This window comes from Manacus vitellinus, unplaced genomic scaffold, assembly GCF_001715985.3.
Source record: "Manacus vitellinus isolate BGI_N305 unplaced genomic scaffold, ASM171598v3 scaffold_9_pilon, whole genome shotgun sequence".
NCBI classification, from domain to species: Eukaryota; Metazoa; Chordata; class Aves; order Passeriformes; family Pipridae; genus Manacus; species Manacus vitellinus.
This window is the reverse complement of record NW_021940917.1, coordinates 18,331,499-18,403,587: the sequence shown is the minus strand read 5'-3', so window position 1 is coordinate 18,403,587 and position 72,089 is coordinate 18,331,499. Positions and strand designations below refer to the sequence as shown.

Here is a 72,089-nt window from a genome sequence, read left to right as displayed (position 1 = left end):
ACAAAACATTTTTGTGTTGCTTCAGCAAAATCATTACACTGGAAGAAGAAAATGCATTATCTCTTTTCATTGTGCTAATTCTCTGTTCAATTCTGCCTATGCAGTCTTTGATTTTTACAGAATCCTTTTTCCCTATGACTACTTTCCAGCAGAGCCACCTTGCAGATTTAAGTAAACAAACAAAGAGCTTCAGGTGTCCACGAAACTGCACCCTCACAACCACACAGCCTTTAGGGGATGTCAGTCAACTCTGCTCTATACTCAAGAGGGACAGGCACGTTAAGACGACGTTCATTCTCCAAATAACTCCTACTGAACCAGCAACACTGTGACATCCTTCCTCTTCCATCAGCTCCCCTGTATCACACTTCTTCACCACCACAGACAGGCCTGCATTTTAGCAAGACCAGAAAGCATCAATGTATATGAAGGTTAATTCATTCAGCAGAGAGGTGTATATCCTCTTTGCTTCACACCTTTGAGACATGTGCACAACAGCTCAGGCAGATACACGCAAACAGATCTAAAACCACCCCAGAAGCATGGAGCTATCTACAGGATAACCACACTGGGTCTTCAAAAGGCTCTGCAAACTGCTCAAGACTAGTGCTACGACCCTGTGAGCCAGCTAAGCCTGAGGTAGGTCGAATACATCCACTTTTACCCATCACAGTAAGAGTGCACCATCAGTGAAGTGCATTCCTATTGTGATTTCTTGTTTTCACTGATAAACGATGCAGATTTGTGTTCTTAAATGAAAGCTTTTGTCCACTGCCAATTTTAAAAGACGAAGTCATACTTTACACCTAAGGGATCCCCTTCTGACTTTTTAAAAAGCATCTTTTACCACCTGGAAAGACGTGCATGTGCACCCAGTTTTAATATCAAAAAATATCACCAGCTGGCATTATTTGGAAGAGAAAGTGGAAGTCCTTTCCCAAGCTAGCCGAGGACAAACAGATGTCAAGAGAAAAAGGTTGGTTGTGAGTCAAGCTCGTGGAGAACATCAGAAAAACTGTGTAGCAGGACGCTTGCAAACGCATATTGATACAGGACAAATGGTCAGAAAAATGCAAAATGCATTTTGCTACTTACAGTTTAGACAAAACCAAGAGGAAAGAAAATAATTCAAGTAAAATCGTGGTTTGTCCCAAGTGGTTATAGCAATGCTGTAGTAGTCAATCTGCAGTGAGAGTAACAACTAACAGCAAGATTAACAAACAATTCATCTTCTTTCAGTGCAACAAAATCCTGCCGTTCCTTTTCTTTGAAGCGTTAACTACTTTGCAGTCACTGGATTAGAAGACTTGAGTACTTGCATGCTATCCAGACAAGCTGAGCCTAATGACAACTTCCTTTACAAAGCAACAGCCTCACAATGAATAAACAAACTTAAATAGCAAACCATTCTTTGCACAGAGAACACAGTGACAGATGCTATAAATTAGATGGAATACTGTAAGAAGCATTTCTTCCTTCTGAGCAACCACACAGGCAACACAGAACATCTATAGAAAGAAATATTATTATTAAAAAAAAAGGTTGGCTTAATAATTTTTTGTTTCCTTGCAATGTTCAAAAGAAAAAATACAGAGGCTCTTAATCAAAAGTAAGATTCAAAGCTTGAGATGGTGACTGCTTCTAACTGACATCTTTATTGAATATAAAATGTGAATGTAAGACTGAAAATAAGCCATGAAGAGGACTCCACAAGTCTTCTACATAGAAGATTCTCGCATTTATCAAACAAAACTCAGTATTTATTACCATTCCTTCCTTTTACATTTTATTCTCACTGGCTGGGGGCTAAGACTGTCAGTTTCCTAATTAGTGGTCAAACATATATTTCCATGTCAATGACAGTTCTGAAAGCTATTCACACCTTAGACAAAGTGCAGTGCGTTTAGAAAAAAGATCAGCTTTTCTGCAAACAACTGGAGACTCACTAACCAGGATTAATTTGCCTCGTCTGTCATCTGGTCCTTTTCTTTCTGCATCTTGCATTTCTATGCTGTTTACAGCAGAAAAGAGATTAAGGAGAAAAGTGCAATTCCATTACAAATGCTTAATTTAATGGAGACACTCAAGGCGAAAAATCATTCAGTGTCAACTCTTGACTCAAGGATAAACTTCACCACTAAACTTCTTAACGACTTAATTAATGCTAGAAAAGGTTTGATTAAGGTTTGACCTAAAAATAGTGACTGTAGCCAGTGTCATTTGTTAAAAAGCTATGTGAAGACTTCTTGTGCTCAAAGCTACATCGACTTTCACAATTTTTACAATTTCCAGAGCTAAATTTCTTTTATTAAAGTCAGGACGGAGCTATAGCTAAATCTTATGCAACTTTCAAGATTCGTGTATATTACAACTTTTTGTAGATGGGCATTCAAAGGCATTCAGAAGTAATCCGTGCTTGTATTAATTTCTCCACAAACACTGTACTCTCAGAAACCAGAGGGCGTTTTTCTTATAAAATTAGGTAGAAGTTCACAAGTTTCTGGACTTTCAAAATCATAGGCAAGAGTTACCATTATTTCCCAGACAATCTGTTGACAGAGTTATTACTTTTTTTTTTTTTAAATGCTGCGTTCTGCATACCTCTCAAGTCACGCGAGCATTAACTTCCAGTTGATTAAACGTCCTTTTCTATTTAATGGCAAGGGGGCAAAACTCTGTATAAGCCGAGCCCATTTTGCATCACCATTTTCAACAAGCGACCGTCCTCGTTTCTGTTGCCTCTCACCTTGGCCATATTGTAAAAGAGAACACTGAAAAGGCTGAAGCAGCATTTTCAAAAAATAAACCTTAAACTGAAATGTAGATTAGCAAGTACTCTATTTGCCACTAAGCAAATCTAATTAAACAGAAGAATACCGCTTAACAATAGAAGTACACAAGTATTTATTGCCGTGATTATGAGCTCTCAACCACTGAGCTGCACATTCAGCGAAGAAAATGGAGTCTCAAACTCCGTGCCTATCGAAGTAGAGGGAATCCACACTTTCCACAGGTGGTAAAGACGATGATCACGAGCCCGTTTATGGGGCAGCGTTTTAAAAAAAAAAAAAATCCCAAATGCACTTTTAAAGGTAATTTACGATTTCATACTGGCTCAGAGAGAAGGTTGAAAGGCTCTCGCCAAATTTGATGCGCCTCTTGAGGGCACATGCGAGCGGAGAGAGCGGTACCACAGCCCAAGAGCGGTACCACAGCCCCAGACGGCAGACGGAGGTGGCTCTGCCGCGCTCCCGCAGCGCTCCCGGCCCGCTCTGCCGGCGCCAGGCGCTGGCCCCGCTCGGGCAGAAGGTTCCCCGGGATCCCGCACCCCTCCACCCAACCCCGGGAAGCCGCGGGGCGGCTCTGGAAGCGCAAGAAAGGGCCTGGCTGCGGCGGATGCACAGACGCCGGTGTACACGGGCTGCGAAGGGAGGAAGGCGGGAGAGAAGCTCACGGGACACGGCGCACACCTCCGTCCCGCCGAGCTCGGAAAACCGATGGAGCTGCTCGGGGTAACGGGAGTAAAGTGGGGACGGGGACAGAGAATGCGGCATCTCCTCTCACAGCATCTCTCAGAGCACGACCGTCATCCTCCCTGCGGCCCCGGGGGAGCCGCTGCCTTCGACCACAGACCCCCCTTCCCAGCCCCCCCTGCCCGGCCGACCGGGGGATCCCCGGAGCCCGGGACCCCGCGGGAGTGGCAGAGCGGCGGGGCAGCCTCTTCAAAGGGAGCAATAAAGCCACTAGGAAAAATAAACGCGACGGGAACTGACCCCAAATCCGCGAGCTGTAACATGCCCGCCTCCTGCTCTCGCCCCGGAAAGCTCCCAGACCTCTAGCTTTCTGCTGACCCTCTCCCTTCATGGTAAAGGCAACAAATGGCAAGACCTCGGCCCCCGGAGCTGAATAACAGGAAATATAGGCATCTGTCACCTCCCGCGGAGAGGTAAATGGATTAGCGAAAGCAACAAAGGGAAGAAAAGCCTTTTCAAACGTGCAATTGATTAACAAGTCCCCTCTAATCTGCAGCATCACTGTTTTTCCTTAAAGACATCATCGGTCTCCTCCAGCACTTCGGTGCAATTAAGTTAAAGCCAGGAAAGGCGGGGGAGGAAGGCCCTGCCAAGCGCCCAGTCCCCGGAGCACTGCCCCGTGGGGACAGCACGGGAAGGGTTACAAACCTGGCATGGAAATGGTGCAGCCTGTCACCTCCTCCCTCAGTCCCTGGGCAAGGCGCCCCGGGAAGGCGTTTGTGAGTGAGGTTTATCTGCTGCAAGAGGGAGAGAGGGCAATTTTCCAGAGAATGGCTTCATGGAAGATCAAAGAGCTGAATCCGGCAGCTCCTACCTCGCCGGGTGCATTTCACATCCCAGAGAAACGAAAAAGTTAAGCCTCCCCTTTTTTTCGCTTTGAAAGCACCACATAACTTAAGCGTGCTGGGAAGGGGAGGGGGAATAATCTAAAAAAAAAAAAAAAAAGTTTATGCGGCTTCTTTTACAGGAACTGTAAGTCTTACACCATCGCGGCTCTCCAACTCCACACGCTCCCTAAAGGTCCCTGTAAATCACGGCACTACGCTCGGAGATGCCGGACAAACTGGCATCTGTTCAGCAGCCGCACCGCCGCTGCCACGGCGCAAGGTCAGATGTTAATAAGGGCAGTTTATTCAGCCCTAAAAGCAATCGTGGAGCTCGCCGAACCGCGCGTGCAGTGCTTCCCGAGCCCAAGGGCCGACATCCTCAGCCCCCGAGGGCCGGCCAGGTACACAGAGAAAATGGGACCCTCTAAAGCCCAAAAGCACACAGAAGGAGACCCCGCCGAGCCTCCATGAGCTGCAAGCACGGCGGCTGCCCCCCTCGCCCACTCAACTTTAATCCCCTTCTGGTTCCTGCTGAGATTCTGGCAACGCTCAACGTCCCAAATAATAACACATTATTATAACCATTCCGAGGAGTGGGCTGGAGGGCGGGCAGGGGAGGAGGCTCCACTCATCGCTATCCACCCTCGGCAACAACTAAAACCAGAACTTTTCCTTTGTTTTCTCCTTCTTTCCCCCGCCCTCTCCCACCCCCCCCCCGCCGCCGTCCCCTGCCCCCTTCAGTGGCTTACCAACACAGTCCATCGGTGCGCTGAACCGGCTGAGGAGAGGCACGAAGCGACTGCCGCTCGAGCAGGACAGGGGCTCCGGGATGCGCTCGGGGCAAAAGTTTTAGCTGCCCTCGCCTCCTGCCAACTCCCGCCCCCTCGTAAAGAAACACAACGTCAAGTTTCCATTGTGCCAAGAAGAACCGAAAAAAAAATAAAATAAAATAAACCAAAAAGGGGGGCGGGGGGGAAGAGAGAGAGAGAGAGAGAAAGGAAGAAAGAGGAGAAAAGGAAAAAAAAAAGAAAGGGAAAAAAAAAGAAAATGAAAAAGACAAGAAAGAAAAAAGTAACCAACATGAACCACCACCTGGGGATGCTGGAGGCTCCGCCGGTCCCAAATGGATACGCGCAACTCTCCTACGAATAGGCGCGGCTTTTTCCCTGCCTCCCGTCCCCCCCGAAGAGCAGCGGCAGCCGCATGCATCCTCCTACCCTCCGCCGGGGGTCCCGCTCCTTACCTGACGCGCGGAAGGCGGAAGGAGGCGAGCGGTGGCCAGCAGGGTCAGGAGGCGGCCCGCCGCCCCCCCGCGCCCCTCCGCCGCCGTGGGGACCATGGTGCACGACGGCCGCCGAGCCCGGAGCCCGCGGAGAGCAGGCGCCCGTGGGCCGAGAGCGCTCCGGTGGGCCGGCGGGGGCTCGCGCGCTGCCGCAAGTTCGCCCGAGCTCCGCCAGCGCCGGCCCTCGCGCTGCCGCTAGCCGGACTGTCCCGACTGGGGGCGGGGGAAGCGGCGCTCCTTTCCCCACCTCCTCCTCCTCCTTCGCCTCCTCCTCCTCCTTCCCCAGCATCCGAACGTCACCCGGGGCAAACCCGACCCGGGGGAGGAGAGCGGCGCCGAGGGGCGGACAGGACAGGGACAGTCCCAGCGCTCCGGCACCCTCTGCTGGGGCAGCCCCCGCCTCCGGGCGAGCCCGCGCCCACCTTTCCCGGGGCACTCCACCACCACCGGGAGCCAGCCGGGCTTGAGCCCCCTCCGAAGGGCGAGTCCTGCTTGCAGAAGCCTCATGATGCTTCAGCTTCCCTCAGAAAAACCCCAGTGAAACAAAAAGACGCGGGCGAGGGGCACATCGGCCGAAAACGCTACTGCTTTTCTCCTTTGCCTCCTTCCTCCTCGGTGCGCAACTGAGGTGTTTTTGCACCCGGGCAGCATTAAAGGCACAGTTACTGCTGACTGAACACAGTTTCTCCTGTCCCCAAAGCGCCCGGTGGCGTCAGCCCCGCGGCACGTACTCCAAGAGGCGAGAACCACCATGACCAGGATCTTCCTCGCTCTCTACCAGTTCTCTCATGCTGGGGTGTCAAAAGAAACGTTTGCATTCTCTCTTTACCAGGCTGAAAATTATTCTGCTCCCAGTAAAGTTTCAAAATATTTCAAGGTTATTTGCTACCAGAAATCAGGGCATCCTTTTCTCTCTTTTTTCTTTTTTCTTTTTTTTTTTTGTTTTTTTTTGGGGGGGGGGAAAGCGTTGGATTGGTTTAAGATTTCTTTGCAGTTCAAAGAAATCAGTATTCTAAGATAATGCAGAATTGTCATCAGGCTTCTGGTAACTTTGTCATATAAACTCCAGGAACAGTTTATCACCCAATCATTTGCCGTATTTTTAAAGTTATAATTTAACAGCATTTAATCAGATGTCTTCTCTGCAAGTACAATATTTCTATTGTTTTAGGTTTCATTTCTAAATATTTGATGCTAAGCAATGCTGAATATATACAAGTTCCTTTAAGTTCTTCCCCAAATCAAGCTCTAAATTCACAATAATTTCAGTTAAATTAATTTTCCATTAAATTTACCTCGTATTGCAAACAAAGGCAAACACTACAACATATTCTTTCTCCCTCCTTTTGCGCCTTGTTTCTTTCAGGTCTTCAGTTCCATCTTGAAAATTCTCCTGGCACCTAAGAATGACAAAAGGGAGGCCCCAATCCCTCTTTGGCAAGAATGTAGGACTGACTGACTTCAGCCCCTTGCCATCATAACAACACATTTTATAATCCCTTTCATAAACATGTGAAACCTAAGGTAAAAGTAGAGGATCTTTTTTACAAGCTTCACTCCTTAGATAAAAAGCTGCTCCAAACTTTGCCTCTTTGATGGTTAGGAACCTACTTCTAATTTCCAGACTGTATGTATTTGGGCCAGTTCATATTCCTTACCTCTTCTGCCACTATTCTCCTTTCACATGAATACCTTCCCATTTCCCCTCTCTATGGTTTAAAATGACCAGTCACATCTCAACCTTTATTTTTTTACCCCTAAAAAGCCCCTAAATCTTTTAATTTCCTCTGAAGTGATCAGTTATGTGTTCCATGATCACCCTAATCCTTTTTCCTGCCACACTGACTATCCCCCCTTTTCCCCTTATATTTGGGAGTCTGATTTAATATTTCTGATGATGAGTGGCTTGAGCTAGACACAGTATTGGGGATACCTTCTCTGGCAGAACACTTCTACTTTTCTTTCTGTGCTGAAAAGACTGATAAATCCCGATGAGTACAGCACCTTGCCAGTTATTGGTATACTATGATGTGTTTGAAAATCTACATTCTCTCTTTCTTTATTGTTTCCAGTGTATAACTAACTGCAGAGACCTGCATCAAAATTCTACATGTCTGGCCTCGTACATCCACACCCCCTGTCCCCCCTTTCTGTAGCTCAAGTCATCAAGATCAGTTCTTTCTGCTCCTTCTTTTATCAGGAACACCTCTTGGCTCTGCATCAACAAAAAATGTTGGTTGCACACTGATAATGTGTTCCAAGGCATTTTGAAATCACTGAAACTACATGAAATACTAGAGATCAATAGTTAAGAGCACGCCTGAAGTTAATACTTTGCAATTCAAAATTTCTCACTTTCCACCCTTCTGCCAGACCTACATCAACCTTAGAGCCTATCAAGGAATCCCTGTAAGCTCCATCTTAACCCATACCTTCCCATATGGAGGCATATTAAATGTTCAAGTCCAGGTGAATGAGGTCTAGTATGTCCTTTGTTTTGAAAATCACTGAAAGGAAGCTATTAAGTTCAGCTGACAGGATACCCCTTCAGTAAATAAGCTATATTCTATTAACTTCCACGATGTTATTTTTTTTTCTTCATAGAATGGTTTGGGTTGGAAGGGACCTTAAAAGTCAACTAGCTCCAACCCCCTGCCATGGGCAGGGATACCTTCCACTAGACCAGGTTGCTCAAAGCCCCATCCAACTTTGCCTTGAACACTTCCAGGGATGGGGCACCCACAACTTCTCTGGGTAACCTATTTGAGTACTTCACTACTATGAGGAAATAATTTCTTCCTAAAATCTAATCTAAATCTCCTCCCTTTCAGTTTAAAACTGTTGCCCCTTGCCCTGCCACTATCTGTGTCAAAAGTCACTTTCCCTCTTTTTTTATAAGACCCCTTTAGGGAGGGCTGGAAGGCTGCAGTGAGATTCCCCTGGAGCCTACTCTTTTCCAGGCTGAAAAACCCCAATTCTTTCAGCCTCTCTTCATGAGAGAGGTTATCTGTTTCAGAGCTTTGTAAATTCCTGAGGCCAAAGTGATACAGATATAGATAGATAGTGATATAGATAGATAGATAGATAGATAGATAGATAGATAGATAGATAGATAGATAGATAGATAGATAGATAGATAGATAGATAGATCTCTAGGTACAAGGATTACTTTTTCTCACTCTTCATAAACATCATCTATAATGCTGCTGAACAAACCCTTGATCTCTGGGGGAAATGGGCAAGATCACACCACCACATAACATGGTACACAAAGCATATGCAGCACCTGAGCTGAGGATGAAAAAAGACTACATACCCTTCAGCTTATCTACAAAATAAAGCTGTCATTTGACACTGGCTATAAGTAGCCAGTGTGTTTGTTATGTCCCAATTACCAACATTTGCACCTCCTTCAGTAGGTTACACAGGAGAGGTAGGGAAAGGAAACAAAAAAAATGGCCTAAGGACTAATTAGGCCTGCAGTTGAAGTTTATTCCACAATTTTTGCAATATCTGCTGTTTGGTAATGATGATAAGCACAATTCTTATTAGATGATGGAATTAGTTTTCTAATGCAGGGCAATAGATGAACTCAGAGTCAAGAAGTGTGCCCAAGAAACTAAAGCAGAGACAGGGCTATGACTTTTAAAACAAAGTCAAACTGGTTAAAAACTGCATCAGTTACCTGTCTAAAATGCTACAAGTTCCAAGTCTATCTTCCTCTGAAACTTATGATTGTTCAGCTGTGTTTCTTGCTTTCCAAACTTAATAGGAGAAAAAGCTGTCTGCATAAATTAGTTTACATTTTGCATAATCCTCCCAAGAAAAAGCCTTTTGCTTTTTTAGCTCTGACGCTCTCAAAGACCTCACAAAATATCTAGGATACGGATCCAAATGTTTTTTGCATTTGGGAATAAATTAGCATTTCACAGAAACTTCAGTTGTGAATTATTTTTTCTGACCTAGCAGGGGAAGCTGGCTGTGTCACAAAGGCTGAACGACCAGGCCAAGTTAGCTGTTGAGAATTTAACTCACCTTCGTAGCCGCAAATCATTTTGTCACTGGCTGCAAAAACTGCCATTTCACAAATCCTTGCTCTGTGTTGCAGGAAAATACGCACAGCAGGCAAAGAAGAACGGGGCAACAGCACATTTCTTCTGAGCTGGCTCGCCCTGTTCATGTAAGCCATTAGAGAGATCACTTGTGTTCCCCAGCATATGGTCCCAGACTGTTTTGTCACTATTTGACAAGGAAAAAGCTGTGCGTGTATTTGTTTGCACCACCATATGGCATGTGCCTGATTAGGAGTAGTTAAGAGCAGTGGGCAAAGCTGGAGTTCAGCCTGAACTTACTTGGGAGTCCCTTGCAGAATTTGGGTGGACTTCCTTTGCCGTGTGTGTCTGCTCTCATAATAAATATAACAGAAGTGACTTCAAAGAAAATGTAAGGTTAAATATGGTTCCAGCTCAAAGGTCTCAGTGTTCCCACAATCATCCTAAAAGCTTAGGTAAGTTTTAACTGGTACGCTGTCTTTAATCAAAAAATTAATTCCAAACTTGATCTTTTTATTCTTATGATGAAAACAGGACAGAAAACATTATTGCAAACATTACCTACATGCTTCACATTTGCAGGATCAACTCTTGGGCTTTCTTCTATAATGTTAAAGTACATCCCACAGAATTCTGCTATTGGCCAAAACTGAAAAAAGGATTTAGGGCATAAAACATAGGACTCAGACAGGCTTCAGACACCCAAGTCCAAATTTGTAACCCAAAAATACACTTGTTTAATCTTGAAGTGCAAGTGAAAAGGCACAAGGGGAGGCCCAGCTGGGTTGCCCAAACATTGAGCACAATTCCCACAGTGTGGGAATTCTATGGGACTGGTGGCCACCTGATAAATGTCACACTTGGCAAAACACCCAGTAGAAACAGAAATAGTTTTGGAGCAGCCATTCAAATAAAGAACTGCATGTTCACAGTCTACCTGTAAATTTCTGTGGCTTGTGATTTTTTGTTTTGTTTTTCATTAAACTTCTAACTATCAAAGTAAAAAACAAGTTAAAAACAGTCATTAGAAACCTTCTCCTTTACTGGAATGAAATTATTATCAAGTTTTGATCCACACTTTCAGATCACTGTTTCTTATGCTTTTAATATGTAAGATACATATATGTATATTAAAAATAGCCACAATAAATATTTTGAAGGAACTGTTTTACCTCCAGAAGGTAAAAACCATCTCTAAATAGGCTCAGGAGTCATCTCCCTCCTTGCTTGTTTACAGCTCTACATATACAAACATGTCAAGCGAACAGGCCAACAAACCACAGAATAAACAAACCTGCAAGCATTCATATCATCAGCACCCTTTTTAAAAGAAGATTACCAAGGGTACTTCTCATGCCTAGAACCACAGGAAACAATGAAGTGTTTCATTTACTTTTTAAGTTAGGATGCAGACGACACTCCCAAAACCAGAGCTGATTGCCCTAGCTGGTAAAATCACACTCACCTGATGGTCTGACCAACCTGCAGTGTCTTCAGACTGGTGCCTTCTCAATCCACTCCAGTAATAAAGAGGGAGAATGCTGCATCTCTCTTTTCTGTCCGTTATTCCTACAGGTCAAACAGAGCATGACTTACTGAACATAAAAGTCTGGCTAGAGAATGGGATTTAGGTTTCCACTATATAAATTAAATAAGAACGTGAATGTCTGAACTAATTTAATTTAGAGCTCAATTAATCCCTGAAATTGTTGTGATTACACTTAAGAGTGATCTTGGCATTTAGTCTCATACTTCAAGAAATAAAACCAAGGTTCTTTTTTCATGCATTTTTCATTATAGTCTGCTGTTGTACTGAAGTGCTTATGTGTATTTATTTTAGCTGTTCACATCAGCCATCCCCATGGCACTAGGATGCTGCAGTTTTGTAAATAACACGTGAACAATTAAAACTGTAACTATATAACTTACATAAACTCCAAAACAAGTTCTAGTTGTCAAGCTGGAACACCAACATTCAGCCTTTTGGCAGATTACAAGGTTAAAAAGAAAAAAAAAGTGTCTATACATCCTTAACACCATAAGTTACTTGCTGAGTTCATCCAGAACTATAAAGGCATTACCCAAGCTCACATTACTGGTATACCATATTAAGTACTGCAGTTCACAAGGCAAGACCAAAAATACAACATTCTGTCAACGAGAATAAAAATATAGTTCAATTTCAAAAACCATCAGATTTTTGCAAATCACTCCAGAAATTATATATTGTTTCGTTTTGAAAGATCATCTGGGTTTGTCAGACAAACACTGAACTGAGCCCAGAATTTAAAAGTCAGCACCCTTGACTATGAAGAATGTTCTTTTGAGAGCCTTGATGTGCCTGTCAGTTGTGGGGAAAGTCAGGAAGAGGGGAAAGAATAGAGGATGAGGACTTTTTTTTTGCTTGATTTGGTGTGATTTGTGTTTTTTGGTTTGGTTTGTGTTTTTTTGGACTCAGTTTTGGTGTTTGTTTTCTTTTTTTTGTTATTGCTCTTTTGCCATTTAAAGCTAGCCTTAGCTAGAGAACAGGCAGTCTTCAGCATTGGTGTGTGGAGGTTCAGGCCCACAAACAGATGAATAAACCTGAGAAAGAGGTAAAGCTTACCTTGAGAAAATCAGAATCAGTCAGCACAAGTAATTTTTTCTTATGTTATAGACACGAAGTTTCTCAGCACACCTCTGCCTTTGTAGTCACAAAGAAGCCCCCAGACAGACAACAAACAGTCTAGCAGAGGCAGGGTAAAACCCCTGCAACCCTGCACTAGGCAACAGTCACGTGGCACAATAAAATTCCTCTCCTTCCCTTTTCTCCCCCCAGACTTGGGGGTACATATGGCACACACACACACACACACACACATAAGAGAGCAGGAGCAACCATGGGAAGAACTTCAAAGACAACACACAAAAAGCAGTGGGAACGTGAACACGGCCACAATCCACTCAGTGCTGCTGTGTTCTGTGGCGTGGAGCAGATGAGTGCATTCCCCAGCGTTTTCCCTTTGGTCTACAGTCCTGAGGAAGGCAGTCTGCCACATTTTTTGCCTTCTCTTACTTACAGTCTGAACTTTAAAACTTACGAAAGAAAATTCAGCATATTGATGAGTATTAAAATATTTGGGATACCATAAGCTAATAACATATTCTACGGCACTTACAGAGCATTGTGCCTAAAAAATGGGAACCTGAGGTGGGCTCAAATAGGTATACAAGCCTGAATAAAACTGCTTCACATGCATACAATTAGTCAACAGTATAGATAACAAAGACTTCACAGAGAAGTACACTAAAGAATATGTGATTACATTGGATTCCACTTTCGAAACATTTTAAAGACAACTTTTCTCCTCAGAGAGATTTGCAAAGCCAATTAGCTGGAACAAAAACAAAAACTGTGGTTCCCAATTCCCATATGAATCACTGAGGTTCTCTTCTATGAAAAGGAGCTTAGTGCTAACAAGTAAAATTATTTTAAAGTACACTTTTTCATTATATACAATTACAAGGTTGCATTATGTCTGAATTGGCTGTCAGGTGGGTTTGATCTTGCAGTGTTACTGCCTGTTGTATAGTATTTTTCCTTCTTTTTGTCTGTGTACCAGTTCTATAAATGCAAAAAAAAAACCCCACCAAAACAAACCAAACCAAACCAAAACAGAAAAGTGAGATACTTCTGTTCACTTATTGATGCTCTCTACCTCTTCTCATTCCTTTTACTGGAATTGGAGCAATCTGAATAGTTAGCTATTACTACAAAAAAGAGTGTGCCTTTTTTGGCCCTCTTCTAGAACTTCTTTGTTTTTCTTGAAGTGAATTTTTAGATATCTAATTATCCAGTCTCTTCTCTGTAGTTATGTTGTCCAAGTTCTAAAAGCAGAAAAACTTTACCTAAATATATTTTGCCGTCATGATCTTATTATCATCCCTTTTACATTCTATATCTTTCATTCACAAAAGAGACACAACAAAATTGGATATTAGCATAGTTAGAGAAATGATTCATGTTTTGTCTCAGATTTAATTGAAAGCTCAGTCTGATCTACCCAGGGAGATAGGTAATTACCTCAACCTAAGGGCAGATTAGATAACTCTCCTGAATGCAAGGTCTTATCTCCATACTCAACACAGGGAGAGGAAAAGGGACTTCAGGTGAGTCAGTTGTTTCACCTTTTATTAGAGAGTCAGTGTTGTTGTAGCTGGTCAGCTGCTCTGGTGGCACTGTGTTCTGTTTCACGTCAGGACTTGTGAGAATATGCTTTGAGGTCTGAGTCCCAGCTATGCCTGATCTGAGGCTCTGCTTACAGGGACCGGTTATGCCTCATCCTGCATCAGTCAGCATTCCCCACTTTGAGCAAACACGGAAGGATGGATTATCAGATCAGTCACTACTGCTGTCCCCAACAGCCCTAATCTGACCAAGTTCAAACAGGAGAGAAAACCTACTTCGGTTTCTGTGTTGTTCAGAAATTCCTGAGCGATAGATTTTGACGGATCTTACTTGCCCAACAGCAGCTACTGCGCTACACCTGCAGTGTCTATCTGCCCTATTGGGAAGCCTCACCAAGGAACACTTTTTGATATCTTTCTTTCCCCGTCAACCATAGGAGCAGCAGCAGCAGCCAACTTCTTAAACCAAATCTGCAATTACATTAAATCGCGCAGCTAAATTAGACTCAGATGCTCTGAGCTATTGCACAGACTTGATGATATCTCCGAGACACCAGTGTCATTTTTATTTTTTTTTTGTGGAGAAGACTTCATCTGATTCTATGATCTAAAAGGCCCCAGCATGTGCCATCGCTGCTGACATTATGCAATGCTGGCCCAGCAAAAATCAGACCCCGCGTGCCGCTGTCCTCTTCCAGGTTCTCAGCAACGACCAAGCAGCATGGGAATCAACCCAGCTAAGAAAAATAGGAAGTGGAGAAACAGGACAGCTCATTTCCAACTCCAAACCGAAGTCCTCTGGGAATGTCAGGGATAAATGGGGAGAGTCTGAAAACAGCACTTTTTCTCTTGCCTGCAAGTTGCGGATAATAGGGAAAGCAAAGACAATGGAGGATAATTTATTTCTCTGTGTGGTTTGTTCTGAAGTACTCAGTGCTTAATAGCAGTTAAGTCAGACAAGAAGGCATAGACTGATTTGGTAGAAAGGCTGCTGTTTTCTCTGTAACACAAAACAGATGACAGTGATATATTTAAACTTTGCATTTCTACCCTTACACAGCTTTTAATTTAACAGGAAGTGGGGAAAGACAGCATATATAATTGTACTTTTGAAAGGGTAGGAAAGGAAGTGGAAGACTCCTGTTATGTTGTGACTTACAATGTATAGGGCTGCTCATACTGAAACAAACCTCAGCAGAGCACAGGGCTTCTGAGCCACCATGGCAATAGAAATAAAAACAACTAAATAAATACATCTGGGTGGAAGGAATAATGAGAAATCATTTTTTCCACTGTAAAATGTGTGTGTGTGTGTGTGTGTGTGAGTTGCTGGAGTATTTTTTAGCAGAACTGTTGCTAGTGGGGATGAGTATGAAATCTACAGCTGTCCCTGGATGTTTAACCTCATTGAGGAAGTTTCTTTGTGGACAGGAGCTTGAGTTCCTAGAACATGCAGATGGTATACTGGGTATATGTGTATTTTATTAATGATGTACCATGGACATGGTTTTATACTGTTGTGTATGTTATTGAAATAAAGAACCATACAAGATCTTTTAATGCAAGCAACCACCTGTGCCTCAAACCCACAATTTTTTTTTTTTGTTTAAATTCTTTGGAAACAATGCCATTAAACTAAAAGGAAGAAAGAATTAACAGTGCAGTAAGGAGAAGTTAACTTAAAACAGAGTTCTGCCTATATTCATTTTACCACCAGTTTCTGTTTACATTTGGAATTTCATAAAATTCTGTTGTTGTATTACCAAGCAACAAAAATCCAACAAAAATTTAGTCAAAACACAAATATTTTCCTCATATACAATATGACCTAGTTAATGTTAGTCTTGGAAATTTAAATTTTTCTGTTTATACCTTCAACATTTTAAATAGAAGAAAAGAAACAATTGTTGTCAAGAACTCTGGGCCAAAGCCTAACCCAAAGAAATCCTGTCCTTAGCATTGATAATTATACCGAAGAACTGTGATGTGCAAGACTTTAAAGTTACCCTTCCTATTACCTACAATAAACTCCATGGAGTTAATTTTGGCTTTTTTAGTGGTCTATAAGGCCAGAGGGACTTCTAGGACTACTTGAAGCTATAGGATTTTCAGTTTTCATTAGCATTAGTGGGAATCACATACACGCATCAGTGGCAGGATAAACTTTAAAAGAATTCATCTTTTAACAAGAGGGCACATTTAAAGACAGATTTCTATCAGTGCATTTTACATGACCATGAAAGATTTTGATTTGATCCACGCTCAGCAGGGGTGCCCATTATTCAAACCATGTGCTTGGTATGCAGGGCATAAATACTGCTGCTGTCAGCATTTGCTTTAAAATCTGATGCAATGTATTACAGAGAAGATTCGAACAATCATAACTAAAATTCGTTGGGGAGACTTGAGACAAAGGTTTGAACGAAGCTGAAAACTTAGGGAAACAATAAAATCTGAAATGTTATAAAAAGAAACTTATTGTCCACATGGGAACTATTCTACGACCTTCTTGGCAAATTTTAATCAGACGTGCCTAAGGAAAGTAATACAACCAACTTCTGCATAAACAAAAACATGCATACCTCCCAACAAAGGGGTTAAACATTACAGCTAACATTTTTTAGAACTATCATATATGTAAATACCTGGTGCAATCTGACGGCACTGAACTTAGAGAAAAATGCACAGTCAATTAGCAAAAAATTTCCAGTACGTACCTGGTTATCAGGTCATATTTCACTGCTTTCCACTGTGAAGTCTATATTTACATTAACATTTACACTGTGTAATTCTAACAGTTTTATTCCATCTATCTTTATCGTGTTTTATAATACCTTAGGAGAGACTTTTCTGTCCAAAACACATACGCAGATAACCATAACTATTACAACCTGTCATATTTAAACTTATTTAAAGTTTTAAATTTTGCTATAATTTGATATTTAGACAAGTCTGTCAGAAGTTATAAAGGTGTTCAGATGAAATAGTTCTTTCCAAAAGAGATATAAAGATGTACTATAAGTTACACAGCACAAAGGTGGAAGACACAAGACTTGAAAACAGAAATTTGCCTCAAAAATATTTTGTACTACATAGCTCATTTGTTCAGAGGTTTTCAAAGTCTTTTGGAAATATTAATACATGCAAGCCAAAATTAAAGAAGCTGTGTTAACAAGTTTTTAGAGGTGAAACTAAAAACATGGGGACACCGATCAAAATTTTAAAGAAATTGTGACAGTAATAGAAATAAAACCTGCATCAGGACATCAAAACTCATAGCACTTTGACTTTCAGTTTGTGCTTCAGAAGACTGGCCTTCATCTACACACAAAGAAATCTACACACAAAGAAATCCTTCCTTTTCTACTCAAGCAGTGAAGTCTCTGCCAAGCTTTAGTTCCATTAATTCCAACATCTTGGGAGTTAAAAAGTAATGTGGAAGCACAAGAGCACAGCTCAGTATATAACATACAGTGTTTCCAAACATGGAGAGAACTACAAGAGGGATATTTCAGATAGTAAAATATATTTTGCATTACTTATAGTGACTTTAAGTAAAGGAAATGAGACCAGCACTGCAGGATTTGACTATCAAATCTGCCCAGTGTTGAGTACTTTTGCACACTGAAGATTTTCAAGATCTTAAGAAGCAGAAAGGATAATCTTAACTGGGATAAAGTCATCTTTCTTATAGGTCTTTCCTAGTCTGCTGTAAATATCAATCTGATAATGAATTCCTGGGCAGACAGACCTGGATCCAGTACCATCAGTCTTTTATTAACTGTGTTCAGCAGAGGTGTTCTAGTATCAGTAAGACTAGACTTTACCACCAACTATTGATATGCACTTGATTCTGCCTAAAAATACATTTGAGATCCTTTCCAAGATAATATTTTTTTTTTCTAAACCAGCAAGAGGGGTATTACTGTTAATACATAAATAATAAAAACCAACTCTGCGATCACACTGAAATGCCAAACCCTATCATCACAAACAAGTGTTTTTCACTGACATGAACAAATACTGAAGAAACAAAATCTGTTTACGAAGATGAACACAGCAAAGCTGAGTCTGAACTGAGGACAGTCATCATTATTTATGTATCGTTACATAGTCGTCATCAAGGACAGATGCTATCACACACCACAAAAATAACTTGTTTTTAAGGGACATGAAGGATAAAGATGCTGGTGACATTATGCCCATTTGTTCTGATGGCAGAAGCAAAATGTATCCAAACTGTGCTCTTGTCACTTTATCTGTCCTACCAGTTGGCATGCACTTACTTACTACTTCTTTTTGGCTTCAACAGAGCCACTTGTGTTTGCCAAGTCTGTGGTACAACCCTACGGAGATGTACGGAAAAGGAATACCTTGAAACAGAAAACTCAAATATTTCCCTCGCTTTAACCAATGGCAAAGATTCTATAGAAACTTTTCAGTTCCCGTTCTCAACTCTTCCTCTGCCATTTATACGGATTGTTTATTATTTTTTAAATAAAAAGATGGTTTATTAAAAAGTAACGATGGCACAACAATGAGAAAACAACGTATTAGCAGTAAACTCAACTGTGCTTTATTCACTGCTTTGTTCTCAGCTTAGGAAGGCAGCTTCCAAAGCATAAACAGACCAGCAAGGTGTGGGGATTTTGGACTTCTTTTAAGGAATATTTCCCCCTGCCTACTGTATATCTAGACCACTTATGTAATAGAGCAAACATTTATTTTTGTATTAGACAGATAGATGACAGTATCAGAGCACAAAGCTTCTTAAAAAGCAGTGCTGTAGGGACTTCATTGACCACAGAGCACGGAATCATCCATCAGATGTGGTACCAGAATGCATAGGCACAGGTCATATGTGTTTCTGGTAGTAGCTTTCTAGCCTTTTTGACTACCTATCAACACTCTACCATATGCTAAGAAAGATGTCCAAACTCTTCTTGCTGTAAGACAATGTGCAAAAGCAGTCTCGGAATTTGATGATGTGGTTTCCATAACCAGCCATTACTATCTAGAAGTAAAATCCAGTCAAACACTGGACAGACAACTGAAATTTTTATTATATGAACACAATATTCCTAAAAGGTGTAAATCTTACCTCAACTCAGCTACCCATTTTGCACCAATAACTAACACACTTCCTTTGCACCAATAACTAACACACTTCCTCTTATTTCCTTGCTTTGCTGGACCTTGCTATCAGTTTTATCCCTAATACATGACAGTTTGTATTTCAGTACCTCATTCCTTACGTTCCAGCCCTCAGTATTTGCTTGCCATTTCTGATGACCACAATAAATCACCTAGGGTTAACTATTCTACTGATGAGAGGAAAAAAAAAAATGGAGATCCAGTTTCAAAAGTCTATTAAGTATTTCAGAACAACAGTTTGATGGGTCTGAGCACCAAGTTCAGACAGAAAAGACCTGTGTCCAGAGGGATTCTGAGGGTACATGGAGTGGACTGGTTGAATCTCCAGCTTAACAGTACTCCACACTCAGATTCTGTGCATTCCTAAACCCCACCACCAAACACAAACCCTTAAGTGTAAAAGTTAGTATAGTATAAGGCACATATATTGGCTACTAATGTGATCTGTAAATACCTCAGTGTTGCCACGATTTCATATTTACCACTACAGATCTTGTTTCAAATCAGGACCCTCAGAAGCTGGGGTGGTGGTAGTGGAAGTTCTTCTTTAGATTTTTTAAATCACAAGAGCTGTGAAAAAACTACAATTGAAGCCATAGTTTGGGTATAAATAATGACTCAGACAACTGTTTTTTATTTTCATTTTTGTTTTCACTGACTGAGAATGTAAATTGAACTTTAGTGCTATTGTGCTTTGTTCTCGTTCTCTGTGAAAAAAATGTGTTCTGCATTAAATTGCATGGATAAACTAGAACTGCTCCAAATATCACCCTTCAGTTTTTGTATAACACAAGAGCCAAGAAAAGATAGAGAATGTGGTTTTATGACCAACAGATGGTGTAATTGGTATCATAGATGTTTTTATGTCAGGGGGTCGTAGGTTCAGCCTCCATCTGGAGCCTTCTCAGATCTGCTGTGTAGCTAAATGATTAAAGAAGCTATATTGGGTCAAAAACACAACCACCTGCCTGAGGGTAAAAGTACTGCTTTCTTGATCTAGCTGTTATACTACAGTTGCCTCCCATATTACAGTTTTCAAGCCAACCAGTGCAGCAGTTAATAACAACAGGATTGCACAGAATATTCAACACCAATTTGCTCATATCCTTCAAGATTCTCAGGAACATTTGATGAATCTCACAAAAGTAAGTCTTTTCTTGCTTACGTGAGTGAAAACCTGTTCTAACTTGGACTGATGAATAACTGCAACAGGCCAAAACCCAAGGAAAAAGAAACAAGTAGGGTGGGTAGACCTTGAGAGATTCAGCCCTGTTCAGCTGGACAAGATGGCTCACACCTCCCAGTCAGAATTAGACACGTTGTACTCTGATGGTAAAAAACAAAACCAGTGTGCAGCACAACTGGCCTTAGCTACAGTTTCTGGGTTAGGATCAGAATATTAAAGAAATCCTACAGTATTGGGTTTGTGTATGACTTACCTGGCTAAAAGGGCACGCAGTCAGATCAAACCCAGTAATTTATGCACACAACGAGGTCATCAGTTTACTGCCCTTGTAGAGCAAGTATTAGCAGTAACAAATGCACAAAACCAGTGAAACTGTGATTTCAGTGGAAACCAATACTGTCATTTCCATGAAGCAGGGATTTGACATACTGAGTACTATAATTACATAGTGCACCAAATTTGCCTGGGATACCTCATGATTCAGGTGATGCTATTATTTTAGATTTCTGTATAACAAAAAACACCTCACAAATTACTATAGTGTCATGCAGTTCTGCCACAAAGCATCCTATTACTCCTCACAAACTTTGGATAGCAGTACTCTTATCCCAGACAGAAACTGGTCCAGGATCAGAATCTCAAAGACAACACCTGTATGAGTCAAATGATTTCCATTATCACATTTCATGTGCTCATACATAAAAGAACAGTAAAGTCTAACTCTCAGAACATCATAATGCTCCCTTGTATTGTTCTAGGGATTCTCTCATGCTAATGATAAGACTTGGTATTTATTAGTAGCTTTAACACAAATTAAATGCTAATGTTAAATAGACTGGTTTATTTTCAAAATTTAAACAAAATACCTACACTTTTAAGGGATCGCAAATACGAAGAAAACAACCTGTGATCTCATTACTATTGTTAAAAGTTTCTCTTTCCCTGTATGACTGAACTGACAGCCTGCAAGATCACTGTAATCACTTGCTGAAGATTTCTCTGGCAAACCTACACCCCTGAAGCCAAGCTCCAAAATCACAAATTTCAGCTGTTGATATTATGGAAGATTATGTGCTTTTTTTTTTGCAGATCCCTAAACAAAACACACCTATGCATATGTCTTCAAAAAGCAGTTGCTTTTTAACTTGCAGGTGAAGTTTAACTACATGTGCTTCAGTGCTAAGGATGTTCTTGCATAGGGTGTCATTCATATTATACGTCTTTATTGGTATAAGAAAAACCTGATATACAAGTGAGAGGGGGGAAAAAAAGGTGCATTTTCTCTCCCATATCACAGAAATATCCACTTCTATTTATTTTTACCTACCAGAAGTGCTGAAATATTTTCCTTTCACACAAAAACATATGCTCTGTGCTGCAGAGTACTTTTCCTATTTGCCTATACTATGGGAAGGATAACAAATATCAGTTCAATGTAATAACATATATTTCCATTCCACTCATCTCTGTATAGCTGAGAGATTTCAGGTAGAGGCAGGATTTATAAAAATAAGTCATTTTAGCTGACCACAACAAAATTTCTATACTAGCTGCTGAGCACATTGCTTAGACATTTGAGTGCGCCCAAGAGGGAGACATCAACATTATTATTATTATTCAGCAGCCAAGAAAACAAGTTTGTTAATTTAAGTATTTCTGTGTGAATTCATGTAGCCTTCATGGGTACATTATGTCCTTTGCCTCCACTGGTCTCCTCAAAACAGAAACAGAAACCCCTTCACCCCTGAGTTAGCTTACCAAACCTTTCTTCTGCCCTGCTGGCTGCACAAGGAATCTCTTTAGCCAAAGCAGTACACATATGCTGAAGTTCTAGGTTGTTGTTTTTTTCATTTTAAGGCTTGCAGTGGCCAAAACTTTTCCAAACCTTACCATTGGATGCCACCCCTTAGCCCTGCTCAAAACTGTTAGGAGGTTGTGGGGGGGGGATGTTTTTTGCCTAGCTGTTTTCAAAAGGAATATTTTACCAATAAAATATTCCATCTGAACATAGATAGGAATTTCATTACCATCGAGTATATTATCAGCTACTTTAAAGGCCCCCTAAATACTCCCATATTTTACACTTAAAGGCTGCATACAAAGGTAAAGGGTATCACAGTGTTTAGATTCTCTAATTAAAGTTCACATTCACTACTGACACCAAGGCAAAACTTTACTCAGTACAAACACAATAAACACAACTGAAGGTAGCTTATTAAAAAATATCATCCTGGACAAAGTTAAAACAAAAAAAATCCATATTTGATCTTTCATCAATTAACTGTAGAGAACAGCCATTTCATTATCTTGTTATGTTAAAGAACAGAAAGAGTCCAAACCACTAAAAATGACGACAGGAGTTCAAAGCCACCACTCAGGTTATCATGAAGTGCTGGTGTTTCATCACCTTTCTTATCTTCCCAATCATCAGCCTAACTTGTTCTTATAGTAATGCATGGAGTTTTAAATTCTTCCTCTTCCACTCTCTCAACACCTACTGCGACACTGGTAACCAACAAAGGGCTTGCACCAAATGAAACCCAACTTTGATTAGTCCAAGTGCGGAAAATTATTCCCACGTTCTGAGTTATAATCACAGAACTACAAAATCAGGTTGGAAGGGACCTCAAAAAATCATCTGGTCCAAGATTTTTGGGAAAGGCAGCCTAAATGAAATGGTCCAGCACCCTGTCCAGCCACATTTTGAAAATCTCAGGCAGAATACACCTGAATCCTTCAGTCTTCCTGCACAGGGCAGGTTCTCCAGAACCTTGGTCATCTCTGTGACCCTCCTCTGGACGTTCTTCAATCTGTTCTTGTCTTCCTTGAATTGTGGGAACCAGAACAGGAGCGCAGTATGACAACTGCTGAATAGTGAGACAACCACTTATTTCTGGCCTGCATAAAATGTAAGCTAACCAATGGATTATGCATTTCCAATTCTATTTAAGCTTTTCCTTCTACTCCAGTACTTACAGGATTTTGCCAACTCTGAATACCCTGTCGGAAAACACAGCTCAGTTATCCAAACAGCATGCAGTCAGGTGGTAACACCTTTAATAGCAGTGGTAAACAGAGAAAACTTATCCATAAAATATGGTAGAGAAAACTGCAGTACTTTCTTCTGTAAAGTTGTCTCAAAGCTGGGGCGTATTTCCTTTGGACCCCAGCTCATTGATACATCAGAAATTCTACACTGAGTCACAACAAAACTGAATCTGGCCCAGTGTCTAGCTTCCAACAGCAGTTTTCAATAAGTGTGTGCAACCTAAGTATTAGAAACTGGTCATGTAGAGAACTGTCCTTCCCTTGTAGGTACACTTCAGCAGATTTATTAGTTTATGTGGCTTCTACTACGTATATTTTGCAATGACCTAGTACACACTGGACAAGAAACTAAAATCTGGAAAATCCATCAACAGCAAGACAGAGTAAGTCCATTATCTTATTACCACAAAAACTGCCAAAGAACATAAAAACACAAGAAGAAATGTTATCCAGACACTTCCTTTTATTAGGACACTGAAACAGTTTAATGTACAAATGCTTTGTGTTAGTTGTAAATATTTCCCCCTGTTTAAGCAGCATTTCCAGCTCATGTACATTTCTCCAGCCATCTTAAGATGCAAGACACTTTCGCGGTAGCAGCTTCATAGGCCAGTGAATGCCAACACTCCACAACCCTGTTTAAAATTATTAATAAAGTCCAGATGGAATGACAGAAGGGAGACAGTACACCATTCTGTGCATTGACTGGGATCGTATTTCAAAAGTGAAAAAAAAATAAAATCAAAGTTATTCAGCCATACGCCTCTTTCTTTCTTAATACTCTCCTTATGCATTTCACCCCCTGTCCAAAAACAATGATTATTATAACAAACAGAAAAGGCATCTGTATTTTTCCCTATAAAAATCATGAACCTACATATATAGCAATCAATTACTTTAAATATTTAAGGAAAACAGATATCTTTAAAATAAGAATATATATATATTATATATATAAAGTAGGAAAATATACACACATCACATAGACATTTTTCTTCTGGTTAAAATACCTTCAAAGTATAAATTCTTTCCAGTCCACCCCAGTCTCCAAAAATTGCATAAAACTTCTTTCATCAGGAAAATTTCAGTAAATGGCCAACTTTCTACAGTTAAAATGCATTCTTTCTCAGCTACCAGATATGAATCGTCAATAAAAAAAATTAACAACACTTATTTTTGATCACTATTTATAATACCGGATTTATTACCCACTTAGCCAAAACTCTGTTCCAAATACTTGGCAAAGCAAAAGACATAAATTAATTGAAATAAAATTTGGTATCCCAATATTTATTTTCAATAGGTACTTTGAAGTTTGGGATACAGTCCTTGTGTTTGATTCATCTTTCAGCATCTTGTGGAATAGCTTTCCACTTGACCCCACTCTCATGCCTACATCTGAAGAAACGGATGGAAAAATCCCACTTCATCCAAACATAACTACAAAGCAACTAACAAAGGCTTGTTCATATATTTATCAGCCTAGAGCACTGAGAAGTTAAGCACCTTAACAGCCTTCTGATTTTTAAATGTCAGAAGTTTAACCAGAATCACCTGCTGTCTCCCTAACCCCCATCAACTCTTTTCCCCAGAGCCATCCTTTCCTTCATCTGCTTGCCATGTCAGAGACATTTATCAGAAAAGTCAAAACCAAGAGGGCCAGACATGCTTCAACTGTGCAGGGATATCCCTCTCCACCAGTAACATCTAGTAAGTGTCTTAATTTCTCAAACAGACCATGCATATAACCTGTCAGTTAAACACACGTCATAACAGTACTTTAAGTATTATCAACCATGAGGTGTTCACTTCAGTGTGATCTAAACGTTTCTTTTCTACACACTGGTAAACAACAAAAATGGACAAAGGCAGTTTTATCAGTGTTTTTTAATGGTGGGCATGTGTTTGTCAAATGAATCAGATCATGGCATCTCTCAGCAACACTTTTTATTTCGTCAGAACCACTTAGTTACAGCTTTGAAACTGATAGAAATTTCACTCTGCTTCCTGCTACTACAGTTGTCATTGCTTCATTTTAAAGCAAAAAAAAGATCAAGAACAAAAATAATAACACAAATCCATGTATCTAAAAGTTATTTCTAGTTCTCTAAGTGCAACAAAATAGTCCACCCCATTTGCAGACAATCCAAAACAAAATGTGAAAAGTGAATATAGATTCTACAGCCTAGGATTTCAATGCTAAATGGTGATTTGCTTAACCTCCCCAGGTTTACCTTAACTCCAAAACCATTTATTATGCTGCACTGGAATCAAAGTACCTCACTTGTTCCAAGCCTTACATCAAAGGCTTGAGTTTACTCGAATATGAAGGTTTCATCTATCAAATCAAAAATGGCTCATGAGCTTAAAGTATAGTGATAACTTTGAATTTCCATTTCTCTCAGTCTCTGAGGGTCTTGAGGTTGGACTGTTCTGCACTTCAGTTCCAGTCTGTAAAATGGGAATCAGCTTCATTCCAACCTTTTTTTTTTCTTTTAAATTGTTGGCTTCTCACAGACTTTTATTCACAGTAACAGAGAAAAACATAAATGTCAGCGAAATAGTGGTACCCTTTCACATTGGGATGAAGGCTTTTCTACATGCACAGATAATGATTTGACTATTTCAAAATAGTCAAGCAACAACCACAAAAGTGCCCCAACACAACTTTAGCTGTTGTATCTGAATGTACACAGCTGAAAGTTTTGAAAGCCAGCACAGAAACAGTCACTGTGAACTGAAGGAGGCAATGTAGTCTACGCTTATCTGATATAGAATATTCAATAATATATGGTCGATCATGCTACAAAATCTAATTAAGTAAAAATCTGAATCAAACATGATTAACTTTTTATTTAACAATGGTGTTTCTCAAAAACAGTCCTGCAGTCCTTGTAGCAGCAACCAAAAAGGCACATAAGTACAAAACAACACAGATTAGGCAGAATACAAAATTTTTAGACAAGCATTCTTAGAGCAAAGTCCTGAAATACAAAGCTGTTTTTTGTTTTATAAAAAGGTACATCCTTCCTTACCAGTTTCCTTATTGATGTAATGTGTTCGTATACGTAATGTCCATCTGTACTTACTGAAAATCCTGACAGCACAGCCTCCAAATATTACTGTCAAATTACTTGGGAATTTTATGTGCATGGATTGAGTTGTGTTTCAGTAGCATTTGCACCATCTAACCTCTTAGTAGCTGTGAGTCTTCCCTTCTAAGATATACCTGTTTTGACATAAAACTTAGCACATATCAAAGTAGTTTGACAAGCTAGTATTTAGTTGCTGTTTCAAAATCTTGGTTCATTTTTTATGTTGCCTATGACCCCTCTTCAAGATTGGTGCAAAGATCCCCTAACTGGAACATGCTACATTCGAATTACACCAGTTTCACAATTCAGAGGCTTGATTTTAGACATTTTAAAGTTAATAATATGAAAAACTTAACCCACAGTATCAAACACGCATATAATTACATATGGAATGCAGGAAGCAAATAGTATTTAATATGAATTTACTATTTAGATAATGGAATTCTCTGGCCAGGCATTCTTAAAACCTGGTTTCCAAAAAATGGTTAAAGAAAGATATATAAACAAAAAAGAATTAAAGTTCCTCCCTCTTTAACTCAATATTGAGTTATTATTGTAACTCAATAATAAGTGATATAATATAGCACAAAATTATATCCTCATGTGTTATTTTCTTCCTTTTGGCAGTGTTAGGAACAGTCTATTTTCATTTGGGAGGCAAGAAGGGATAATTCCTTGCAACTTATCTGAAGTTCCTATGTTCTGAGAAAATGCACAAAAAACAATACATTTGGTTTGGGGGGAAACAAAATGTTCATACACATTTTTGAAAATGTTTAAGAGTCTGAAGAAATAAATTTAAAACTTTTTAGATTACACTTACAAAAGAGTCATAAATGCAACAGTGATATCCCCTTTTAAGAAATGACAGTAAACAGTAGAGTTTGAATTGGAAGAACACAGTGTCATTCACCAATTCCAAAATTCAGCGTTTTTCCCCTCACTGCATTTGTACTACTCTGGAACAATTTTGTTAGTCGTGTTTCAACGCCATCAGTGGAAGAATCTGGAAGTTGCTATGCAGTGTGAAACACTTATCCCAATAATTTGGGGAAAGAGGAATCCAAAGCAGCAGTCTAATTCAACACAGACTGTGCCGCTTCCTTAAGAAGTGATGCAGCTTTGTCCAGTTCTTGTTCTGTTTGTTCCACTGTTATCACAACTCGAATACTAGAAAAGGAAAACCAGAACACACACAGTAAACTTCACTCCCAGCCTTCAGCTTTAGAATTATCTTGTGCTAATTTCAACACATTAAGAGATGGTGATCCATCTCTAGGGAAATTATTATGAATTCAAATTCAACCAGAAACAAGACATATGACTAAACAGAAGTGGTCAGACCCCCTTTTTTGTCCACCCCTCCCAGGCCCCACCATACACACCACAGAAATCTGTTATCCTTTTTGCCTGCAGATGTGCAGCTCACGGAAATGTGCCTGCTAACAAGGCTACATGCTGACCACTGAGATTCAGGTGGTTTTGATACAGTTACTTCATGGTATGAGCAGCCTGGAACATCACTGAAAATACACCTCAAGACAGAGCCCTTCCCATTTTTCAGAGGACCAACTATTCAAAGCAGTCTGCCAAACAAAACCCCATCATTGTATGAAAAGAGGTAGAGTCATATCCAATAAAATGAAGTAGCACATTGACTTTCACTAACCTGGGTGGAGGAAGGCATTTTTCTTCCTTCTCCAGATAGCAAGCCTGCGTTAATGCAACACCACTGTTCATGCACTACAGAAAAAGAAAATACAGCAGTTCTCAGCCTGGGAAGTTCTGATGGCATATCCTTGTGGTCACCAAATACCTATCACTAACTTTCACTAATCTGGTGCCAGGATAACTGGAAGTTCTTTCCCAGACAGAGGTCTGGAAGGTTGTACAAAATCATCTCTAATTTCAATACTGCATTAGCACATAAAACAGGTAAAGGTGTAGTGTCTTTAGTTTTCATCTTCAAGTAACCAGGCAAACATGCCGCATTAAGCAGGCAATTAAATCATATTTAAGCACATTTTCAAGGAAATCATCTTCAGGATTTGTTTACCCGCCACCTGATATACAAAACTTCTCTATCAACCTTTATCTCCTTCACGTGGGAGAAAGAGAACCCATGTGTACTGAAAAAGGAAAAAATACTGCATATAGAACATGAGATTCTTCACAGAAAAAAAGAAAGTAAGTTCATGGACTCAAAGAAGCAAAGTTTGACCTCAAATGGTTAAAATACACCACCTGAACTCTTATAAACATTATAAAAGTTGTCTAAGAAGCAGTTTTATATGCAAATTCAGGTTTTCCAGTACATAATGGGAAATAACTATTTCCTGAAGTAAAAGGTCTAATAATATATATATATATATATGTATATATATAAATTTATATTATTAATATATATATATATATATATATATATATTTTAAACCAGTATCTACAGCAAGAAATGGTTAGAAGATGATCTATAATACAGCCCTATAATCAGCAAAGAAACCTAATTTCTTGCAGTATTTCTGCAAGATATTTCAACAAGTTACCCAACAAGCCTCTCTACCCTTCACTCATTATTAACATTCAAAGGCAATGACGTATTTTAATCGTCACAGGGACACTTACATAATCCACAACTCTTTTGAGTAACTTCACATCATTTTCTCGAGATCCACAGCTCTCCTCCAGCTGTAAGTGCAATGCTGGAGAAAAAGATTCTCCCACTACTTTTAAGCCAGAAATCCTGAAACAAATAAAAAGCCTTTGATGCACATCCTACTCTAAAGACACGTGTTGAAGTTCTAGATAGTGTTTCCCTTATTAGGTGGTGAGTGAAAAAAGATGGATATTTCACTTTACTAATACTAATGTAGACAAAGCATATGTGCATTTTAGCTTGCAATACATAAAGACAACAAAACTTATCAAGCAAATGTCTTTCCTAAGGAGTTTCAGTAAATTTGTGTAACAACAGTGACTCCTCCTTTTGCAAAAAGGATTAATAATTCAGAAATTCTTAAAGTATCCTTATGAAGATGTAGGAGAAGTGCTCATGTTAGGCCTGCATGTTGCTGACAAAAAACCCAGCTAGCTAGGTCAAGTCTCTGGAGTTTACATAAAGAAACTAAATAATAATAAATAATAAATCTTTTTTATTCACTTAAGGGATAGGAAGGAACAAGGTTTACTTTTTTGGTAAGATTTCTGATTTAAAATTATTTCCTGTAGAAAATCTTTACAACACCATCTGGCACTTAGCCAGAAGCTCCTCTGAAACTAGTTATATGACTAGAATTGTTCCCTCATCTGTACGTAGGGACAGTTGTTAATTGGGTTCCTAGAATCTGACTGAATGACTGACATTTGACTGTCATTGCCTGGACACATTACACACATTCAGGACTGAGTTATTCCCCTCCAATATCCAAGCAAGACCTCTGGTCTCCTAAATAAACAGGTCATATAAATGCATATGAACCATCGGCTCTGATTTTGATTTCCAGTCTTTGGTGAGCTTGCCTAACACACATTTTAAGAAGATCGGGCTTACTTGATGGTAGGATCATTCCAAAGAAACTAATATAATCAATCATACATTAGAGATTTTTGTATGATTGTTTTTAAATGTTATTGATTTTTGTAATATATAACAGAAAATTGTTGAAAAAAAGATTTGTAAAATACAAATGCACAATTACTGCACATTAAACAGGCCTTGAATAGTCACAGTAATTGCTGTATTGTTTTTAGTACCAACACCTGTCAGGAAAAAAAGGGCAATTATTCAGTGTAACCATCTTTTAAAACAGCATAGTGTTAGGAAATTTTAAACCTTATTTTTCAGATAAATTCTGGCCATTTCCAATGTGCTTCCAGAACAGTGGGTACTTCTACTACTATTTAACATTCAAATCTCATGTGTAAGAACAATATGATATTAAAGGTGACTGAAAGGTGCATTGAGATGTCTGAAAGAGTATCTGCTAAGATTCATCCCAAATGCTTTTCCTTAGACAATTTTCAAAACGTTTATCAACACTTTGTATCATTGAGTGTTTTTACACTCTCCTAAGGATTTAAATGTGTAAGAGCTTGCAAACTTCCTCACTAGCATTAAAGTATAATCTCATTTCAAAACCTGTAAGGGATTTTAAAAACTTGGATTCTTTTTAGTAGGATAAGAGAAACGGTTGGGAAAGGATGATTTTCTTCCCCTAATACATGCATAATTTTGTGTACATGTCTCACTCTAAGCATCTCTAAGAAACAGATTTGTGTAAAAAGAGTTCTTTAAAGTTGGTATTATAAAGGTATAGCCAAATAAAAGCCAAAAAAAGCCCCAAACCCCACACTTACCCCTGTAAAGCTTTGTGAATGTGTTCGCATTTAGCCCGGAGAGTCTGAAAAATGTCTACATGCACAAAAAAAAGGAAGAAAAAGGAAAGACTTAAGATATCCCATTTCTAACTCATGTTTCTCTAAGTCTAAGATTTCAAAAATAGCATTTGGAATAAAACTAAAATATGCATATCTATCGAACTACTAAGACTCTTCTTAATGTTTCTGATTTCCACTTCTGCCAGGAAATAAGAAGCTTTTAAGACCTGACAAATGCACTACTTCCCTTTACCTCATTTCTCCAGCTGCACTGGTTCATGGTCATATGGAAGGGATAACACAAACACTCGGTAATGGGATTCAGACAGCAGGTCCAACATACGAATGCCTGTAAAATATCTATTGCCATGCAGACTCTGCTCATTGATCCTTTATCCTTTCCCCAGCTCACTGCAGATTCTTAAAGAGGAAACTGACTCCTGGATCTGCAAACCTTGGCTCTTTTCCTTGGTGGAGGCTGACCCTCCACTACAACTAGCAGTCCTGTAACTTACTTTAATTTTTTCTTGACTTCACTTCAGAGGACTGGGCATGGGCTACCCAATAATTTTGATTTATTTGTGACAAATTAAATACTTCACCTCTGCAGCTGTTCTCCAACCTGTTGATGCAAATGAAGGTTAAAAACAAATACACACAATTTGGCCAGTTTTGTCCTAATATGCCTCTCAGCCCCTCCACGCCCTACCAAAAAATAAGTCTTTCTCTGGTGGTCTAGCAGTGGTCTGATCCTGATTCCAGGATTCAGTGCTCTCACTGGAACTAGATGATCTTTAAGGCTCCTTCCAATCCAAATCATTCTGTGATTCTAGCAACAAGGGCAATTCTCTCGACTCCTACAGAAAAATCTCCTGCCTGACAACTTTATCCAAATGCCCTGTATTTGGTCCTGCCAAAACTGCAGGCAGCTTGCACCATGGTCATTGCTGAGATTCTTGCCTGAATGCTTACTTGAAAAAGATAAAAAAACCAATTATGCAGTGCAAGTGAGAAGGAAATGGTTGTTCAGTCCTGAGGAAATATATTTCTATTTGTTTCTGTCTAACATTCTCTTCCTCCATTTGTCTTGAAGGAAACTGTTTTCAAGGAAAAAGCATAAATAAAAGCAGAATAAAAGCTTCTTATTTGCTTTGTAAAAAACGTCTCTGTCCTCCAGTCTCAGCTAACATTTTCAGCTCTAAGAAAGAAAGGGGAAGAAACACTGAAGAGAAAAGCACAGTGGGAAATAACATGAAGAAAAAACCATGCATGTAAAATTAGAAAAAGAAAGACTGAGGTAACACATATTCCTGAATTAAGTACCTGGATTATCTTCCATAATATTCAGAGCCTCAATAGCAGCAGCAGCTAACAAAGGAGGTAGGGATGCAGAAAAGCAGTAGCCTTGACCAGACAGTCTCTGTGGGGTTAAAAAAAATAATCAAATTTTTGTGCAGCAGTACAGGCAACGTTTTAAAAGTTCATTCGTATACATATAAACAAACTCTCCCCTCCACACCTATCAGTACATGGAAGGACTTAAAAGTAGGTCTCCAATTCATCTACAGTATTTCATAGAACCAGCTAGTTTCTGCATGGAACCAAATACTGCATAATCACCTGTTCATAAGACTCCTTGCAAATTGATATTAGTAACTAAATCTCATTTCTAAGTAAGTAATCATGCCACACCAATTAAAATGAGACCTGGCTTACCTGATGGTCAATAATAAAAGATCTTCCACAGCAAAATCCTCCAATAGAAGCCAGTGAATTTTCCATGTTTGCACTAATAAGATCTATATCATCGATCTGTCAGTTAAACCAACAAGTTATTTAGAGATACTTTTGATTACATGAAGACTATTTATAAGTTAAATCTATTAAAGACATATCTTGTTTCATATTATCATGAATACTAGAGAAGATTCACCAAACTATCACATAAGAAAATTAAGCTACAACTGAAATAATAATTTTAAACAATACAGAAAGGACTTTAGAAACTGAGATTTCTGAATCTGTAAATAATTTCCATAGGCTCTCTCTTTCCCAGGCGTTGCAATGTGAAGAACACAAACAGATAAAACAAATTATTTAGATACTGGTGACGATTCCACAAAGCATTCAGTGTGACAGTGTCCTTTAAAAATATAAGTAGTGCCACTGAAGTCAGTAGGAGGTAGAATGTGATACTAAAAACAGACTTTGAACCTCAGAGGCACAACTGCTTTTTTTCATTTCAGAGCTGCAAATACTTTTTTTTTTGCCAGGCTCTGAAAGACTGTGTCTATAAATGAAGTTAACAAAAAAGTCAGTTAATCGAAAATTAATTTAACATACAAGTCAATTAATCAGATGGTAGTTGGCAATCATCACAGTAACACCAGCTGTTTCCTTTTCTAAATTAATTTTTTCTTTTCCATATTTGGTAGTAAGACACTTTAAGTGAAAACAACAGGACATAGAGGGTACAGTCCTAAACACTGTTAATGCCATAGGTATTAGAAAACAATTGCATAATTTGCTCCTGTGCAAATCTCTTGTTCACAACCAAAAAAGCACGTACATTTATTCCAAAGTGTTCAGTAATTCCTCTTCCATGTTCTCCAAGGACTCCAAAGGAAAGGCTCTCCTCCAAAAATATTCTAACTTTGTACTTATACTTCAACTTTATCTAAAACAAAGAAAATTGTTTAAAATATAAGACAAGTCCATCAGAATCTGGTAACAAAATGCGTGGGGGAGGTAAGGCAAAGAAAGAAAAGGACAGTATTCTGAATACTGAACAAATGTCAGTTTCAGAGTTGTGTTCTGTCATTAGTACATTTTAAAAGCCTTCAAAATTATTCCACCATGTAATGCTAGAACAAAATTTCATGAATGTTCACATAAAAAGAAACTGTGATTTTTTTTTAACAGATTATCAGGTACTTTCAAGATGATACATTTTCATAGCATTTCTTCCATTATCTACTAGAATAGAGCCTGAATAAAAAGCTGTTTTATGCTGAATAGCAAATATTTTCCTTGGAGTCACTGTTTCTGTGTGTGTGAAGTTATGTGAAGGTTTCTTTGAAACTTTTTTTAAAATAACCTAGTTTATGATTCAGTATCATATAGTGTAGCTGAAAATACATTATATTTTACAGGTTAAAAACTAGGACTATAACCAGATATTAATTTCTAAGACTCAGCAGCTTCAGATCCTAATCAGAAGTTTCAAAACAAGGTAAGATTTGAGATCACCACTTCATGAACATATGAGAAAGCAGGAAGGTAAACAAAACAACTGCATGCAGAGCTTTTCAATGTAGGCTTCATTTCACAATACCATTACTTCATTACCATTTCATATGTAGTTCAAAAGGCAAATTAAAACCACTTACCAACTCTGGAAGAGGGCAAATGTCTCCTGTGTTCATATACAGTCCTTCAACCACAATAAACCTTCGGGTTACACGGGCCTTGCGAGGATTCTTCAGAGAAAGACACGGTTTCAGTTCATATCAATTGTTACTAACAAGCAAAGCTCTGAAGTTTTCGATAGGGAAGGGGTTTTTTTTAAGGGAATGGTCTCTTTTTCAAGGAGGCTCTTACTTCAGTTTAAACTAAATTTAATTTTGCATCTCCAACAATAGTTGAAATGCCTCATTGGACTACTTTTTATTTTTATTTTATTTATTTTATAATAATTTTAAAGCTTTTGACTGATAGACAAGACTTAAGATGCCTTGTTTTGCAAGAAATCATAACCAATCCATTTGAACTTTATGCATAAAACACAAACAATGCACCTGGAGAACAAATACTACGAATTTTGCTCTCTCATATACTGAGCATTAGTCTAAGCCTTTAGAAGACTTTTCAACAAGTGGTTTGAGCACCAGGATTCACCATGTAGCACGAACTTCTTAAAAACAGTGACTTCATAAAACACAATGCAAAAGTATTCATAACACTCAAGTTACAAAGTCCTTGTCTGCTCTCTGAATAATGCATGCCATAAAAATACCTTGCACTTGTTTCTGCTTAAACTTCAGAGGCATAACTTGAGCTCTGCAGTCTTAAAATGCCGTTCCTCTGTTACTTACTTTAAACCTTATTGATATTTTCTGATCAAGGATATCAAGTCATGCTTCTTATATTTTTCAGTTCTTGTAAAAAGTTGATTCAGCAAACATCTATTTGACTTTTCTGAGTGACAGGCATAAACTAGCCACAGTCCACTCCACAAGCTGTACCAACTCCAGTGGTATGATCTACCCTTCTCTACTCAGAACGTCTTAATTATACACACATGGTCTGTATTAAGCTCTTGCCCACCAACTTTATGTTCACATTCAGCTAATTACATTAAGAAACTTTAACCATGTAGCTAATTCAAAGCACTCTGCTCCAACAAACCAAATGTGTTACACAAATTAGTCTGACAGCCACATCTAAAAACTCATGTAAAGATTATCTGACAGAATGTATTTTCCATGAAGGTATGTTAACTCGTATGTTATCTATAAATTTGCTATTAATCAGATCCATTACTGATTTACACAGATGTTAAGCTGATTGACACTTTATCTACTTTACTTTTTCTATGAGTTACCCCAGAACCAGCTTTCTTCCAATTGCCTGTAACTTGCCAGCATTCCATGAACAAACCATATAATCATGATAGCTACTCAGTTAATTCTTTTAAAACTCGTTTAACCAAGTTCTCTGTACTTGCTGATCCTGATCTTACTAACAGTTTTTGGACACCCTTTAGCACTACTGTCAGAATGAGAAGCAAGACATCAAACTGACTCAAAGTTTTCAAGAGAGAGAATATCTCAAGAGTTGAATGCAAGACAGGGGAAAACCAAGGAAAAAAATCAACTATGTTGATTCTATAAATTAAAGGGTTAGGACTAGCCATTTTCGTGTTGATTTTATAATGTGGCATTTCAAGTCATAATTAACTTGCATAATTTATTAGGTAAATGCAGTTACACAAATTTCTCAGAGACCTAAAAATCTCTGCAATAGGATTTTAAAAAAAAATTGAACAATATGTCACTTCAGTCACCTGCCCATAAAGATATCCCCCTGCTACTAATTCCCGTGAGCTCAATTCTAGTCGTTAGGCAGACAAATACAACTGAATACACATATATTTTAAAATTATCTTAATTACATAAGCAACATTAACTGTACAATAGAGATTTATGAAAACTGAGTAACTGCCTATATAAGCACTGCATCCACTCAATTACAGGACCCAGTAAAAAAACGTGGGGGAGGTGGCACAGAAGAGTACAAATATTTCTTCAAAGGAATGGTACCTTTTGATCTTCAGTCTCTTGTTCTTTCAACAGTCGTTCAAGGTCAGCCATATCATTATGCTTAAACAACTTGATGTTACTACGAGATGCTTGTAATCCCTTCTGAATAGCAAAGCAGGCAGCTTCATCTCTGTAAATACAGCAAACCCCTCTAAGTTTGCACTCGGTTTAACGATTATTCAAAGGAAGCTGTCCTGCTTTTGAGCAGATACTTGTAGATAAAAGCAAGATTTATTTTTTTTTTAAAGCGCCTCATATTTTATTTACATTTTGAAAATTTATTTCCAAAGTTTCTCAATTTCCCTACGCACTACAGCAACTAAAAGCAAGCCAACAGGTTTTTTTCTTGATGTGTACACTGGTCCTTTTGTTTGCATGTCACAGCAGTTTCCTCACAATGTTTCATGCACCGGGAATAATACCATGGTAATCATTCCAGAAACTTCTGACTCTGCTTGCTCTGGGTCTTAGGAAAAAAAGCTCAAAGATGTGCCTTTTACATTCATAGCAGTATTCAAAACCACATTTTTAACGTCCTTTGGGAATAATTTCTCCATGTTCAGAGAACAATCTGCCATTTTTAAGTGCTGGAACAGCAAACTTCCAAGTATAATGGGATATGCAATTTCACAGTATGAGATAACTAAATCCAGGATACACTGGCATCCTTGAGTAGTGTCACAGTCCTGGTCATTTGTCTCAAAATTGCCAATCAAATATATAATCAGTATACGATCACTAACCCAAGATGGTCAAAAAGCATGATTAAATTTATGAAAGAACTTCTGTAGAGAAGTCAGACACGCTGCAAACTTTATACTTAGAAAACAGAGCACCAAAGAAAGATTTTTTTGGCAGACAAATACAAAAGTATCAGTGTGTTGTGGCTTAACCACAACAGGCAGCTAAGCCCCACACAGCCACTCACTCACTAATCCCACGGAGAAAATGCCTCAATTCCCTGCTTAAAAATAAAATGCATCAACTGAAATTAGTACGTATTGTATTCAAAATAGGTATTTCTTCATATTTTTCATAAAACGGTCAAGTTAGAACTATGAAATTGCATGTCACAGAAACACTGTGGATATTAAAGATCTAAGTACTAAAAGAATCAGAAAGCTTAAGGAAAATCCATTAACTCTTAACTAAATCTAAGCCCTCTTCTTCTGCCCAGAAAGTTGAGTACTGTTACATTTTTTTTCCTGGCTTTTCACTCTTCCCCAGACAAATTATCACTGGCTGCTCTCAGGGACCAGATACATACTGGGCTTGCTGAATCCTTTATTTGACCCTGCATAGCTCTCTTTGTGTTATTTTAACATGTACCAACAGTTATCCAACTAAATCCACTGCAAATAGGCACGAGGGGAACAACTGTCCTGGAAAAAAAGGTGAAAAGCCAGCAGTAAACAGAACATCAGTATGACTGTACAGTTTATTAAGAAGAAGATTAGGTATTAGAATTATGTTAGTTCTTGAATGCACACGTTATTTTGCTTTTTCTTCAGATGAGTGCCCAGGTCTGCACGTTCATGATCAAAGCAGTAGCTGATTTCAAGTATTTGGCAAAGAAAATATATTTTAGCTTGATATACTTGATCAAAACCAGCAATATTTTTAAATGTGCAACTTAATATGATTAGCAATCGTGAAAAATTGAAAGGAAAACTCCTTAATCTGGGATTTCCCAAGTAAAAAACAACACTTACACAAACACAATGTCCCCTCTCTTTGAATATGCAGGAATAGCACTGGCAATTGTTGCAAATCCATATGAGTATATAATAGCTTCCTCAGTCCTCATGAATTTTGCAAGCCGTTCTTCTAATTCTAAGTGCACATCTATTTGAGAGAAAAATTGAAAAGATCTAAGATAGCTAACTTGTTTTTACGTCAGAAAGACTACCATTGCTTTTATCAATTATCTAATTGAAGGAAACACAACTTTTATTTGTAGGAAGAGTATTAAAATAAGTAACTTCCCAAAACCCAGTTGCAACCAATCCATCCTCAGTTAAACTGACAAGTAACCTGATATTAATCACAAGCTTTGACAGATCTGAAAATATTCATGCAACACGTTTCTCTGATGTTCTTACGCAATGGTAATTAAAATTTACTTGTGATTAGACCACAAGCAAATTATGTAGAGTTCCTGGACTGTGACTAGAGAGCACAGTTACTACAGTCAGACAGAAATTATGTAACTTATAGCAATTGACGAGGTCCTGTTGGCAGACTGTCGGTTCTTCCAAGCTGATGCTTCCACTACACAAGCACAGCTATCACTGTAACAGAAAACTGCTCTTGTCAGACTGCAAATCACAAACCACCTCCTGAACGCACCTCAGTCAATTGAAAAGGTCACATCTCCAAGCCAGAGATTACTTGCCCTTAAGATAAATTGACGCGATTATACACCGAAGCATTTCCCAAACCCATTTGGTCAAAGTGACCCATGTTAGAAATTGAATATGAAAAAGGGTATATAAATGTGGTATATAAATACCACCTGGTGCGTGAATTGTTGCTGCAGAAAGGTAGCCACAGCAATAAGTATTCTGCCTAAGCAAAATAACCTGTATCAGATGAACTGTTATTTCTGCTGTCTAACTCTCTTGCCGCTCATTACCTGCTTCTGCTAGCAACAGTCAAGAGAATTGTGCCTTTTATCAACTGGAAATAAAAAGTTACCATGTGACTTGAAAGATCCCTACTGGCCCAATGTTACCTTTTTGCAATTATTATTGAAAGTTCACTGAAACTAAAATCTAGTCAGGCAACATCAGTTATGTATAGATTCCTTCAAGAGTCTATGGGGCATGGTTATGTTGCTCTTTCCAGCCAGACACCAACAGCAAGGGTGTAGAAAGAAAAGATATCGTAAAAATCTCAACTTTGCCACAGTAAACATATCTAGCATAACCTTTCCCGAAGAGGACACATCCATCTCATTTATATATTTATACGAATAAAAGCAAAAGGTGTTTCTTCAAACAACAGCTTCCCAGTCACAGTCGAGAGCAATTTTATCCATAGCCTCCAAACTATAAATCTCCAACAATCCTTCCCTAATGTTCACCTGAGCATCAAAAAATGGAATGGAAAGGAATTCTTTTATTTGGTTTTCCCACTGGTTTTAAATGAAAGCAGCTTAATCACTCATTATTTGGAAGTTTTCTTTTGCACCCTATCACTTTGATCCAGCCACATTAGATATACCAAACAGTCAGAGAAAATCAGAATAGCCTTTCTTCTAAAAAGCCTTTTGGAAGGAAGGCTGGTTGGATTTAGCTGGTTGGATTTAGCTCATATTCTTTCTGATCGAGATTTTAAGTAGTCCTTTTTCAGAATCTTTATGTCTTTTTCTTCATTGTTACATGGACTTCAGGATCAATGAAAGAATCTTCAGTGAGGTTTCAAAACATGAGGGATGACCTTTGATTCAGTTACTGAACAAAAAGCCCAAGAAAGATTGGTAATAACCAAAAAATAAAAAACCAGACTGGCCACACGGCACTTAAAACATGCAATATAAACAACATTCAGCCAAAAATGTTTCTTCAAGCTCTGTCAGTACAGAATAACAAATTAAGGGAAACAAGGACTGAACTACTACTTTTGAGTGGTCAGCTACTGATACCTAAGGGGAAAAAAATGTTTTGTTGGAGTGTAAAAGACTACTTACATAATTTAACTAAAAAACTGAAAAAGATGACAAGACCATCACAGTTCAAATTCAGAACTTGCATCCTTCTCACTGGGTAACAAGCACCACTAACTAAGCAACATATAGGTAGAAACAGTGGGCAAAAGAAATACTGTCAGCCATAACATCTAACAAATACGTTCAGGTTTGTGTAGCAGAAAGAAGGCTTACAAGCCTAAGTGAATTCTGTCAAGGGCAAGAACAGTTAAGTTCAAAATGACACACATTTGGTGCATCACTACATAAGGGAAAGAATGCTTTGTGTAACTGTGAGATTGGAAAGTGTTAAGGCACTATGATAAAAACAGAATACTATCTGACTTTCTTATTTTTATTGCAATGTTTTGCTTTAGTCTGGTTACATCACTTGGATTAGCCTAGCTTGACTGAAAACTGCAAACACCACCTAAACTACATTTGGACAGAGATAAGACTGTGACAGCTTACAAATTATGAAACCTTAATACAGCTAATATTGTTAATAACTGCTAAGAAGTGCCAGTTTAGTGCCTACCATGTGCTCGCAGGCAAGTCAAAAGCAGAAGTGAGACCGAATCCTACAATATCTTTTATATATTTTATCCAACAGGTAGACCTAATCTTCTAAGTAGTACCAATCTTGTGGCTGATAGGCAACCAACGATAGCCTAAAAAAACCCCCACCACCAAACAAGTGATACGCCCTTCACCTGTCATTATGGAGAAAACACACACAAGTATTCAATATTCATTGTGTGAATACACAAGTATTTCAAGATCATTATAGGATGAAGGCACAGATCCATTTTTCAGGGATACAACACAAAGTAAAAATGTCGTAATAGGGACTCACTAAATCTATATCTTCAAACTGGCATAGATATTGAAGAATCAAGTCTCCATTAAAAATAAATTATACCATGATATCTACGTTTCAAATAAAGAGATCTCTAATACTGATAGGACATATCAGCACCTAAATTCTACATAGTTAAGTGAGAGGAAACTGTGTGTAGTTCTGCATAGAAAAAGACTTATTTACCAAAGTCACAGCACACAAAAAATTGAGTGAAAAGTTTAAGGCATACAACATTAATGATGCAAGATGCAAGTGCTTCTTCTCAGAGATTCATAATCCTGCAATACTCAAATGTTTCATGACAGGTGAAAATGGGAAGACAATTTGGCACTGAACAAGTACATCAGGAATTTGTCTTCCGTTTAAAATCAAGTCTCCATTACTTTATCTGTAAAAGTTATCTCAAGGAGATCAGTATAACACCACTTCTCTAGTGATGTCATACAGATTAGAGCCCCTGCTTTGTGAAATGAAGCACTTACCCAAAATTTCATAAGCCAGTGAATAGCAAAAGCTATCCAGTTTGCATCTGAGGATTAGATTTCCAAAGAGGGCAGGAAACAAGCCAAAGAATCTCTTTTACTAGAGAAAGTCAACTTTTAATCAGTGTGTTTCAAACAATTACTAGAAAGAAACAAAGCAAAAGACTTCACAAAATTTAAAATCAGCTTGAACTCAAAAGTGGGAAGCATTAGTCTACAAGTTTTGCTGAGCATTTCAGTGGTCTGGTTTTTTTCAGGGGCAGGGAGGGACAGAAAGCCTGTGTGAATTTCAACAGACCACTGCCAAACTACCATCAGTGAGGTAATCTAGTTTCCTAAAAGTTCTCTCTCTACTAATCAATGGGCTACCAGCACGTTCCTCAGAAACGAACCACGGTTCTAGGTTAATGAACCTAATCTGTAAGATTGATACCAAAGACTCAGCCCTGTTCTGAAATACAGACTTCTTCCAAATCAAATTAGGTACAGCACCGGTTGATCAACTAAAGGACTACCCTGATTAACCAAGAAAAGTTAGTCTTCAACTTGAGTCAAGGCTACAGGAAGCTAACTCTGAAATAGTTTGAGTACTCAGACACACGTTGAATTCCATTGCCTCTGGGAAGAGATTGGAAAGTTCACAAGATGAGTTGATGGTTTCAGCCTGCAACTGCAGCTATTCATATATTACTCTTTGGTTTACATGCAAAATATAAATGCCTTGAAAGAATTATTTCCAGAGCCTGATGTTTAACAACTTCCTACTTCTTAAAAAGAATGAAAAAACACCCTGCCTTAGTAACACCTGCCATGTCATAAAATCTCTCAATTACAACACTAAAGTTATCAGTAATGAAAAACTTCAGTTACAGCATTAGATAAACATAACTAGCAATCTTTATCACAGAAATCAGACTGCCCTCTTGTGGTCTGCTTAGAAACTTTAATTTACACTTTTACTTACATACACCATGCATTATTAATTCTAATAGCTTTATTTTTTCTTTCTACTACGGTGACCAGAACCAAAACAGATCATACCATTTGCAATTCTCCTCCAAGACCAGCATCAGAAAGAGTAAGAAAAAAGATAAAATAATAAGAAACAAAGCTAGGAACAATAAATGCTACCAATTCTCAACAATTACAGTAAAATGTGTGTTAGAGGATAACTGTTTCTCAAAGCAGCAGCAATAACTTTTTGCTTATATACAGGACTACTTTGGCTGACTTACCAAACTAGTCTGACCCTTAAAGGTAGATCAAAGAAAGTTACTCACCAAAAGTACCATAGAATCCTCTAGGTCCACAAGTGCCAACACCGTATTTCTTCAGAGATGCCTGGGCTGCACTCTTTAACAGGAAAGAATTACATGAAATATTCCTGCACTAACTTTCTAACTCTCCTTTATGCTTCACACCGTCAATTTTACACCACTGTACACAGACCAGTTTTTGTATGACATAACATGACCTGCTTTACATAAAGGATAATAATGCACTGATTTCTATGAATTAATTTCACATCAAAGCTACTTTAGACAAGTGTTTAAGCATCATTCATTTTATTCTATTACATAAGGACATTAAATACTAATCTAACTTGATAATCAGCTAGTATGCAGCAGTACACCAGGATTAAACTTTAGCAAAAAATACAAACTTAAACAGCACAAAATTACAAGGTTTATAACCTTCCTTGCTGCTTTAGAAGTGTATGTTCTTGACAAAGTTCATGTTTTCTAAAGTTATTCTTATTGTCAAGATAACAGACGAAGTAGAAGAGGAATAATCACACAAATACAATAACTGGAAGAACTCACCTTAACCTTTTCATTATCCAAAAGTCCAAGAAAGTTAAATGATGCAAAGTTTATACATTCCTTCCCATTAACAGTGATTATATGGGTGGGAGGACTGAAAAAAAAATTACAGGCCTATTGTTATGAATGAACAGTTGCCATTTTCATAAAAAGTCAAACAGTACAGAGTTTTGTTTTTCAACAATAGAAGGTACACAGGTTTTTCAAGGCTCTCTTTCCACTTCTTCCCTTGCAGCTGCCAATCAATATTTAAGTTCAGTGTCAAGTCACAAATATCCTACTATACTCAGCAAAACCATTATTCCTGTAATTTAATAAACTGATACTATGTTCCTGACATAATTAGTAATTCCTTGTTGAAAATTTAATTCATAGAAAGACGAATCCCAAGGAGATAAATAAAGTTTCTTCTTTAAAAGCACAGTCATATCTATTTGCAAGAAGGAATACTACAAACTAGCACTGAGCAATTTTCTCAATCAAAATTAAACAGGGCTGCTCAAATGTCAAATGCACGTGCATAGCTGCTCCAAATCTGGTGGCTCACAATATTTCAATGGGTACATTTGGTATGCAAAGCAAATAAACTTGTAAGTTCAAGCTCTTAGCTGCAAATTAAGAAAAACACCGAACTGCGTGAACTTCAAAAAACCGCTATGATTTTGGTTTATATCTGTTCACTTTAAAAAAATTAAGCACATCAGCTGCTTCAACTAAGCAATAGCAAAAGCTTATAGAACAGACTTGGAAAGCTTTCTACTAACACCGTGCACGTGCTGAGCATCTTTTGAATGCTGACCCTGTCCCCACAAAGGAGCTGTCCTGCATTACTGCAGTGCATATTCTGCACAGCAGTAGCATCATAGAAATGTGCAGCAAAATGTCTTGGGGAACTGACTGCCACTGAGAATACACCTGGATCTGTTCACCTGTCTAGCTGATCAAGGAGTTGTACCAAAGTCTGCATGTCCTAGCAAGTGAAACAACTACTTAGGTTCACAGATACCCACAAGAGCAGACCTATACCTACGTGTTTTGGCACTAACACGAGATTCAATATATTCCCAACATACTATCAAATCTGGTAAATTTACAACAATTTGCCTCATAGCTCCACCTCTCGAGCCTAACAAACACTCTAATATTCACCAACAACTTGGCCCTTAGAAAGCTGCAGCCCTCATGAAAACAGGGCCACACTTTGCTATCAGAATTTTACCCAAACTTCTAAAGGAACACCTATGATTAGCCAGAAAACACTAACGGAAAAGTTTATTTCAGTGAATAATTATAACCAAAACATGGATGCTGACAGCATCCTAAAACCTGCTTTGCAATGTCAAAAACAATGTCTTTGCGAAACAAAGATACTGAAACACTTAATTTCTTTATCTTTTCATGTAACTCCATTTTCCTACTATAACAAGATTCATTAGTTATGGTTAGGGACAACAGTTATGAGATACGGAGTGATCTAGCTGAAACTGTAAATAAAAATATAATTTCAAGCTATACTCAAAGAACTTGCAAGCAAATCCTTCAGAAACTGTCTTTTAAGGACTGAAAGCATGCCAGCTGTTCTTGGACCTCTTGCTTACGTGTTGCATGTATTGAAAAATCAGTCGCAGAAAACAATAAAGGTAAGAAGGCACTAATGATGTGACTTATTTTAAAGCAAAACAAGAATCAGCACGAAAATTTTGCAGGTTTACTGTCTTAGGAAATAGATTTACATTTTCTGAATGAGATCTTGTACAACTAAGCTATCTTGTACAGATTAGTTCACAGAAAGTCCCCTACAAGAAGTAACTAATTTCTGGACCGTGACTGACCCGTCATGGGTACCTTCTTCATCACTGATTCCAGACAGATTACTTTTTCAGTTTGGACAAGTCTCTGCATCGTTGGCTTTGCTCATCATTTGGCAACCTTACTGGGATTATGCAAGTGTTCAGCAGAAAGGAGCATTATTATCACAGGGCACAGACTGCTCTGCATACTGAGAGAGGAGGAAGTATGCCACTCCCACAAAAACAGGGTCAAAATTTTTAAAATATTTTTTCCAGAGTGGTTATGAGCTTTTATAAGCCCTGTCCACATATTACTGTAAATATGTAATATTACTTAGGATTAGTGAGGGTGGTGAGGAACTGGAACGGGTTGGCCAGAAAATCTGTGGATGCCCCACTCCCGGAGCGGATGAGCAACCTGGTTTAGTGGAAGGTGTCCCTGCCCGTGGCAAGGAGGTTCTGATGACATGATCTTTAAAGGTCCCTTCCAAAACAACCAGTTTATGATTAGGAACTCTATAGCTCACTATTCACAACAAACATTAAGACATGGACATCAGGGAAAAACTACCTCAATAGCACAAACAGGGACCCCTAAAATACTAGTTAAAAAGGGAAATGCTCTTGAGCTGAAATCAGGATGCAGACAACTTTTCTTTCTGTATTAATTCTGAAACATGGGATAAGCTCATACTCAAAGTTACAGTCTCATTGCTGTTGAGCAACTTGTGGGAAAGCAGTTAGTTGGCAGTGAAAAATATTATAAAACAAATGTCAAGTTTTCCCCACAGCCACTATTAAGTTTAAAAGCCAGAAGACATTAACATTCTGTCACAGTGTATTTCCTAGCAGTTAGCACTGGAAAGTTCTAAAGAATTCAAACATTTTCTGAATCATTCTAGAAGATATATTTGTTCAGGTTTTTTTAAACATCCAACACTCCCTTTAACTCCACAGTACTGCTTGTTTCAAAATTTTGAACAATAACAGAAGAATTGTTCACATCACAGTTGATTAGGAGAGAGAGCCTTTTTCTATGGCAGACTTCTCTGTGGTGGCAGAACCATCAAAATGAAACTCACTATGACAGCAAATAATTGTGCTCTGTCACTAGATTATTTCAAATTTTTAGTATCTCTGGAAGGATATTATGAGCGCTTATCCAGTAAAAGTTACTGACACACAAATCTGAAACTTGTAAGAGGAAATGTCAGAGCAATTTCTGAAATACTGTGACTCTCCTATGTCAGCACACATTTTAAAAGCCATGTAACACACAAGAAAGTAATGCTGAGCCATAAATTCCTCACAAAACAGCTTTACAATGCAGCATCTCCAATTCGGATTGTCCAAAGAGGAGCAACTTTTCAAGAAGTGCCAAGTGGCTAGATACAAAATCAGTTTCTTCTGAAGTGATTTGCGATGACATGAGAAGGTGGCAACCACTTTTGGAGGTCTAAGTCCACATACCCAGAAAAAATGAAACTAATTACTACCAAACAATACAGACCCCCAAAGGAGGCAAAGATACAATATTCCTCCCCCACCTCCAATATTGAAAAAAAAAAAAATTAATGATAAAACTTAAAAGTAAGAAAGATTTTCTTAGTGATATAATCTCCACAATGTTGCAAAACCAAGACCATCTTTTCAGTGACATGCTCTCTAAAAATGCAATTAATTTATGAAAGGTTTTAAGGATATGGAGATGCTTAGTTAAGTAATACACTTAAAAATATGGACATCAAGTATTTGAGTTGAAATAAAAATAGAGAATGTATTTTGGTTACATTTACCCTGAAACAATGTTGTAATTGAGAGCTGGGTGATCTTTTGGCACAGGAGGTACAAGAGGTTCTGGCTGCCATTCTTCAATCAATTCTTCTTTTTCCTGATCAGGAGAATAAAAATACTGTTGAAAAAGGGAATTCCACTAAAGAATACATTATGCACTAATAAACAGTTGATAACAATTGTATTAGAAATCATGTATGTTAGTCCATGTCACTTTTCTGAGACACTTAGAATTGATATAAACTCAGGATGTTAGATGTAAAGAAACAGACCAGCTGTGCCTGTGCATTAAAGATCCTACATGGTAACAAAGAGATGAGATACTAATTTGGTGTCTCTACCAAATTTTAATTAATTACAATCTGTTAATTATGAAAATCCTCCTCTACACTTTATGTAATTGAATACAAATTACATAAAAATTGAATATAAGTTGCCTCACTTTACATTCTCAAGTCCTCAACAGTGCTGTTTCAACAACAGTGGCATTAAAATTCTTAGCAAAGTAACAAATATGTGAGCAGGATATATCAGAAAAAAACTGACAAATGCACAAGAAAAGATAACAACAACTACTAAACCACATATCCCCCCCACCTAGCCATGAAGGAATACTCAGTGCACATTAGTTTTCAAAGTGCTAAATCAGTTATATGATTCCAAAGGACATACAGTGAACCAGCAGAACAAGTGCCCTTGTTTCCCAAAAAATAGCCACCACTCAGGCAAAGCACCAAAATCATTGTTAATACGACAAAAGCAGAACTTTCACAGAGGATTACTTACTAGTACAGCAACCAGTACCTGACAACATACTGTAAACACATTAACTTCGAAGGGCATGACTAGGATCAATTTGTATTTCTCTGTTTCAAAAAGGCTGCTTATTTAAAGCTGCTCATTTCACTACCAATACATAAATTCTGCAATTGATTTTTAAAAACACCACAGCAATTTTTTTCCTTTTTATTTTTTTTTTCACAATACATTTTTCAAAGCTGTACAAAATCAAATAAAGATATGCAGAAAAAAAAAAAAGAGGAAAGAAAACTACATTTAACAATACAATTAGTTTCTGGCTCTCTGAACCCTAACCCAAACTGTAATTGGTGCTGAGACTGAAGTCCCCATGAGTGTCTCAGATTAGAAGGAGTGTGGCTGCAGCAATGTTGGTGCCCTGCTGTGATCCCCTGGGTATGACTTTTCCAGCCCGATTATCTCTTGGACTCTGGACTTTCTGGCTCTCTAAAGCCTAATCCTACATGTAATAGAATCTTGCATACATTTATGTATATACATAAAAACACTTGAAATACACTTATTAAATACACAGGGTTGCCCACACATACATACAAAATGGCTTTGGGTAGTTGTATTTTGTTGTGGGTTTTACTTTTTAATTGCCAGATACCCTGGGTAAGAGAAATACTTAGGCATAAACAGGTTCAACACAAATTATTAAAAAAGTTACTTTGTGACCCATGTTCTTAAGAAGAGGTAGCAATTTTGTTCATGAAGACAGTTCTCAGCTAGCACTAATGTTCTGAAACAATGTCACCCACACACCTGTGTTAATATCCAAAGATTAATAATATTTTTATTTACTGATCCTCAAATAACAGGTCTTCAATTTCACAGCATTTATAGACCCATGTATCATCATGGCATAACTTGGCACAAATAATGGTCATGCTAGTTAGAAATTTCTTACTTTCAAACTATGCTCATATACAAGAGAAGCTTTACCTACATAGGGACTCTTGGTTCAAAATTACTGAAAACCTTTATGAGAACATCTGCTCTCCCCTGCAAAACAACATCTGGTTAGTCTGTGAATGCTGCTCCTGCAAGACAGAGCTCTTGTGGCCTACATATTTCTCAGCCTTGCATTAAACATTTGCCTCTAACAGGAACTTTCCAGCCTCCAGACTAATACCACCTAAATAAAACACTTTCCATGCTACTACTGCAGTAGAAATACTAAAACTGAAGAAAACAACTCTTCACCCCATTTACAAACAGCAAGATGTGACTCCCAGTGGAATTTCAGAGATTTTGAGAGAAAAGCTCAGTATCATCTACTACAGAGTAAAATACATGTAAATCTGTAGGGCACCTTCCTTTCATGCATGGTTAAATGATACCATGCAAACTCTCACAGCCTGCTCCATCTCACTGTCACCTTGACACTTTTTACACATTTTACTTTGTGTGAAAAGCCCATAAGAATCTCTGTCTAGCACCCTGTCTGGTGACAGATTTATTTATGCTTCTCAAAATGCCAAACTATAAGGAATTTACACTATCAGAGAAGTACTCCACCTTTTCAGTCTATGCTTTGAGACATCTCCTTATTTTGAAAGAGAACCAGTAGGAATACCTACAAACACTGTCATCAGAGGATGACAGTCAATCATTTGAAAGTTGATTTCTGCACTGGATTTCATCGTACTCTTGCTACACATTCGACTGAACCCAGAAGTCACCTTCATGGTGGATTTCTTCACTGTTTTACAAGTGTGACTCCTAAGTGCACTACGTTGCACAACATACCATTCTAGTTCCCCAGGACAGACTGGTATAACGCATCACATTAGGATGGCTGTGCAATAGTGGTTTTCTGCATTAATATTTATTACACAGAGCCAGCTCTGCTCTGGCAGCAACCCCAACAACAATTCACAGAGAAACTTCAAGAACCATTACATGAGTAGTTGGTGTAAAGGCAGCATAAGAGCTCTACCACCTGAGCTGGCCTATCTCCTCCAGTGGCTTTCTCGTGTGGTGAAGTCTGGGCACCACAGCATGACTCAGACTAGAACAAGCCAGAAGGCAAATGAGCAGTCTCCTTGGTGAACAGCTAGCATATGCAGATCAACACACACAGAGAAGTCTGGCTGTGTGGGATCCCGTACTGTATCAAACGGACCACACTGGGTCTGGCTGCAATGGTGATTTTCTTCGTAGCAGCTCATATGTTTGTAAAACACACGTGTTTTACACCTGTGACCGAAACAATGCTGGTAACACACTAAAGTTGTAGCACTTGCTGAACAGTCTTTGCACAGTGCTACACCTTCTGCTTCTCACTCCCTCCCCGCAGCGAATAGAATGGAGGACACCCTCAAGAGACTGGGAGGGGACACAATCAGGCAGACAACCTGAACTAACCAAACGTATATTTCATACTATATGACATCATGCAGAAATAAAAGAGAGGAGTTTTAGGGAAGTAAGCCACCTTTTCCTTGGGAACTGGCCAGTATTGGTGCATCCATGGGAGGTGTTGCATGATCACCTTCACATCACTTGTCTTATTTCTCTCTTCTTCCACTTTTCCTTTGTTTATTAAATAACTTTATATTTACTCACAAGTTTTCTTGCTTTTACTCTTCCTTTCCCATGTGAGCAGCTGTGCAGGGCTCAGCTGCCAACTGGGGTTAACTCACAACACAGACTGGTGTCAATTATCTGTGGATTTTTAGTGAAGACTAAGGAGGAGGCATATCTCTGCATGTTCTCCACAGCTATTCCCCCACACAAAATAAATGACCTCTTTTCACAGCAATTATGTACATGGTAGAAAAAGAAATGGAACCACTCCATGCCTCTGATGTATCAGCTTGCTTAACTCCTCCAGCTATGTAGATATGTAGAAGATATATTCACAGTCTCACTTCACTGTTGCTTTTTTGCTTACTTTCAACAAACTTATCTGTAGACAAAGACATTCCCTTTCAAATACAGTTCTTCCTATGGAAAAAACTACTTCCATCTTTGGAAGTCACTGGTAAAGCCAGCTAGACTAACTTACATCTCCTTCATGGTTAGGCAGCCTGAACAAACCATCAAATCAAAGAGCATTCACCCATGACATTGTTTTGCCATCAAAATAAAGGTAACAAAAAGTTAGAGGTGTCCTTAACACCTCAAGTCAAACCCTCTGATGCAACACAGCTCACAGCATTCTGCAACTTTTTTCTTCTGTACCTTCCAATGTTAATCAACATATCTAGCCTGTGCACAATTCAATTTTCAATCACTTTGGCTTTTTGCTAGTATTCACATTCCTTTTCACCCTTCAACCTAAGTAAATTTTGTATAAATCTCATCAGAAGAATCACAGCAATAATGTATTTGCATGCTTCTGTTTTTCAGAAAGCCTGTTAACTGCTGTCCTCTCAGTGAACTTTAATACTGTCATCCTGCAAAAGTAGGGTTATTTAAGCATAAAACAATTTCCAAATGTTTTTCCCTCTCCTGATCCCCTTCTAAACCCTTGCTTCCACTGAGCTGCAGCAGACCAGCTACATGTGCAATCTCCCAACTGCTCGTTGTCCCCCATTAAAATGACACACACCACTTCATCCCCACATACCACTATTAGAGATTTCTCTGAGCACTTTCTTAAATACCTCAATTTCAGCAAAATGGTCGGTCACGAATGAATATGACAGCATGAAACTGGATGATAACATCCAAGATACACAGAGAGACACCTGAGTGAAATCCTTACTTTGTAAGGAAAATATAGGTTTCAGCTTTTTCAGGTCACCAGTTATGCAAGAGTCACAAAGAGCCTTTTCCCACTATCTACTGAAAGAGAACGGATCTTTAAAAGAAAAAAAGTTATCCTTCAAAATAGCAGAGATTGAAACCATCTGATGGAGGGAAACTGTACTAAATGAACTACACTAGTTTCTGATGGACAATTAGAGGCTACTTTAAAACCGCAGCACATCTTCCTAGATGATCCAAACACTCTATGTTTCACTGCACAGGAGTTCCCTTTGTGTTCATTCCTCCTCTGTATTCTTTTTTTGAGACAACTACACTGCAAAAGAAGAAGGTTGCTGCTACACTACAAAGTTTTGTGGAATTCACTGTAAACTCTCAGCGTTGTTACTCACAGACACCATATATACAGATGGATCATTTTCCTACCCTCTATGCTCTTACAGTTCATTTTGCAAAGCTTCCATTTTTAAAATAAAGCCATCCACTGATTAGAGCTAATGCCAGCTCTTCATAGGTTAGCAGTCACTGTCACATCAGCTCTTCTTTTATTTCTCAGACTCTCAAACACAGTGCTACTTTAAAAGCACAAACTGAAGCGTTTAAGCAAGTTTCTGAGTCCAAAGTAAGCTCACCCTTTGAAATTCTAAAAAAGCAGCACCACTTGTAATGCAGCCAAATATATCAATAGCTATAAACAGTTTCTCTAAAGAAAAATGTTTTCCCACCATACCTTAAGTGTTAGATCGGATCGCTCTTGAAGCTTATATGTCTTGGAGAATAGAAGTCTGATTATCCATAGAATTAGAATTCCTTCTAAAATGAGATGGTAAGCAGGGGCCTGAAAACAAAAGCACAAGAACAAGTCTACACAGAATTCTATTTGAAGCAGTGTGACACAACGCAACAGTTTTGTCCCTACTAGTACACTCAGAAAACAACCCAAGGCTGATCATCAGCTCATAAGTGTTTCTAAATCAGTAAAAATTGTAGCTATATAAAAGTGGATTGCACTGCAGCTACTAGTCATAGCTGTCAACTTGAGTTTGAATGGATTTAGTCTGCTGTTCATAAACAAAGCACACACTAAACAGACGGATTTCAGTTCCACACATCCACGTAATTTGAATATTGAGGGTAAAGGCAGCTCAGTCATACAGGTTGCACCAGTCAGTACCTGTGAAGGCAGAATGCTTTCAAAACAAGCAGAAGTATCCCAAGAGCCTGAGGGTCTGTGTCATCTATACAGTCACTTCAACCCTCCATTCTTTTAACCTACAGTCCACCAGCAGGGACAGCTACTATTATTTACCAAGAAAGCTAAGCCTAACCTTATAGCCAACTTCTGTCAGCTTCACAGGCACTTTGATCAGGTACACAAGTAGTTTCGTCCTTGTGTCATTTACTCTCTTGTGTGGACATAATGTTTGGGAATACCTAAAGCAAACCAGAACAACAGAGTTGATCCCAGTTAAATTTAGCCTCTTTGGGTGTTTGGAGGGAGGAAAGTCAGTTTCCTCTGACAGTAAAGCTAGTTTAAACCAGACGTGGAGTTACAGCATCAGCACTGCACACCTAGTATTAATGATGAGTTTAGTTATTCAATTTCAGAAAGGCTCCTGTCTACTATTTTTAAAAGACTCAAAGTGCACACAAACGAACACGCTCTCACTGCAAGTCAGGGGAAGAGATCCCACAAATCAACACTTTCTGGTGGGATCTGACCTGCCAACAAAATAAGTGGAACATACCACCCATCCAGAAATTAAAGGAAACTGAACACAAGTTTTTAAAACCACTAAGGAGTCCTAAGGCATATCAAACTGAAAATAACAAATCTATCTTTGGCACAGTACTTTTAAGTTTACCAAACATTAAGAATACATAGGTAAACCTATATATCTAAAGAACACATAGTACACTAACACAGAGGTCCCTGTGCTCTTCAGTGCCTACAATTATCCTGAATTCAGTGCACTAAAGCATGCTACCTGCTTCATTGGCTAAGCACTTCTATATTTGGACTGCAAATCCTTGCACAAATTCTCACCCTTAGCCAAAGGAAGGGATACAAGAACACCGCCTATCACCAGGACATCCTTTTTATTATCACTAAACAAAGCCTGGGTACTAACAAACACTGCTGATCCCCCTCAGGAAGGAACTCAAGCCTAAGCACTTAAACGCAGTTTCTTGCTTTGTGAACCTCACTTGTTACATTACAAACCCTGACCCCATACTCAAAAAACCACTGTGAACCTGAATGCTTCAATGCTCTGCTGTATGCCTTAAATGTCATTTTATAACCTTAGTCCAAACAGCACATCATTTAGTCCAAATAGTGACAGCTTAAATCTCTTTCATTTTAGAAACACAAGCACTGTATTATATAGAACAGTTTCAAAGCTGTGTTCACCTCCTCTTTTCCCACTTTTTGCTCACACTGGATTGACTAATTGCTGTTTCCCTCGGCATATTTGAATTAGAAACACGGCAGACACTACGAGCAGACTTGTACCCAAAGTCATTCTGATGGAGTTAAAGCAGCTCGACCACAATGAGGTCAGCAAGATCACTTCAGCAAGAAGAGTAATTCAGTCAAAATAAATAACGCGGTATGTTGTCAAATGCTACCAACTCATCCCAGGGAAATTGTCCAAACTATACCTATGTGCAAATGTCCAAACTATATCTGTATGCAAATCTATACGTTCAAACCTATACGCAGAGCGATGCTTCATAAAATTAAGTGTCTGCATCAGGCTGACTTTTTCGAGGCTGAAAAGTAAGTTTCATGTGAAATTTTCACGTGAAAAACCGGTCCAAGGGACCAATTTGAAATGAATTAATAAACGCGGAGAAACGGGACGTGCGCCTGTCTTTCCCACACACAAGCGCGGTGCCCACACGCCCGCTCGCAACCCGCGCAGCGCCCTCACCCAGACCCAGTGCCCCCCGCCGCCGAGCGCCGCGTACCAGCGCCGGCGACACCTGCCCGCCCCCTGAGCCCCAGGCCGCCCTCACGCCGTTCCCGCCGCGGCCCGCACCTCGTAGAAGGCCTGCACCATTTCTCCACGAGCACCCCTGCTGCCCCGCCGCCGCCCGCCGCCGACCGCCATGGCGCGCCCGCCGCTTTCCGCCACCGCCCCCGCGCTGCCAGGTGGCGGGCCCGGCGCGGCAGCGGCAGCGCCCCCTGCGGCCCCCGCGGGGCCTGCGCGGAGCGGCCCCTCACGGGAGGGCGGGTTTTGGAATCGTGGAATCGTGGAAAAGACCTCCGACACCATCAAGTCCAACCCTTGATCCAACCCTGCCGCGGTTCCCAGACCCTGGCACTGATGCCACATCCAGTCTCATCTGAAACACCTCCAGGGGCGGTGACTCCACCCCCTCCCTGGCCAGACCATTGCAATGGCTGAGCACTCTCTCTGGAAAAAAATTTCTTCTTAATATCCAACCTAAACCTCCCCTGGCAGAGTTTAAGACCATGCCCTCTTGTCCTACTGCTGGTTCCTGGGAAAAGAGACCAACCCCCACCTGGCTCCCCCCTCCTGTCAGGGAGTTGCAGAGAGTGAGGAGGTCTCCCCTGAGCCTCCTCTTCTCCAGGCTGAACACCCCCAGCTCCCTCAGCCTCTCCTCACAGCACTTGTGTTCAAGTCCCTTCCCCAGCCTTGCTGGTCTTCTCTGGACCTGCTCCAGCACCTTAACATCTTTCCTGAGCTGAGGGCCCAGAACTGGACACAGCACTCCAGGGGTGGCCTCACCAGTGCTGAGTCCAGGGCAAGAATCACTTCCCTGGACCTGTTGGCCACCCTGTTCCTGATCCAGGCCAGGATCCATTGGCCTTCTTGTCCCCCTGGGCACACTCTGGCTCCTGTTCAGCTCCCTGTCCATCCCCACTCCCAGCTCCCTTCCTACCTGGCTGCTCTCCAGCCACTCTGTCCCAGCCCGTGGGGCTGCCGGGGGTTGTTGTGACCAGAGTGCAGGACCCGGCCCTTGGCCTGCTTGAACCTCATCCCCTTGGAATCAGCCCATGGATCCAGCTTGCCCAGGTCTCTCTGCAGAGCCCTCCTGCCTTCCAGCTGATTGACACTCCCCCCTGACTTAGTGTCATCTGCAAATTTGCTGATGATGGACTCAATCCACTCATCCAGATCATCAGTAAAGATATTAAACAGAACTGGGCCCAACACTGATCCCTGGGGACACCACTGGTGACCAGATCCCAACTGGATGCAGCTTCATCCCCACCACTCTCTGGGCCCGGCCCTCCAGCCAGTTCCTAACCCAGCACAGAGTGTTCCTGTCCAAGGCATGGGCTGCCAGCTTTTCCAGGAGTATGCTGTGGGAGAGGTGCCTTTTTTTGGCATTGTCTACCTCCTGCGCTGTCATTACTCCAAGCCACTGTTTTCTCTGGTGGCCCTGTGGTCCGGAAGTGAGGCCAGACTGGCATGATCTCAGCAAAATCGTGGAATCACAGAGCATGGAGGATCCCTTCAAGTTAGAAGGGACCACAGTGGATCATCTGGTCCAACCTCGCTGCCCAAGCAGGGTCATCCCAGACCACAGTGCACAGGATTGCATACAGCCTGTTCCTGAATATCTCCAGCAAGGGCGACTCCACACCCTCTCCAAGCAATCTATTCCAATGCTCGGTCACCTACACAAGAAAGAAGTTCTTCCTCATGTTCAAGTGGAATTTCCAGTGCATCCATTTCTGCCTGTTTGCCCCTTGTCCACTGAGAAAAGCCTGGCTCCATCCTCTTAGCATCCCCCTCTTTAGATACTTGCATACATTGATGCATCCGTTAGTGCTGAGTAAATTAAATTAGCTATGAGTTGGACTTGCTTAAGAAGATAAATGTGGATGTGTTTGTGTATACTTCCTCACAACATTTCAAACCCAGTCCTGTTTGCTGACCGTGCTGGAGTTGGCTTGGTGTTGCTTTCTCCACACAGCCCCGTGGTGTTCTAGGCTGCAACAGGGGTGAGGGGCAGAGCTTGTGATTTAGTACCTCATCGACACATGATACACTTGCCACCTCTCTTCCTGTAGCTGGTGACTTCATTGCTGGAAGGAGCAATTGCTCAGATACTTGCTTAATGACAGAACAGCAAAAGAAAAACCTGAGTACAGTGGAAATAATGAATAAATTCAAATAAGAGTCCAAATTACTACTTTAAGAGTCTTGCCAAAGTGAGTGACCTTTAAAAGCCAAAGATTGTTGGGGAAAGACAAATGCCATGAAGGAAAATATTAATGTTGAAGACCTTGCACAGATGCACCTGGATGTGGGGGAGTGACTGAGTCCCCTGTGCAGAACTTGAGCGACTGCTTAAAAAGGCAGTAGAGAGGAGTGGGGACTGTAAAGACTGCTTAGGATGTGAGGTAGCTGTTGAAGGAGATGCTTGAGAACTGTTTCGCTGAAGCTAAACAACTGTGGAGGGTTTCTCATGGTCTTCTGGGAGAGCACAATGCAGGTGCACCCCTTGGGGCTTCACTCACTAGTCTTCACCATGATTAGAGGAGAGAAACCCGAGCCAATAGTTGACCAAACAGATGATAGCAAAAACCCTGTGGCTGTTGCTAACTGCAGAAAAACAGCAAGTTACAATTTTACAGTAGCAGATAGTTAAAATCAGTGAACTTGACTTTCACACTAGCTGAAATTAATAGTAGTTAATTTCCCTGAGTTTCTGAACACAGTGATACATTTGTTGAATTCCAAGCTCTACACAATAAAGAGAAAAATGTGGCTTAAGGCTGTCTGAAAAGTCAAGTCAGACAATAAATGTCTCTTTTGGTTTTTATCTGCATGAGACTGTTGTGTTCACTCTTAAGTACTTCTGTGGCCATTGTGTCATGCTGCAGTCTTGGACTCTTGGGAGATGGCTGCTACTACCAGCCTCAAAGAATGTGTCTGGTATGCAGTCCCAAATTACCCCCAGAAGAGTGGGCCACACTAGTTGTATTGGTAGGCAGCAGATTGAGTTACATCTCATCTCACCATCTGATTCTGACTTTCAGTGTTGGACATATATGTGTACGATTGGGAGACTGAGAAGTTGATTTTGTTTAACACTGGGTGAATTGTTTCCAGAGTGAAATGCAGTGAAGTTAATAACGTACTAACCAGTAATTCTTCTGGCAGTGAATTCAGAGTTCCTGGCCTGGATCATCATAGCACTGGACCTCTCATAATACTGAGCCTATCCCTATTGTTCAGCAGTTTCATTGTTTCAACACAGTGCAATTGCTGCTAATTGCTTAAGGGTGCTTTACTTCTGACAGTAGTAAGAGAGGGAGGTGAAAGAAGAAGTTCTTTGCGATGGTAGTTTGTGACTGGGAAGAAAGGGGAGAGGAAAAACACCTTGAGTCTTTCTGTGAAATTAAAGTCCTGACAAAAGCTTTTGAAATAGTGCCCTATGGAAATTCCTGGTCTGTGTGTTTCAAATTTTGTCTTCTCCCCATGTCCTCCATTTGCTCAGTATTCCTTAACTGCTCTTATTCTGGACCTTCCTCACCAACCCACTCATTTCCCACACCCTGCCTTGAATTCCCAGCTCAGTTCCCCTGGGTCAACAGTGGCATGACAGTTATCTGTCATAGTTCTCTGGTCACTCCAGAAGCAGAAACATAGGACTTGGTGTGGCTATCAGGAATTTTATATTTTTCCTAAATATCACACGCATAGCCAGTGCCAGTTATCTTCTGATCTCTTTTCTCTATTAGTTCTTTCTCTGACTTCTTCATTTTTGATTTGTCAAGTATGAGACAGATCACAGGAGTTCCTATTGGCCTGGTATTGACTAAAAAGGGGAGAGAATGGTATTAGGAAGTGGCATATAACTGTGAGGGGATGGCAGCACATCCTGCCATCCTAGTTGTGGTGCCGTGTTGGAGGTATGCACATGGTAGGAAGAGAAATGTGGGAACTGGTGGGAATGGTTCCTGAGGGTCATTCACTTCTCCCCTGCCTCCTCCAGCTACACACACAGAAGGAGGAGGATGGCCTGGGAGATTAGGGGCATAATTAGAATGTTTGCAACCATTCTCACACATTCTGGGTGGTGAAAGCTTAATTTATATTACTGTGGTTTTAGTGTGCCTAGTTGTAACATATTGGCTCTGTGGCTACCCTCAAAAAAATTATGAAAAAAAAAAAAAGAGTTGGGAAAGCAATCCTATGATGGCAAGGACAAAAAGACAATAGCAGAGTAGTACTAGTTAGTTTTTTTTAGGTTTTGAAACTTGATGCTCCACTGAGATGATGCTGGCAGCAAGCAGAGAAACTGTCAAAAGTCATTTGAAAGTTGAGTATTAAGCTCAGAAATTGTGTCTTAACTTCTAGTGGGAATCAGAAGGATGTTGCAAGAGTACTGTGTAAGTGCCAAGAAGAACAGGAATATCAAGTTCTGTAAGTTACCTCATATGTGGAGGAGTAATTGTGCACAAGGCAAGCAAGGATAAATTTAGTACTATCTCATTCTGCGCACCACTGCATCTTGGAAATGTGCTTAATCCAAGTTCTATAGAGAATTAGCTTTAAATTAACTTCACCAGCAGAAACCTGTCTCGGATCTGCCTGGGAAACATCTGGAGATCTCAACCTTTGACATGAGGTTTGTGAAAGAGTAAGAGTACCTAGTGGTCAAAGCACTGGTACATTCTAGCTATCCCAAACTATGCCATGGCACCTTCAACAACTGAAGCGGCAAAGTGACATAAAGTGGAAATGCTGTGATGATTTCCTGGAATACAATAGGGACCAAATTTAACCTCACCTGTTGGGAGTTAATGACTACTGTAACTATGTAAGAGTGGCCAGATTCTTCTTTTAGAAGTGTTCAGCCAAAGGTGGACTTTTGGAATGAAAAGCTAACTTGTCAGAGGGATGGATATAGGCATAGCAGTCTGTCTCCTGCCTATGCCTCTTTTCGGTGCTTGTTTGCCAGCACTGGACTAAGCACTTAAGTTTCTAATACGTTGCAGAGCTAAGCATCTTAAAATGGAACTGACAACAAATAGGCCCAGTTCTGTGATGACTAAAGAAAACTTGTATTAGAAACTTGTAAGAGCTGCTCAGCTCAGCTCAGGATGCGAGGACTGCTGACAGAACAGACACTGTTTAAATGGGAATATTTGCCTTGTAGAGAACCAGTTACCCATGCGTGGTGTTGCAATATTGCTGTTGCAGAGCTAGATTTTGTATCTCACATATCTCTGATTCACGAATTCAGACATATTCAGATTGGGGATTTGCACCTAGAACTTTTGGCTGGGTTGGTTGTCTGTGCTGCAGAAGAATGTAGACGTGCGGCTCACCTGTTTCACTCAGCCACCTCAATATGCAATTGATCTGCTGTCCACCTTTTATTCCAAGACCTTAGTCCAAACAGCACATCATTTAGTCCAAATTGTGACAGTTTAAATCTCTTTCATTTTAGAAACACAAGCACTCTATTAAATAGAACAGTTTCAAAGCTGTGTTCACCTCCTCTTTTCCCACTTTTTGCTCACACTGGATTGACTAATCACTGTTTCCCTTGGCATATTTGAATTAGAAACACGGCAGACACTATGAGCAGACTTGTACCCAAAGTCATTCTGATGGAGTTAAAGCAGCTCGACCACAATGAGGTCAGCAAGATCACTTCAGCAAGAGAGTAATTCAGTCAAAATAAATAACGCAGTATGTTGTCAAATGCTACCAACTCATCCCAGGGAAATTGTCCAAACTGACTAGATTCAAGTCAATATCCAGAGTGATGCATCATAAAATTAATTGTCTGCACCAGGCTGACTTTTCAAGACTGAAAAGTAACTTTCATGTGAAAATTTAAAAAAAAATGGTTCAACAGACTAATCTGAAATGAATTTTAGATAACACACATGACATTTGCCATATGCAAGGTAGAGCTTGAGACCTGCAAGATGAGAGAAATGCAATTGGCACAAATTCTAACCATCAGTAAGGTGTCCAACAGAAGCTCATGAGGTTTGGCTCCAAAAGTTCACATTCCATATTTCCTTTAGCTATCACCATGCAGGCCTCCTCTCCTGAAAATGAAACTAGAAGAGAGGCAAAGGGATATCAACCCTGGGTCAATTACATTTATTTACCTCAAAATTTGGACTCCAATCTCACATCTTAGAAGCTCTCTTGTCACCAGTGTTTTCCATACTCTCTGTTTGGAGGTAGAAGTTTCAAAGGAGCATCTTGTGATGCTCTGACTAGGTAAAAGGCTGTCTGCTAATGCAACCTGAATAGAACTTTAACCTCTGTGTGGTTACATGCAGATCCCACTGGTTTGTACAAACCCTTCCACTTTTACAGTGCTGTTATTTGCAGGTTTTTCTGAGGCACAGAGACTTACACATCGCAGTACTGAGAAGCATGGAATTGTGATGTAGGCAACCTTCACATAGTTGCAACCAGATGCCTCAAAAAAGGATCTATAAAAAAAGTCAGACAAATTGAGAATGTGGTTATTCTAGTCAGATACAGATATCTTTTGAAGTAAGATCATTAATTTTTTTGAAAATGCTGCACTCTGACTGTAGATTTAATTTGCCTGCAAAGAATAGGCAGATGAATATACCACTACACAAACATGATAACCTCCTACTTCAGTTTTAAAAGAGATCTTAAGCAGAGCCTGTGAAAGACTGTATCCATATCAGAGACAAACTCTTTCCTGTACTGGACTGTGATTCTAAATGTTTCCCAAAATCAGTCTTAGAGAGTGGTTCACATGTAGTGAGTGAATCTTATGGGAACAGTGTGTACTGGATTTAAAGCTGCATTTTTACAGATTAAAGTGACAATTTTGTGCTTTTGATACAATGAACTGCAATAGATACCTGTCTTCCAGCACCAGCCTTAGTGAGTGACTTTGGGTCAGGTATCACAGACCCAGTTCCTAGTCCTAAATTTCAATACATGTTAAATCCCTTCCCGTAGCAGATCATATTTAAAGATTAGCAGCAGATTTAGCCTTCTTATTCTCTCACAGTTAATACAACAAATCTTTGTAATGAAAAATAGAACAGAACTGTTGAACTTTTTGAGGCCTACAACACTGCAGAACTCAGATCAAAAGTGGGAGGAAGCTGTGCTCTGTGCAGTGGCTATTTTTGTTGGCTTTAGAAAGAATGGAATGATGCCAGATACTTGCAGATTTTGGTGAAAGCAAAAGCATCTTTTGACCATGCCTTTATTGTGGTTCACATGGCTCAATTTCTGGTAGCTTCTCACATCCACATAACACTGTGGGGCATTAAAGTCCTGTCTTAACCACCTCGGTCTGAATGTTTGTTTCAAGTTTTAATCAAGCCGTAAATCTTAACGAACCATTTCCAGGAGCTTTGAGAGCAGGTTGAGCTGTCTACAAAAACACAACCCCTTAGTGGTTGGGTTTCATCACTAAGGTCTGCAGAATATTGTGCTCTTGGTGACACCGTTGTGCTGATTGCAGCAAGCATTGATTACTAATGCATTCACAGATTCTGTGACACCTTCTAAGAGGGTGGGACTTTTTCTCTTTTCCTCTTAGCTTTTCCTTTGCTGTTTATGTGGCTCTGCACTTTAATGGTAATAGCGCAGTCTGAAGTGTGGGATTGTAAAACTCTTAGCAGCAAATTTGATTTTAGAAACAAGAGACTTCAGGTGGTCTTATAACAGCAGAGAGAAGTTTGAAAAGTTATGGTAAATCCAGCTTTTTAATGCACAGTTTTCACCATGGAGTTTGCTCCCTTGAAGGTACATATGTAAAATTGCATGTAAAAGAAGCAACTAAATTTCATCCAGAAAAATACAAAGTAGTCCTTGGCCAGCTCGTCATTCGTTACCAATCTGCTGAAGCACACAAAGGCACTGTATTGATTGCAGATCCACGTGATGCATACCAGAACACCAGTTGAAATATTTTGTGGTTATAGGTAAAACGTGTGTGCATGTGTTGGCAGAGCTAGTCAAGTCTGACAGGCAAAACCTTGCATATATTTGCTACCCAGAGAGTTGCAACGTAACTGCTAAGAATTCAGACCAGATGTGGCTGAAAACATTTTTGAATTGATAGAGCAATGCTCTTGAAAGCTCTGAAATTCTTACCTGGCTTTTAAACCATATGATTTTACCTGACTAAGGCCTAAGTGAAAACACAGTTCTTTTGCTGTTTCATAGCCAATTAGTGGAGTACAAACTGTGTTCTCCATATGTTTCACAAAATTACGTAGTGGTAAGAAGTTAACATCTAAAAGATAAAATAAGCTGGATAAAACGATAATGTTACGGAATGAAGTGACTGAGAACCCCTTCACACACTTTCCCCACAAAGTAATTTTTGACATACACTTTCCAGAGAGACCTGAACAATAAACAGTGAACTGGGACAACAATGCAGTCCTTGTTAATGGGCGAATGTTGGTGCCTTTTAAAAGACAGAATCTCATCTCTCTGACACCTCTGAAAATCTAAGTGAAAGTCTGCTGAAATCAGAGAAAAGAGTAACTTTCTTTTTGAAGCTTTGCAGAATTTCGCAGTGTACTCATTGCAAAACATTTATTTTGAAGCTTCACTTCTGTAAGATATTTGCATTGGAAAACAGTCTGCTGTATGCAATTATTTACGTCAGCAGCTGAAGCTAGTGCGCAGTTTCAAGTACAGAAACTGGCACAACTTAGGTTGTGATCCATCTGAATATCCTCCTAACTATTCCTCAACACCCTAATAGTTTTTTTCTGTTCTCTTGATGGCAATTGCTTCAATTCTGTAGTTCTAATAGTGGGATATTTTTAATATAAATTCTCATTTATACTCTTGTTTCACTTAAGAATTCACATGAAAAATAGGGCATCTGGTGTCTTAGGATGGTCTTCTGAGAAATGCAGTGGGCTTGTGCCTTTTTGGTTTTAAAAACAAGCAAGCTAGTTTTCAGTTACTATTTCTTCTTTGTGTCTTTAATTTCTATACTGCTGAGTTATATTCTGAGCAATTATTTAAAATGATGGCATTAATGTGTAGGACAAAAAAAGTAGCTTATAGGCAATTGGTCTTTGCTTAAACATATAACAAAATGGAACAACTCTCCAGAGATAATTATTTCTCCAGGGAACAAGAAAGGACAAATATGTTCGCTGTCAGGGCATTTAGCCAATAGAGAAAAATGTGAGATGAGAGCTTACTTTCTCAATCTAGTACCAATAACAGAGACCACTGACTGATGCAAATGCAAGTACTTGATTCTTTGGGGGAGGCAAAGAAATCTGGAGAAAAGTCTGATAAATGCTTCATTCCTGAAAAGAGATACTTTTTGCTAAATTTCCATACAAAGAAGCTGATGAACTTTACCAGATCTGGTGGTTGCTATCAAACCCAAGAAGTAAAGTAATCCAATTTCTTTCTGTCCTGGTAGGTTTGCTGTGTTTTCCCAATTGTAACACGTTCACTTTTTGCCAAAACCAGAAAACCATTGAGAACATTTAGAGGTACTTCTAAGCAAATCTAAGTTCCTTTTGCACCTAGAAGGTAAAAAGTCTCGGTGTGCTTCTTTGAATTTTGTCTGTATTTATGTAGAAAGAAAAGGAAACCGTTGGGTATACTCTGCAGCATTTGTCCTTAAGTAGTGCCTGGAAATTCTGTGTTCAGTTTTGTGATGCTGTAACATTACCTGTGTTTGTTTCTGCCCCAAGCACAGCTGGTGAAATAAGAATCATACATTGTTTAATTGTCCAATAGTCTTATCATGAAATGAGTGGCTTATGCAACAGGAGTTTTTACAGTAATTTCATGTTTCAGGGCTTTTACAAATATGTGTATGGATCTCATCAGGAAGTGAGTGAGACAATAAGAATTTGGAATTGTGGCACCCGAATTCTCAGACACATTTTTTTATTCCATATGGAGAGACGAATGTGTAAAAAACATTTGGAAAATTACAGTACATTTTACGAGTCATTTTTCTGTTAAATATTTTAACCAAAATTGGACATATGTGGCTAGCTACAGAAACAAGGCCTTTCCCCCTGCCTTAACCACACTGCCTCACAGAGAAATTTAAGCAAAACTTCTGTACCAGATTTTTGTCTGCAAAAGGCTGCAAAAGTACATTGCAAGTACATTTGAGAGAATACCATTATTGGGTAGATCTTGAGATCTTGCTGACAAAGCAATTCTTCACGAGTACTGCAAATTTCTGTAACCCCACTGAAGTAGGTCTGGCAGCTAACACCGACTGTCTGCAATCACTGACTCAAGAGGATTACTCTTGCTCCCACTAACGTAGAAGAGTTGCAGTGTTCTAGTATCCGATACCATGATCTTATGCTTACTGAAGAAGTGCACACTCGGAAACTGATTTAGCTGCCCTCAAAAATGTGCGGTCAAATAAATGGCATAAAATCCAAAATTTTTCAGTTGTTGTACTTGCTTTCTGATTTGGACCCCTGACCTGCCAAAACCAGGATCTGAGGATGGATATTTAAGTGTGCAACTACAAAAGATCAGGTTCCGTGTCAGAGAAGAATTGTGTTTAAACACCAGTCAAGAAATCCCAGAGTGTCTTTTATGGAATGACTCATGATTTTTGTGGTAAATTGGCAAAGTTACCTTAGAATGACCATCCTCTCTTTTTCAAGTTTATTTGTTTTCGGGTTTGTTTGTTTGTTTTTGTCAGTTTTGCTGGGTTTTTTGTTTGTGAAATAAAAATACTGTGCTGTTCAGCAGATGAAAACTGTTCATGCCGTTTTGCAACTGCCAGCCTTTTTTTACAAATGCAAGTGCTGAGCACAAGGGGACATCTGCTGCCAGCGAGAGGCAAGTGCACTGAAGGAGCCTGACCCTAGAGTTCATACAATAATGTTGTAGGAAAGTAAAAATAAAAGAGAGGCTATTGCAACTGTATTGTTTTTAAAGTATATGGTATATATAAAGTATGTTTTTAAAGTGCAGTATTGGTCAACAGTGGAGCCAGTACCTGGAAAATACAACGAGTAAAAGGCAACAGGTAATACCGACAAAATTTAAAAAAAATCTGTTCAGTGTGGAAAGTGTGTCACAGTGATTGTCAGGAGAATTTTAGATGAGGGCACAGTGATATTTCCCTGGAAAAAAATGATTTACTATTTATTCCTGACATCTTGTCTATTTGTAGTTACGTAATTTTCGTAAGACACACGTTAGGTTCGCGTTTGGAAAATCTGTACCGCAGCGTCTATCGTTAGAAGATGGTAAAGCTGCTTTCAAACGTACATTTCTCTGTTTTTATGGTGTTTACTCTTTGGGGGGTGGGGCTAAGGAAGTGAGTTTCTTATTAGTAAGAGTATTTCCTGTTGTCTTGGTTTGAGACAGTTTGGAGGGGCAGAGACCTCGGATGGAATACACCACAAAATTAGGCTGCCATAAACACTATACATAGATCTTAACCTTAATAATGCTCGGAGTTTGAACATGTCACTGCTTGTGCCTTGCAGCAAGTACCTATAATGCTGAGTTTAATGTGTGTCTCTGTATTTCCCCACGAAACTCCAGGTATCGGGGTTTCATCTCTGACACCCCTGTGGGCGGGGATCAGACCATCTCCCTCTCACAAGGTAACGCTGCAGTTGCGCTCAGGAGACTCTTGAGGTGTGCTCTGCCACCCACAAAAGGGAACATTGCTGACTCGGTGATGTTTGTCCGGCTGAATCTGAACAAATTTACCTTCTTTTGGGCCAAAACTCTGATAAGTTAAATTTCCACATTTTGTGTGCCGCAAAAAAAAACCCCGCACCCCGACAACAGAAGCAAATCCTCTTGAAAACAGAACTCTTTACAGCACATTTCCTCCCTGGGGGAAGGATGAAAGTACAAACAACATCTACGCTGTTTTAAGCTCTAGCAGAATTTCAGACACCATGTGAATAGGTGCTGAGTGAGAACACACAAGCAACAGAAAGGTGGTCTTCTCTAGGTGATTTCTGAGGGGGGTTGCAAGGCGCTGAAATGGAAAGACACACAGGTATTGCAGAAAATTATATGTTGAGGTTGTAGGGAAATAGGCTGTTGAAGGGGGAGCTTCACATGTGAGGAATAATTAATTACCTGCTTTTTATTATTGAAGTCATGGCAGTTGGCCCACAAACATTTGATGGCTGTTTAACACACTTAAATTTAATATAAACTAATGTTTTTTCTTGGTTTTCATTGCTGATTTTTTGGGGGGAAGGATTTTGGGTTTTTTTCAGGAGTAGGAGAGATCGAATGTCTTTGCTTTTAGAACTGTTGATCAGTGTTCTAGTCAAGGAATTAGTAAAAATTGTATTTGGTGAGGAAAAAAATTGCAGCTGTTAGATTTCATTTTTGGTAATATGTGAGGTCCAAAAGGAAAACCAAGCTATTAATTTAATTCTGGGCCCTGGTTTTGGGGTTAGACAGTCAAGACAGTTTTCTATTCTTATGAAACGTGGTTTATATTTTCTTATAAGCCAGTAAACATGAATGTCCCGAAGAAACAAATGTCCACCAAAGCATTATCTTTTGTCCTTGCTCAAACTGCCAATTGTATTATGCTCTTGAGCAATTTTTCTATAATAGTTTAAAAATTAAAAAGAACTAATTGAGGGAGGAAGATCAAGCCAGAAAGAATTAAATGCTGACACTGGGGAAAAAAAAAATCATTACCATATCTGACATTCTGTCCTACATTCTTCCTGTGGCTAGTAACTAATTCCTGAGTGTCCTGCTGTAAGGCATGTTCTCTTAACCATGAGGCCTTCCCTCCCTTCTCCACTGTTCAGTGTTTCTACTTTTTCATGCTCAACACTCATCTAATAATACAAATTATTACAATAAATATAATTAATACAAGTGTCTTATGACAGCTTGCTCCCAACATAAAAAGCTTAGTTTGCATATGTGTATGTCTTCCAGCTGACTAATTACTTTTCTCTTTAACATCCTGCAAAACATTAGCCAAGGATGTTTTGAGCAATTTCTGTGGTTAGTCATGCTGTGAGTAGCACTGCTTTGCCTCTTATTTTTTCAAGTCCTTTAAAGTCCCAATGCTTCCTAAACCATCAGGTTATATCAGTATTAATCTTACAGTTATTGGATAGTACACATGTGAGGCTGTGATTTAAAAGCATATTGACTTTGGACTGGTTTAGGAAGGGACAGTCTTTTATGCTTAATACAAATCTTTTGTCGTTGTGCAAGTGCTTTTAAACAACATTATGCAAAAGGAACAATGTAAAGTAGTAATCTTCTATTGTCAGAGACTGTGAGTAGGGGCGGAAATTCTTGGTTAATTAAAAAAGGTGATGTGTATCTGAGAACTGAGCTATGTTATTGCCTTACCAGGGCACAGCAAGAGGTTTCCTGGTACACTTACCATGTCTATGTACACAGATCAACCAGGGAACAGCAGATGCATGTTTCCTTACCACCTCAACCGTAAGTTTTCTGAACTGTTTTGTAGTAGTGACTCCATAGGAAATAATCTTCAGATTTTCCTAAAAACTCAAGTCACAGATTTTCTTAAAAGTTTGTGTCTTTGAATTTAACATCAGTCCTGATATAAGTATTTTTCAATTTAGATTGAATTGATATACCTTGACATTGTAGTGATGTTGAGCCATCACTCACATTGTAGTCATGTCGAACCATGAATTTAGTCCTGCAGGTATTTTTTTCATGCTATAAAATAACCCTGTGGGTAGAAATACCAACAGATGCTTGTACAGTGCCCACCTAAGGTACATCTGGAACAGAACAAGAAGGTGTCCTGCTCTTGCAGAGTTGAACAGCTTGCTTCCCCAGGCACCAGTTTGCCATAGCTACTTTTTTTTCTGAACACAAATACCCGTGTCTACTTTGCACAGAATTTTGTTTGGCTTTGTACAGCAACCTGGTCATAGCAGGAATCTGCAAGCTCTGCAAAATGCAAGTTTTTTTAAAAAATACAAAGCAACCTTGTTGTCCCCTCTAAACCCCCAGGGAAATCATCCTCTGCACTCTTCCAGCATAGCATGTTTTTGTTAGTTAGGCAGCTGCTGAGCTGGGATGGCTTCTGTTATGCAGATCAATCTGTCTGCCTCCCTCACTCTGTTAATTATGTTCAGCTGTTGGTGCCTTAGATTGCTGTCTGTTTGGGTCAGGGGTTGCTCTTAGATAGGTTCTTGCCGAGCTACAGTGTGAGGAGAGGCACTGTACATCCAAGGACTATTGTGCACTACTGCAGTGCAGAAACAGAGCAGGGAGAAAGTGCTAAAGGATTAGCTATTTATAGGTGTTCTTGACAGACAGGTGCACGGGTTATGCATCTGTGTGCCTTTACACATCTGAACGAGTTTTTCTTTTGAAAATTGAGAGTCAGGAATTCAGCTGATATAAACCTTTCACTGCAGAGACTAAAAAAGAGAGTTTCCGAAAGATGTTGGTGTGCCTTATCTTCCCACATTTAAAGGATGGCAATTAAGAAAGTCAGTGTACTCTAAGACGACTCTGATTGTCACGAAGTGCAATCTCACTTCGTGTGTTGACCCACTCTTTTTCTACTCTTCTTAATCTTTCTTCTATTGAACATGTAAGAAGCCCACCAAATATCATACAAACACATTGGTATAAGGAGAGCTCCAAATATTTCTTCTTAATGGCTCATAAAATTCAATTTTATTCTGGCAATATGCTCTCAAGTGTCAAGTATGTTGGAGGCTATGGCAGAACTGGTCATCACCCTCTTTTCTGTACACCCTTAGTCAAAAATGCACACCCAGCTGCTGCTGAACTTCTGCACAGTAAAATTGCCAGTTTTGGACAGACTTTACTTCCTGGACTGGAAACTGGCAGTTTGTTCCTCAAGCCAGGTGTGTATTTCAACCAAGTACTGATATGTGGAAGTCATGGCCAATTTAGCTTTTCTTCTGCAGTTTAATCTACCAGTGTGCCTAAGTAAGAACACATTTATATGTGAATTACTAAAATGAAGAATGAAGCAGATGAAAAGCTAGAAAGGCTTGTGCTACCCAGCCTACTCTAAACACAATTATGATTTCAGGAGCTAATAATAAAATGTACAAGTCTCCACAGTGAAATGAGCAGACTCTGTAAATTCAGTTGTGCAATATTTCTCCTCAGTCTTTCTTGAAGTCACTCCAGAAAACTTCTGCAAGTAAAGACGTAACTGGGAAATTATTAAAATGGTCTGATTATCTCCTATTTCTATGGTTACTTGCTAGCTTGAAGGGGAATAAATCTTCCTAAACAAGTAATAACGTGCACGTACATTGACAGTTGACATTCAAGTCTTACCAGCTTTCAAGTTTCCTGATTCAAACCTGCTAAACTCATGCACCATTCACACCAGCAGTAAATTAGCCTTTTTATTCTGTTAAATTTCTTCCCATGGTTACCCACCCTACCTCAAATGTATCTTAAGCCATATTAAGATATTGATCTGGTACTGACAGAAAAATCAACTAGAATTATTAGATCTAAACAGAATTACATACTCTCAATTTCAGTTTCTCAAATATTTATTTCAATAATTATTTTTTCTTATTACCCACTCTTGCAAAATAACAATGAATTGACTTAATTACTTTAGTATTAACTAAGGATTTTTCTATAACATTAGTGTGGTAATTTTTGCCACTAGAGAGCAGATTTGCACTATGTAGAGTAATGTATCCTCACCAGAGATGTCAAAAGGCTGGGAATAGCACTGTGTAGATAGAACTTGGTAATAGGCATGTATTAATTTCTTCTTCTCGATGGGACTTTAGATTCCTCTCTGATTATTCTAAATTGTGTGTTTGAGAAACTGTAATGATTAAAAATTATGTGTGTTTGATGACTTTAACAGAACTAGAGTTGTCTTCATGTTAACCTGAAATTCAGGGAAGAGCAAAACATTAATTCATACCGTTTAAAGTATACTACCCTGGTAAATGTTGTATGAACTGTTGGAAACTGAACAGCTGAAATCATTTTGTGTCTAATTCTTAAATGTCTCACTCCCTTAAATCAGCTTTTTTTTTTTTAATCTCACATTCCATTAAGCTGTTGTATTTAGAAGCAACATGGAAACACCTCTCAGCTATTGATTTATTGTAAAGTATCTATGGTGGGGCGTGGGGGCTTTCAGGATGTGTATTTAAGCTTTCTGACTATCTAAAAGGAAAAAAAAATTTGCAAAAGCAGAAAAGGGAAGCTCAGAAACCCTGTTTGTTGTCCAAATACACCACAAAACTGTAATATCTGAGGGTTAATTCTGTTAAAATCAGTAGTTGTGTTAGTTCTTTGATAAAATAGGTGTAAGACCAGATTTTGGTGTGGGGCAAATATCCTTACACCTGTTGCATCCCTCAATTGAGGACAGTTAATAGATATTAAAAATGGTGTTCTTTTGATATATAATTTGTATATATTTTGAGATACTGTTTTGATATATATTTGGATACATATTTTTTACATATTTTATACGTAAATATATATATTGAAATACTTCCAGGTATTTTTCTTGCTTCACTAGCACAGCATGGGGAAAAAGTGCTGCTGAACAAATCATAAACCAACATGGCCAGTGTGACAGCAAAGTTTCATGGGCCAACGTGGCATATCTCTTTCATTATTCTATATAGTACACATTCTTCATGTGCAGTTTGCTAGTTGGGCTAGGAGCCCAGCATATAATATCCTGTGATCACACACTGCAGGGTGCTTGAAGAACTTCAACAGGGAATTTTTTTCTACTCAAATTTCTTTGTTATGTTCTGTCAACTCAAGCACATGTACTGCTGATAAAAGGCAGCATTGGAGTTCTGAAGATTTGAAAAAATATCTGTATTGCAGGCAGAGAATCTTTTAAGTCTCCTATGGTCTAAGTTAGCACTACCTGATAGATCCTAAGAAGTACAGAGGGTCTAGCTCTTTGTGAGGGGTGGCTTGAATATGAAGAACCACAAAAATTTCAGGTTAAATTTTAATCCCCTCTGTGAGTTCTGTGACAGATCCCTTCTATGAGGGGATTGAGGGAAGCATTTATTTCACTTAATCTTGTTAAACTCAAAAAATGGATGAACATATTCTTGCACATTCTCACCCATATACTTGTTCTGCATTTTGGCTGAAGCTACTACAGAAAACCAAATTAAACTGAGATGTTTAAAACATGACTGGGAAAAGGAATTCAAATGCATGTCCTCAGAAAACTTCAACCATAAAAGCTTACGTAACTCAGATATTCTTAACATGCTGCTGCACTGCATCCATATTCCCAATGATATTCTTACTATTTTTGCCTTTGGGATATTCACTTGCTACTGGAGAACAAGATGACTGGGAACAGAAGGCAACTTTGCATATTGCCCAGGAAAATAGAACTTGTTGTCTGCTGTGCCAAAAATAGCAATTATGTAATTGCCTTATTGCCTTTTAAATGTTGTGGTTTAATGATATCCTAATATCATTTTAAGCAGGGTTGAAGGTTCCCATGAGGAACAAAACAGAATGGTGAGGTCCAGTTCTCTTTAGCATTTCAGAAAGGAGGCAAGAGAGAATCATCAGATATGGCTTGGCCTTGTCATATGAGGTGCAATGAGATGATGTCTCATTTGCTTCCTTCCTAAACAGTCAAAAAAAATGTTCACTTTGTCATTCCATGTGATCTGTTTCCCTATCTCTCCTTTGTAAAACACCTTAGAGGGTTTAAATATACTATCAGATGTCACTGTCCTTGTCTAGGAATTTCTCCATTTGTGACTGGGGTCTGATTATTCTGCAGCCAGCACTGGCCTCTCACAACCTTGTTGATGTCATCTTGCTGATGTCACCCAGGGTTCATCAAGAGAAGAACTGGCCTACTCAACAGCTGCTGACTCAGGTCATCGCTGCTTCTGTGTCAGGGGAGGTTTAGGTTGGATATTAGAAAAAGATTTTTTACCCAGAGGGTGGTTGGGCACTGACCAGGCTCCCCAGGGCAGTGGGCACAGCACCAAGGCTGACAGAGCTCAAGAAACGTTTGGATGATACTCTCAGGCACATGGTGTGAGTCTTGGGGATAGTTCTGTGCAGGGCTGAGGGTTGGACTCAATGACCATTGTGGATCTCTTCCAACTCA

The 72,089-nt window shown here is 39.3% G+C and overlaps 1 protein-coding gene across 1 annotated transcript; it reads right to left on the bottom strand.

The window, feature by feature from the left end:
- Window positions 1-26,082: 26,082 nt before the first annotated feature.
- SPTLC1 (serine palmitoyltransferase long chain base subunit 1) lies at window positions 26,083-54,118 on the bottom strand. Its single transcript, XM_029965409.1, has 15 exons — window positions 54,041-54,118; window positions 51,727-51,834; window positions 46,481-46,575; window positions 42,895-42,988; window positions 42,352-42,424; window positions 37,752-37,884; window positions 36,040-36,169; window positions 34,108-34,197; window positions 33,288-33,395; window positions 32,435-32,530; window positions 32,042-32,138; window positions 30,698-30,752; window positions 28,967-29,084; window positions 28,014-28,087; window positions 26,083-27,514 (listed from the first exon to the last, which is right to left on the bottom strand). Exons 1-15 carry the CDS (start codon window positions 54,110-54,112, stop codon window positions 27,421-27,423), a joined length of 1,437 nt encoding a protein of 478 aa, XP_029821269.1. The 5' UTR covers window positions 54,113-54,118; the 3' UTR covers window positions 26,083-27,420.
- Between the last annotated feature and the right edge of the window lie 17,971 nt (window positions 54,119-72,089).

Coding starts and splice junctions, on each gene's coding strand:
- SPTLC1 (XM_029965409.1), bottom strand. CDS start 54,112: ATGGCGGTCGGCGGCGGGCGGCGGCGGGGCAGCAGGGGTGCTCGTGGA. Junction 51,835..54,040: donor TGGTGCAGGCCTTCTACGAG/GTGCGGGCCGCG, acceptor TTTTGTTTTCAG/GCCCCTGCTTACCATCTCAT. Junction 42,989..46,480: donor AATTACAACATTGTTTCAGG/GTAAATGTAACC, acceptor TTTTTTTTTCAG/TCCTCCCACCCATATAATCA.